Source organism: Labrus mixtus, chromosome 5 (genome assembly GCF_963584025.1).
Source record: "Labrus mixtus chromosome 5, fLabMix1.1, whole genome shotgun sequence".
Taxonomy (NCBI): Eukaryota; Metazoa; Chordata; class Actinopteri; order Labriformes; family Labridae; genus Labrus; species Labrus mixtus.
In genome coordinates this window covers 7,407,963-7,468,531 of record NC_083616.1, presented here as the reverse complement: position 1 = coordinate 7,468,531, position 60,569 = coordinate 7,407,963, and the positions used below count along the sequence as shown (strand labels likewise).

The 60,569-nt window shown below is 41.7% G+C and overlaps 2 protein-coding genes across 6 annotated transcripts; one reads left to right on the top strand and one right to left on the bottom strand.

The window, feature by feature from the left end:
- Nucleotides 1-6,061: 6,061 nt before the first annotated feature.
- On the bottom strand, nucleotides 6,062-8,808 carry neflb (neurofilament light chain b). The gene is given in 5 exon segments (XM_061037528.1): nucleotides 6,062-6,687; nucleotides 6,784-6,985; nucleotides 6,987-7,242; nucleotides 7,339-7,463; nucleotides 7,657-8,808. Coding segments are annotated over 5 exon segments (1,908 nt in total). The 5' UTR covers nucleotides 8,794-8,808; the 3' UTR covers nucleotides 6,062-6,499.
- A 1,901-nt stretch (nucleotides 8,809-10,709) lies between these two features.
- Nucleotides 10,710-58,770, top strand: cabin1 (calcineurin binding protein 1). Of its 5 annotated transcripts, none has more exons than XM_061037524.1 (39): nucleotides 10,710-10,876; nucleotides 11,409-11,465; nucleotides 11,621-11,713; nucleotides 11,826-11,939; nucleotides 12,593-12,727; nucleotides 12,872-13,052; nucleotides 14,248-14,377; nucleotides 14,455-14,604; nucleotides 14,956-15,263; nucleotides 15,390-15,570; nucleotides 15,653-15,786; nucleotides 15,879-16,096; nucleotides 16,318-16,390; nucleotides 16,701-16,888; nucleotides 16,974-17,111; nucleotides 18,423-18,611; nucleotides 18,708-18,950; nucleotides 19,066-19,219; nucleotides 19,317-19,432; nucleotides 19,657-19,818; nucleotides 20,836-21,042; nucleotides 21,179-21,324; nucleotides 21,511-21,772; nucleotides 22,028-22,198; nucleotides 23,661-23,750; nucleotides 23,882-24,042; nucleotides 24,139-24,347; nucleotides 26,502-26,567; nucleotides 27,297-27,476; nucleotides 27,627-28,027; nucleotides 29,268-29,381; nucleotides 41,836-41,999; nucleotides 42,097-42,193; nucleotides 42,382-43,068; nucleotides 48,325-48,399; nucleotides 53,877-54,141; nucleotides 55,620-55,769; nucleotides 56,799-57,001; nucleotides 57,096-58,770. In XM_061037524.1, the coding sequence occupies exons 2-39, from the start codon at nucleotides 11,463-11,465 to the stop codon at nucleotides 57,252-57,254; spliced, it is 6,717 nt and encodes a 2,238-aa protein (XP_060893507.1). In that variant the 5' UTR covers nucleotides 10,710-10,876; nucleotides 11,409-11,462; the 3' UTR covers nucleotides 57,255-58,770. The 5 variants fall into 5 exon arrangements, with proteins under 5 accessions (XP_060893507.1, XP_060893509.1, XP_060893506.1 ...); XM_061037526.1 differs by having other exon boundaries at nucleotides 15,387-15,570; nucleotides 24,139-24,233; XM_061037523.1 differs by having other exon boundaries at nucleotides 15,387-15,570.
- The last annotated feature ends 1,799 nt before the right edge of the window (nucleotides 58,771-60,569 follow it).

Below are 60,569 nucleotides of genomic sequence, written 5' to 3'. Positions count from 1 at the left end.
ACTGAAGTAGGCTACCCTTCGTTTAGCTTCAAGGACTCCTGGTGGTGTTGGCACTTCACTTTCAGAACAACTGGCACACCATTTGACAATCTTGTGTGTTATAAATCACTTATGCGTCATAAATAAATGATCACCTGGTTATTGTTTTTAATTTAAAATGAGATTGAGTTGCAAACTCCCGGCTGCTGCTCACATTAATTCATTTAGAGCCACTGTACTCAGAGCATGAGCATGAATGGACTTCACCAGGGACATAATCATATCACATCAGGCTATATTTGGGTTGGCCATGCAGCTGTTTCATATAAGCAACACAATTAAATGTCTACACAAAAGACTATGTAAGCCTAGGTATACTAGCCTGAACAACTTTGTTTAATTTCCATTAATGAGGCTATGACTTTTATTTAAATGCCATTCAGCATGGCCAGCATATCCTTGATGTTGCTCAACACCCTCCTTGCTCTCCCAGTAAAGTCATTTACAGCTGCTGGTGGAGATCTGGTAGCCCACTTAGCCTTTTGTTTGCCCACCGTGTGTGTGTGTGTGTGTGTGTGTGTGTGTGTGTGTGTGTGTGTGTGTGTGTGTGTGTGTGTGTGTGTTGGTATGCATGTGTACGTGTGTTTTCTGTGGCCTCTGGTCGGCCAAATGGTGCTGTCAATAATGTTCAGCCATTCATCGCTTTTGTTGTTCCCTTTGACAGGGTGATGCCCATTTATTTTCCATCCATTGTGCTGCTTCTGCTTTAAAAGCAGCTTGTGGCGAACGAGCAGCAACATAACACAACACATTCTGATTGAAAGCTATTATTGAACCTTATTATTTTGTAAAGGAAAAAGCTACTGAGTTACTGCAAAATAGCACTCTGAGAGGCTGGTTAAAACTATAATCAAGAATACTGAAATTTCAATAATTATGTCTTTAGATAACGTTGGATTGTGTTGCTCTTTTTAACACATAACACCAAAGATAAGTTACACAAGGAGCATAAATATGTGAATTGTTCTGAAGTATTCAAACATATTGACTGGGCTTATCCTGAAAAGCAGCTATGAGAGATGTATTTTACAGCTATATGTAGAATTTACAAGGTTATGGCTCAAGCTGCTACACATGAATATCATGACCTATTTTCTGGCTGAGCTGTAGGTGCCTGCTGAGTATTTGATTTTATTGGGAAAAAGGAGCCTTGAAAGTGATTGTACTCTTTTCACCCCTGATTTTCTGAATGCCTTCAGCCAACAATCTCACACGTCTCATCTAATGTGAGGAGTTGCTTTGGGTTATCAGAAGTTGAAAACAATCAAAAAGGAATACAATATTGCCATCACCTGACTGCTTTGTGCTATTGCATACAATAGACAGTTAATCTTATCCTTAAGATTTTTTTGTATTTCTATGAGACTTTTAATTAACTTCTTTCACCATTTAACTTTTCCCCCACACAATCTTTAAAGAGAAATAATAAATTCAGATGGTGGGGTTCTGGTCTGGATTTGGGTTTGCGTGCATGTCTTGCAGTAGAGTTTGTGACATTTTGACAAGCACAGCTGAACTCTGGAGTTCATTTGGAGTTGAATGCTCCATAAGCAATCGGAGCAGACAAGCCCGAGTCTTCACAGGAGATCCCCACTCGGCACATCTTCTAATTTGGATCAGAGTGGGTTATGTCTCAGATAAACCTTTTTTTTTAAAAAAACACTCCCCCACAAGATGCTTAGTGATAGTGGTTATATAAAGAAGAGAAAAAAAATCCATCATCAAACTGTGTGCAGATGTGCGGGATAAATGGAAACAGGTGCACACGTGGATATGGAGCGGAACATAAAGACTGATTGCTTTCACATTCTGCTTGAAAGTAAGGATAAGGCTTTGGTGAGAGTGGGCTGCAGTTATTCAAAATTGAAAATATACTGTTTTTGTAAAGAAACATACTATTCTGGCTGCTTACTCTGCCGGAAGGCCTCTGTGTGCATCCTCACTATGATGAACATTTAGCATGAATATGAAGCAGGAATAATACATATGTTCCCATATCTACTTCCTACACTCTGGGGGATTGGATTATTGTTTGTTTGTGTGTGTACATGCTTGAGTGCATGTGCCTGTGTTTATTTTATTGTTATGGGAGGCAAAAAGATGAAGCATCTCATATGAATGCAATGTGCCATTTAAATAAAAAGTTGACCTGACTTGACTCCACTTACTCAGTAGCTGACATTACTAAGCTCAATGAACTGTGATTTCTATGATGTCAAGGACTACAATGCTTCAGCGGCTTCTGAGTGGTAGGCTCTTAAAACTGGTTGTAGCCCCCACTGAGGTGTTCAATTCCTGGGACAAAAGCAGACAAAAGGCCCTTAATGGATTTATGGGGCCACTGCCAGCACTGCATGACGCCATAGGCAAATTGGGCCCTGGATTCCACCTGGTAGTCTGGCAGCAGAATCAGGTACTAGTCTGGTCCCGCTATGCTGTGCAGATTAGTCAATGCACTTTTGTGTGCACTGGGACTCTACATCCTGCGGCAATGTTTGATATGCAGAACACTTTTGTTGCAGGTATATATCCAAACTTTTTGACTTTTACAGAGTGCCTTTTAACAGATTTGTTGCTTTTAGCGCCTGCAGCATGACGCACAGCAGATCCCACGTTACCATGGTCACTGATGCAAGCTGTCAATATTTATCTGTTCTAATATTTGCACCTTCCTGTACATTCACTCTGTTTGTGAGATATCATCCAGTGGAAGGGCACATCCTGGCCAGGTAAATTGTGTTATTTTGCACAGAACAGCTTCACCTGCAGCCCAGACTGAAGGAGCACAGACGTGACAGCAGGAAATATACAGTGTTCACATGTGACCACAGAATCAGTCTTCTGCTGGTAAGTAAGGGCTAGCACATCTATATCCACAAGTCAAACATCTCATTTCTAGGCTGTGATGCATGAGGACGGATGTGCCCGGAGGCTCCCCCATTTGTCTCCATCTGACTCAGTGAAGCATCCTTTGTGCCCCTGCAGTGGGTACATAAAGCCATCTGAATACTGTAGCTATGTATGCCACCAGAGAAGCAAGGATCTATTCTTAGCGCAAAAATGACACATGTTTCAATTAAAATAGTCTCTGTCTGCTGTCTTCCAGGCTAATTCCACAGAACCTTCTAATTAGTGATTTTCTGGGATCAGTAGAGGGAGCCACAACTCTTGCTTTTCTTTGTGGACACAAAGCGTTGCTGTGTGACACCCCAAAAGGCAGACGTAACCACCCTCTCTGTCTGGACTGAGGCCCGAGCTGTCTGAGACCGTGCCCCACTACAATTTAAAAATTATAACCAGGATAAGCGTCTCCTTCAAGGTGAGAGTATCATATTTGAAAAGGCGAGGGCTGCATTTTAACTCTGGAGACTCTGAGTATTTATTTATTTTTTTCCATTGCAGGTGCCTGCTTCTGTTTGAACTACAGACCTGTATTTTACCACAGATTCGGTTTACTTGCAAAGTGTTTCTCAGGTTTGCAGATCAGATTTCTAACGCTGAGTGCATAGTGTATTGCTATGTCCCGTGTCCTCCTGAAATGTTATATGCATTTGTTTTAATAGAAAGCTGACACTCTTTTCCTGGAGTAGACATTATTTCATTTCTCTGAGATCCAGCCGGCACTTAGACACTGCACTGTCTAAACCAAGGTAGAAATAAATATTGATCGATAAGGCCGTTTTTTTTCCAGTCCTGACAGTGACGTTTATTTAACAGTTATATCATGCATTAGAATAAGTTTGTTTTTTTTGTCCAGCAAGAATGCACCAGTGCTGTGATTATCATCTTAAACGTGTTAGTCAAACACATTAACTTTTACCTTGAACACTATCATATCTATTTCAGGGTAACTGTAAAACCACAACATGTTTGTTTTATCTTTGTACAGGAAACTTGCTGCTGGCTGTGTCTCCTGCTGCCCCTTCAGCGCTTTGTTTTTCATCAAAGAATCCTGAGTCTGGGAGGTCTCTGTGGGCTTCAGTGATGGGCCTCTCTCCCTCTGACACACTGTTTGCCCACATGAGGTAGAGGGAGTTGTAAGATTTATATACCGGTCTGTCCACAGCCCAAACATGACAGATGAAAGGGCGGATGAAACTCAATATGTGGAAGATGAAATGCTGTGAAAAGAAATGATACAGCGTTGCTTTGGTAGGGTACATTTATAGAGGATCTGTGTCTCACCATAACCTTAGACACACCAACACTTACACTGTTCACACACACACACACACTTTCATCCTGCAAGCACAGGTGACACAAGAGCACCTAAAGGAGTCTCTATATATACTCCTGGTGGTTTGTCTTTCCTGAGGGCTCTATCACTCCTTCAGCTTTCTGTTTGCAGGATTTCTGTGTATTAAAATGCAGGCAGCAGTGCAGTAGTGTACTTTCAATCGATAATAAAACATTAACAGTATTGCTATCTCTCTGGGTAGTGAAAGGTGTGTGTAAGTGAAGCCAAATTCATCGTAAAGTAGAATTTCTAATCATTAAATGGAGTGCTCCTTTGGACCGACACCATGAGAGCAGCAGAAGGAGAATAATGTAGTTTAGCCCAGGGCCGGGTGAAATGAGGACAAGGAGGAAGGAGGAACAGAAGATGAAGATTACACACAGTTTTGGGGCATCGCTTTGACACATAAAAGATCAGCGAGAACATACACCACATTTCCAGAAAGTGAAGTTAAGTGCATGTGATAAGAAGATGCAATATTTCAAAGACATGTCAGACACATCAAACAGAAGCTCCCACTTCACATCCACTCCTGTGTAAATGCGTGTTTGAAGAGACGGTGAGGGATGGTGTGTGTGTGTCTGTTTAGAGATTCATTTGTGTGATTGCATCTGTGCAGATGCCTAAAGGAAGCCTCCGGTCTATCAACCTAAAAAGAAAAGCAGTCTGTCCTCTGTCAAGGTTTAATGCAGTGAGATATTTCTCCTCTATCTCTCCATCCTCAATAAAATAATGAAATTGCTCCCCTTCTCTCCCCCTCTCTCTCCCCCCTCTGTCTTTCTCTCTTGCTGTCCTGCGTGAGTTGACACTTGGCCAGATTCTTTGGTGCAGTAGTCTAGCTGAGTCATAAAGGTTTCAGCTCGCCTTGATTCATGGACAGTGATGTGGATGAGGGTGAGGCAGCAGGAAAAACACCAGTGTCAGCTCACTGATCACACAGAGACTGCGTGAGAAGACCTGCTGACTGGATATAAAGACAAAAACACCACTGTACCTCATTCCTTATAAGGCCAGAGAAATCTAATGTGGCTTTATTGGTAGATTTTGTTAAAAATGTGTGGCGTAATGCTGCCTGACATACTGTGATTTGTGTCGAAAGTAAAATGTTTCTTAATGCATTTTCTCTTCCAAGACTGGCTTGATGTCTTTTGCCAAAAAAAACAACTCAGACCTGCTGACTCTGCAGCAGCCGCCTCTTCCAATATGTTGTGGACTGGTTTGTCAATAATGATAGAAAGGACTCTCCTGCAGCCATCTTTGTTCTTTTCCATTAACCTGCATTGACATACAGTAAGAAAGGAGTATTTTTCAGACTAACAGACTTTTTAAACTTAGGTCGCTTCATTTGTTGCCTTATTTTTGAGACTTAAAATCCTAAATTTTCTTGCTATTTTTAACCCGTTTTTTCATTGTTTTAATTAATATTTAAGAAAAAATATTGTTAGAATTTCATGGTTGTGTTTTTTAAGGTGTAAATAATTATTTAAATTGTTTCCTACTTTTTGTTCTGACCTCTCTGGGACCTGCCCTCTAAGGCACTGTGGGCAGCATGTTCGTGTGAAGGGTGTTATATAAATAAAGTTAAGTTGAGTAAATAATTTTGTTACAACCCCTAAATGAAAAATGATCCCGGGGCTAATTAGCAAGTTAAAGTATCCATCCATGCCTCTAAAAATGAGTCACCGAGCATGAACGAGAGGATTTTATTTTAGCCATTTATTTGCAGTAAATGTTATTTGACACCTAACTGCAAAAGAGGTTCAATGAAAATCCTGAGATCAGCTCTGTGTTGACAAGGCTTCAAGGCTTTATTAGAGTTCAATGCAGCACATCATGGACTTAAAGCACTCAGTGAGGACTGAAGTAAGGCATTTCAATCGGGTTGTTGCACATACAGACAGTTTGTAGGCATGTATTGGTGAGAGTAAAGCACACAGGTGTTTGCAAAAACAAAACATAAATCCCCAAGCAGAATCTCTACTCCAGACAATCATCACTTCCTGCCTTAATCGAGGTTTAAATGAGCTTTTATATTGATTTGATTTCTTGCTGTTACATTGTACGTACATGCTGTGAGTCACTCTATCTGTCATACAGAGAATTTGTCAGGTTGTCTTCTGATTTCCATTTGGTTTGAATGAGAGAAATAGCTCTGTACTTATAGACACCAAAGGTTGACATCTTGAGCTATATGCTAGCAGGTTTATGTTAAAGCTCTCAAATTTAAACATTTTTAACTGATGTTTTTTCTTTATCCTCTTCAGCCACCTCCTCTTCTTGTTTTTCAGATTCGCCATCTCCCTTCTCGCCCTTTTCTTCTTCCTCCTGCTCAGCATCCTCCTCTTCTTGTTTGGAGCTCTCCTCTCCACCTTCCTCCTCATCTCCTTTTTCTCCATCATCTGCTTCGCCCTCTTCAATTAAGAAAAAACATGTAATGGAGGATAAAAAGGAATAATATATTACCAACACATGTGTGTATATTAATTAAACACGATGGCCACACTTACCTTCTCCATCCGCTCCCTCCTCTCCCTCTTCTTGAGCTCCCTCCTCCTTTTCTTCCGCCTCTTTCTCCTCCTCTTTCTCCTCCTCTTCCTCCCCTTCTTCTCCCTGATCCTCGCCTTCCTCTTCCTCCTCCTTCTCTTCTCCCTGCTCCTCCTCCTCTTCTTCCTCCACCTTATCTTCCTCTTCCACCTGCTCCTCCTTTTTCCTCCTCCTCCTCCTCCACTTCAAGAGGGCTGGCCTCGGCCTGCTGTGCTTGACTGGCAGATATTGTCTCCTCTGTTGGGAGTGATGAAGTGTACAAGCGAGAGCTCAGCAGATATGAAGGGGCAGAGCTCAGCTGAGACTGCAGGGAGAACTGTGTTCTTCCGTAGGACGGAGCAGAGTACAGGGCCGGGGAGTAAACGTTGACAGACCCCGGTCCTGCCATGTTCAAACGGTTCTCTTCTCCTTCAAGGAGCTTCCTAACAGAATAAAACACACAAAACAAATGCATGATGTACTAAAGTAACAGTGTTTGTATTCATTTAAATCCCACTGCATTGTAAATACACACTCACCTGTAGGCTGCAATTTCAATATCCAAGGCCATCTTCACATTCAAGAGGTCTTGATAATCTTTCAAGTAGCGAGCCATGTCATTCTTGTTTGCTCTCAACTCGTCCTCCAGTTCACTTATTGTATCCTGCAGGGAAAAGAAAATGTGTTACTGGCACACCCTTGGCTGAATGAACAATGCAGCTCAACTTATCTTCTGGGTATCATTTGGTACTTAATAAATGATATCTAAATCGCAAAGCACTGTCATTTTTAGTTTGAAGAAGGGACAGAGATATTTGCAACCTGGTTATTTATTCAAGTGTTTGTCGGTTGCTCACCTGCATACCAGAGATCTCCCCACTCTGTTTCTCCTCCACGTCCTGGAGTTGTTTTTCTAGCGCTTGATTCATCTCCCTGCAGGCATCAATCTCAAGCGTTCTGCCTTTAAGGAGCCGGCGATATTCTCCTGCTTCATCTTTGGCGTTACGAGCACTTTCTGTGTTGCGAGCAGCTCCCACCGTCATCCCATTCATCTTGCTGCTGAACCATTCCTCGGCTGATTGTAGGTTGTGTTGGGCCAGCTTCTCGTACTGTGCTCTGATGTCACGGAGGGCAGTGGAGAGGTCAGGTTTGGCGACCTCCATCTCCACTGACACCTGTGCACTGTACTGAATTTGGGCCTGCAGCTCTGCAATCTCACTCTCACAGAGGCGTTTCAGGAAGGCCAGCTCATCCAGCAGGGTCCCCACTCTTTTCTCCAGCTCAGCCTGGCCAATGGCAGCATCATCTGCTCCCTTCCTGGCATCCATGAGCCTGCCCTCTGCGTCCTCTCTGCCCAGCACCTCATCCTCATAGCGCTTTTGCAGGTTCCTCAACATGTCCTCCATCTCATCCCGGTGGTACTGGGCTGCTTGCTTCTCATGGCGGGCCTCTTCCACAGCAGAGCGGAGCTGACGGATCTCATGCTCATACAGGCCCCGGATGTTGGAGGGCTCAGTCTGCCTCTGCCTAAGAAGCAGGAGTTCAGTCTCCAGCAACTTGTTCTGCTGCTCTAGCTCATGGACTCTGTCAATGAAGCTTGCAAAGCGGTCATTCAGGTTCTGCAGCTCAGCCTTCTCCTGGGTTCTTATGGATTTAAACTCAGAGCTGACCTGGGCTGCTTGGTCAAGGCGGAGCTCGGTTGCAGCTGAAGACACAGGAGCGGAAAGCACAGAGGAGTAGCTGGAGACTGCTCTGGTGTGTGTTGGATAACTTCTGCGGGAAGATGTATAGGAAGTTAGTGGTGCAGAGTGGCTGATGTAGGCAGACCTGGATCCTATTCCTCCACCAGAGCCATATCCTGAACTGCGCACAACAGCCCTCTTCTTGTAAGTAGATGGAAAGTAGGAGTCAAAGCCGGAGGAAGCCATGACTTGAGAGACGGGATGCTCTATGTCGAGAAATGTAGCTGGGTTGACTGCATTGTGTATCTGCATTACGAAGGCTTTTATAGACCCAGTAATGATTGTGACGTAAGCTTTTTTTTCCCGGCATGCTGACAGAAGGAATTGTTTATGGTGCCAGGCAGCCACTCTCAGCCAAGAGAGAGATGGGGTGGGGTGAGGACGAGCGTGAGGGGTTGAGGAGGCGGGGATAAACCCAGAAGCATCCAGGGACTGCAACAGACAGGGTCACTGAGGACATAATGGTATACTGTTACTTCTGAAAACTGCAGATTGTTAGAATTTGCAGCCACAAATCCTGGCACAGACATAATGCATCTACCATGTTACTGCATAAACTGCCTGATGGAGGGAAAGGGGAGACAAATCTCCCTTTGCTTTGCAACATTTTGTATCATCTGTATGTTTTATTAAAAAAGAATATCAATGACTAATAACTGTCAAATGTCAAACTAAGCCAGTGAAGAGCAAATCAGCTTTAGTTCAACAGTTAGTATAATATCCTGTTTATATATATATATATATATATATATATATATATATATATATATATATATATATAACTACCATACAAGAAGAGGTTTTACAGTATTATAGGATAAACGTTTGCCCCCTAGTGGTTGTCAGTGTACAATGCAGGTTGGACATAAGAAATGCAGGCTATTAATTTATAACACAGACTTTATAAGAAATTATTTATGTTAAGCGTTTATCCTTTCCCCCTGATTTAGCCTACATTAGCTGAATATTTTATGAAGCCATAGCTCGGAGACTGTGGTTTGGGGAAAATGTTCTACTTTTCTGAAAATACCAGGGTTGGCAAGAAATGCGGAGAAGATACTTGACTATTAAATAACAGGTAAAGTGGTGTGCATTGATCACAACTTATGTTCCCCAAAGAAATCAATATTTGCAGTTTCTTGAAATATTTGAAGATTTGTATTCAGAGTTGAAATTGTAAGTTTAATTCCAATGATGACATTTTTTAGGCTTTATTTATTTTATCAGTTTATTTGTCAGGGACAATACATTTAGACATTGTTACATCTAATTAAGATGCAACCGATGCAATCAATCTAGGACTTCTAGCCAGGGCTCATTTGCAGTCCTTGTCCCTGGTTTTGGAAATGACATACAAACATGATACAATAGCACTGTAAAACAGACATAAAAACCACACCTACAGACTTAAATATTGCAGCAGACATAAGATAAGCAGCGACATAGATACATTAAAAACAAAGAGTAAAACACTCATGTACGCTGACAATAGATTGATGACAATGACTAAGCATCAGAATGAAGAACAACATCTGCAATAACAACTATGAACCATCAAAAAGACAAATGAAGTAAAATATACTGTGCTATAATAAAACATTAGTGTTCACAGGTTTTCCTATGTTTAAGCCGTAGTTTCGCCTTGTTGTTAAAAGTTTAAAGTTAGTGTTAAATCACTCCTCCATATTTTCATTGAAAATAGTGTAAGCACAGAATAAAACGTAAAGACAAGCAAAAAATATTAAATATTAAATATTTAGCCTACATAGGAGTATCAAAAACAGAATTAAATTGATATTTTCAGGGTTTCACAAATGGTCAGTGTTTTATCCACTTTTCTTTCATAGGCTGTAAATATTGAGATAATAATTGGCTGTACTTCTGTTGTCTGTCTTCTATTTCTATTTTGACTAGTTGTATTTATTATTATTATTATTATTATTATTATTATTATTATTATTATTATTATATATTAAACTACTTCCATACAAAATGAATAAATTCAAGATTAATTCACCTACAAGTGGACATTTTTATCAGTGAAGACTCTAGTCAGTGCTGTGAAGAAGAACTCAACATAAAACCTGTATCACAACATGTGATTGGTCAGAGAAATACACCCTCAGCATATTGACCAATGAGAAAGGACTTTACTAATTGGCGGGTAGCAGTCTGTCAGGGTGCTGCTAACAACAACAAAGGATGGTGAATAAATGAAGTTTCAAACTTGCTTTTTAATTCATGGCCAGTCGTGACCGCTGTGTGTTTTTTTGGAGTTTAATGTCAACCTGCAGAAACAGTAAAGTTACTAATGTAGCTCAAAGCAGAGCAAACGGTAAGTAATCTGTTACACCCGGTGAAACACAAGCTAACACAAGCTAGCACAATGTGTCTGCTAAATGTAACCACCTAGCTCAGACAACAATGCGAGCTTTATGTTAGCTCGTTAAGTTGCTAGCCTACATGGATATATGCACCACATCTTTTCAGAAATACTCGTTTTAGTCCACAACAAAGCTCTACACTGCAACACAGCTGAGCTAAGTTAACCAGGCTAAATATTGAGTGGTATTGAGGTGAGGTTTAACATGTCTATCTAAAGCCTCTGACAGTGTCTGGCTACATCTTGCTGTCTGGCTTTTTTTTCTGTCTGGTTAGGGTTTATTTAGCATGAAAAGCTGCTACATCTGCACTTGACATTTTACAAATTGGAGAATAGTGCAGACGTGGTTTTAAGGCAAACTGAATGTCAGCCTCCCAAAAGCGAGTCTTTGTCTGGTGTGAGGTGTAAAACATGTTTGTGAAACGTTATATAAGCTCTATAAATGGTTGTCTTGCCTGCTTTTGTCGTTCTGTCTTTTCTATAGACCCAGTCAAAAGCTGTAACTTGTGAATGAGAGGTCTGCTTTTCACATAATAAAATGGTAAGCCCTTTATTTGTTTATGTGCATCTTTGGTTTCTGTTTTAGATCAATACACCTTCTTATTAGACCGACTGTAATATATTCCTATGTCACCAGCTGAGTTGCAAATTTGCTTGCTAGATGGTTGTCTCCTTTTTTTGTGTTGATCTTCCCAGATTCGTATAGCAGCACTAAATGCTGCTTCGACTGCTGCAGACGAGTCCCAAGATCCTCTGAGAAGAAACAAGAGTCAGACAAAAGAGGCTCAGGTACAGACTATACGTAAATACATTCAAAATATAAGGTCTGTCTGCTGACTCAGATATTTTCCTCTGTAGATCTAAAGAAGTTGTCTGTGTTGTCTTTTATTTCTATCCACAGGAAGCAGAGGCATTTGCTTTATACCACAAAGCTTTGGATCTGCAAAAACATGACAAATTTGAGGAGTCTGCCAAGGCCTATCATGAGCTTCTTAAAACCCCGCTGCTTAAAGAGGTTAATCACACAGAATACTTTCCTGTCTAGCTTGTCAAATATATCTTTTGGAAGAACATCCAAATGACAGTTTATCTGACATATCTCACTTCATCACTGCAACACATCTAATTTAGATATTGGGACCATCGCTTTGACGAGTAAAAGCCTGAATCTGATTCAGACTAGTGTTGCACACCTATACAAGTATCACTTTACCCAACTGTTCAAAGGGATACAATGCCACCTTTTAATAATACCAACACGTCTTGTTTTGCAAAGCATCTTTTTGATAGACATGACTTGTTTAAGGAATTCAAAGAGCGACATGTTGTTTAGTGATTGTGATAAATAACATAATTAAAAGCCCACATACAAACAGAGCAGACACCTCCGTTTGGTAGGAGGGTTTTTTTTCTTCTTTGAGTTCAGTCTACTTTAGTGCACCACTGTGTGCAGGCTAGTGATCCTGGGTTTGAGCTTCTATAATCACAAAATGCAAGACCTACAGTTACTGACATTTGTGTGTATTGTTTTTCTAGGCTATCAAACTGAATTATTAAACTGTTGAAACTAGTATTGTGATGGCTCAAATACTGCCCACATACAGGAGAAGAATCTATGTTTATCACAAGCTGTTAATACCAAAGTGAATGTTTTCTCTATTGCTTTAGGCTTTGCCCTCAGACGATCAGAGAGTGGGTCTCAAGCACCCCGGACTGATGTTGAAATATTCCACTTTCAAAAACTTGGCTAGTATGTCTGTATCACGGGAGGACCTGGAGACGGCTATGGAGTTCTATTTGGAGGTAAAACAGTAAAACGTTGCTACTTTATTTTCTCTCTTGACGTTGTTCTTACGCGTGGAACTGGATTTGTCTTTTATTGAACATTTATAATACTGTGCTGAGTGTGGATCACTTACTGTATGTTGTCTTTTGTTATTTTCTTAGGCAGTGATATTGGATTCCACTGACGTCAACATGTGGTACAAAATTGGTCAGGTCGCTGTACGACTGGTTCGGATTCCCCTGGCCCGGCATGCCTTTGAGGAGGGATTGAACTGTAACTCAGACCACTGGCCCTGCTTGGACAATCTCATAACTATGCTCTACACACTCAGCGACTACACCTGTATGTAATACATCATCATAGGCTCTTTACTCTCTGATCTCATTCTCATTCACTGTTTTTGCACATGCACTCCTGTAAATATCTAGATCATTTTAGGAGGACTGTTCCTGAAATTCTCCTCACCTAGCTGTTCACATATACACCTCACAGTGGGACAGTATTCCTGTTGGGCTGGAAGGGGGCGGGGTCTCCTGAGGAATAGAATAGAATTACTTTATTGATCCCAAACTGGGAAATTGTGGCGTTACAGCAGCAGGTTATCCAACACACAATATGAGCAAAAAACACAATGTTAGCAATCTAAACACAATATAATATTAAATACAAAGTAAATAAGTACTAATAATATAAAAATTAAGAATGTGAATATATTCAACCAGGATTTCACTAAGCATTACTAGTCTTAAATAGGAAGATTAAATATGGAAGATTAAATGTAAATGTGCAAAAACAGAGTAGTAAATGGACAGTATTGACATAAGTTAAAGTGCAGGAGTGCAGACATATTATCAGTAGAAACTATACAATATAACGGTGAGTAGACAGACAAATGAAGTGAACTTGAGTGCAGGGATAATTTGTAAATTTAACATGTTCAGAACAGATTACAGTATGGAGAGACAGATATTATCATGATGACAGTTCTCTGCTCGCATGAGGTGAGCTGTTGTACAGAGTTATGGCCTTCGGTAAGAAAGATTTCTTGTATCTGTCCTTGTGACAGCGGAGTTGTATCAGTCAATGAAAGACATGTCGTAAAAAGAACGATGCGGATAAAGTCACAGTCTGCTATAATTAGAATATTTGCCTTTATATCAATGCTGTATGTAGTTCAACGGAAAAACAGTATCAAAAAAAGAGTGGAGAAGAACCAAGTGGTAAACAGAAAACATAATACAGCAGTTTTTTTTACGTGTATGGAGATCGTAGCAGTTGCGTGCATACAGTTTATACGCCGTGCACCGCTTATGGGATGTATACGTCACCGCCCCCTCACACTCACTCAAGGTGAATTCTCGTGATTATATCCTGCTGCTTTCTCAAATCCGCTCACTCAGACTTTCTGCGGAAATATGCCAGGAGTCTGGCAGCAGAAACTCCAGATAATGTCAGAGCGAAAAATGTGATTATTTGCGTTCACACATCTCCTGGAGATAGAATGATCATTAACTGTCATCTGTATTCGTTTCCCCAGGCTGTTTATACTTCATTGCCAAAGCCCTAGAGAAGGATCACTGTTACACTAAAGGTCTGGTGTTAAAGGAGAAAATCTTCAAGGAGCAGCCCTGTCTGAAGAGGGACACCATGCAGATGTTCACGAAATGGTGATAAAGCCACTTCACCTTTTATTGCTCGTCTAGCTGCAGCTTCATGCTCACTGATGTGCTCCTGTCGATTGCAGTGATATGTCTATTCACTACGTTGAAGTGGAGAAGGAGGAATGGGACTCCATTGTGGAAGAGGCGATGGACATACGTAGGCGCAGACAAGCTCTCTCACAGTGTGAACCAAAACCTGACCTAGTCCTCATTCAGCCAATCCACTGCTTCTCGTGAGTACTCTTCCTCTAAGAATAGTTTTTTCCTTCTGTTCATCAGATAACCTCTTCAAAAAAACAACCGGTTAGAATAATCTTAAATACTTGAGCTTTTGTTTTATCTCTTAGGATATACCTATCATACACATTTGGAACTTTCTTTCAAAGCTTGAAAACACAGGAAGGGGATTCAAAATTCTTGGTATAGATCAACTGACAATGAGTTCAAAGTTTTCCTAGATAGAGTTGTGCAAACCCTGGAGGGGATTTAATTTGTGATTTTCACCCTTTAAAAAAAGAAAAAAAGCTTTACACTGACATCTCCTTTTTAAGTCTATCTGAGCTGTGATGGTTTTTGTATTTCAGATGGAAGAATGTGGGTGAGAGCCTTCTTGCAATGTACAAACATCAGACCACATGTGAGCCCCCGCGTCCAAGTCTCGGTCGTAGGATTGACTTGTCTGAGTACCGTGACCCAAACTCCCTCCAGAATCTACCCCAACCCAGCAGCCCGGTCAGTGTGGTCCAGACCACTGTGTTGAGCAGCAGCCCCAGTTCATCCCTGCCACCAACGGCCCTCGCTGAGCCCCCAGTGCTCCCCCAACCCATAATTCAGCCTCAGATTACAACCAGCCAGACCACCGTGGAGATCACCACTTCTGCCCCCCCTGCTGGTAAGTTGCTCATGTAGAGAATTTAGCTCTCCTGCATTTATCATCAACTGTTAATGCATCTGGGTAACCACATTCAGTAAGACTGCATTTTTGTTATTATCTCGTTTCCCTGTTGTATGTTAGCAGCTCCAGCAATGGACGTGTCACTGTCAGACAAAGTGAAGAAAGCAGCTCCGAAAAGGAAACGTGCGTCCGAAGATAGTGGCGAAACAGCCAAGCGACGATCTGCACGTGTTCGAAACACAAAGTGCAAGAAGGAGGAGAAGATTGATTTCCAGGAGCTGCTCTATAAATACCTACCGTCCAGGTAGCTTTGACTCAATCTCACATATAGACTAAACATTGCAAAAACACATTGGTCCAGGAACTGTTTTACTGGTCTGTTTTAGGCTGAGGAAGTTTGATCCTGATAATGATGAAGAGAGTCTGAGTAATCTGGAGACCCAGTGTGACAGGAAGGAGGACTTACAGCCTCTGCATGGGAGTGGTGTACCTGTTGACTCAGTTGTGTACATGGAATCTGGTGTGTAATGCTTTGTGTATATATAAATACATGTACTATACACTGCTGTGCCATATTTCTGTTTCATTAAAAAACTGTGCTTCCGTCTGTAGAACAAACCAATGTCCACAACTTCCTGCTTAATAACATGAGCAATGGTGGCATACTAGAGTTGATGATGCGCTATCTGAAGGCAGTGGGTCAGAAGTTCCTGGAGGGGTGGCCTCGAGGGCTGACTGCTGTGGTGCTGGAAGTCTATCAAAACTGGAGGAAGCACAGCTGTGGTCTTCCTAACCCTCTGCTCCGGGACTGCAGCAACCAACATATGCGAGTAAGTGACAAATCAGCTGGTTCTTCTCTTGATAACTTGAATCTAAAATAGATTGTACACACGTTGTTGGTAAAGATTGATTATCTTAAAGTCAGAGACTCTCGACTGAATAATCAACTTGTTGAAATATGTAATTAATTTGTTTTTTCACCAGAATAGGCCTCTTCTTTTTTTCAGACACACTGACCTTTAATTGATTATTTTATCTTCTACCTGTACAGGACATGTTGACGATGAGCTTAGCGTGCATGGAGTTGCACTTGGAGCAGAGGTTACACAACAAAGGAAAGATGGGTAGGTATTAGTGAGCTCTCTGTTGTAAATTCTGATCTGATTTTAGTATTAATAAGGAGTGCGGCATTATATGAGTCTTTGTCCCAGACGGGTGCAGCTATGTTTGCTGTATATTCCATGAGTAAAATGTCTCAACCAACACTGACTGAAATACATTTTCTTGTTGCTGATTTTGCCTTTTAATATTTGTCCTGATTGGCCTAAAGGGGGCACTGCAGCATACAGATTACATGAAATATTTGAAATGAATTTGTGGGAACAACATTTTTAGTCTTGGCTTGTAGTGATATACTTTTTTTTTTCTGTCAAGTGTCACCAAGAAGAAGCAGCATTGGTCCCAGTAGTGATGCAGCTGAGTCAGAATTCCCTGGTCAGCACTTCGAGGGGGACTTGTTTATCCTGGCTTTAGGTTCATCCCAGAAAGAAATCTTTGAGGAAGACTGGGTGGATGTCATGGTGCGAGTCTACTGGCTCAAAGCTCGGTTCTTGGCCCTGCAGGTACAGATTTTTTAAAATCATGAATCGTTTCGACTCACCTCAGCCAGATGTGACTTCTGAATCTGTCATTTTTGTCTTTTGCCAGGGAGATATGGAGTCAGCCCAGGAGAGCTATGATGTCTGTACAGGCCTGTTGCAGAGCAAACCAAAGAGCCCAGAAGGGAAACCGTACACTATAAATCTGCCAAATCTTCGTGTGGATGCAGCAATCTCGGTGGAGGAGGTGAGTGCAGTGTCTTACAAAATGTACATCTTTAATTTATATAAACACATATCTCAACATACCATTAATGCTTATTTTAACAATAACATTTCCTTCACGAGTTAGAAAAGGAAAATATTGCATTCCATACTAAGTGATTGCAATGGTATGGTAAGGGCCAGATCCACAAAAGGATTACGCTGGTTCAGCGATGTTAAACCTGTGTAATGAACGAAAGATAGCGTGGAATCCACAAAGAACCCACAAAGGGTGAAATGCATGCAAACTGCGCTGCCGAGCAGATAGCGTCCTGGGTGCGCCTGCCACATTTGCATTTATGTAATTTAGGGAATATTCAAAAATTTGGTGCAAAATATCCCCCTTCCTATTCATATAAGCCTTGTCATGCATACCATCTCATCCACAAAGAACAGCACTAGTTGCTAAAGGCAGTTAAAGTGGTGCTATTTAACACGATTTAGATCTGTGTGTTAAATTGGGGAAATTTCTCTTTCTCTCTTTTTTCTCTCTCTGTGCTTACTCAAATAAACGCAATAGGACGGCACATTGCACTCAGCTTGTGGTTGAGTGGCGTAGCATTTATAAGAGATCACGCACACAACCTTTCCAGTGATCCGGAAAACAATTCTGTATGACTCTATGTAATGATCTGTTAAAGTCTGTATAGCTTACTGTGACTATTATTAAAATAATCAGGGTAGAAAATACGTCCTGGGCTGTCAGTGATATGACACGTCATCCAAATCTGTAGAGAGGTTTGGAGCCGTTACGTACAAGGATGCAAGTATTTAGTTTCCCAGAGTTTCCCTTGTGAACACAATTCACTTTCCCAGTGAACACAATTTTACATATTTCAAGTCTGAAGAAGCAGAGTGGGATTTTCTGGCACAACTTGAACAGCTACCAAGGTGCATGAAGAGTGAAAGGCCATTAACACATGAAGATCAATTATATTAACAAATGAGATGTAATTTGTTAATAAAGTTGCTCTTCATGCTACATTAGTTTCTTGAGCTTTTTGACCTCTTCTTGACATTTTTCAAGTTAGGCATCAAAATAAACCTTGACAAAGGTTGTGGATAGGGTGCTAAAACAGGGCAGATTGTGGGTGCTATTTTTGTACAATCCATGGTGCTATTAGCGGGCCCAATCCATTCTTAGTGGATCTGGCCCTAAGTAGTCAAATAATTGTAATACTACATAATAAGAAATAAAAAAACTAAAAAAAACTTTTAGCAAGTCACTCAAAGGGATTCCTACTGTTTGTGAATGTGGATTTATTTTGGCTTTCCTCTTTCCCCCATGGGGCAGATCGACAAAAGGCTGATGTCTCTGGAGCGTTGTCAGTCTTTGGAGGAGATCCAGCGTCTCTTTGAATCTGCAGACTACGAGTCTGTGTGGCGTCTGCTGCAGCCCACTCTTAATTATGGCAGCAGGAGTAAACCTCTGGAGTTTGTGAGCTCAGCACCAGAGCGGCCTGCTCAGCTGATGCTGCTGCAGGTTAGATATGCTTCAACAGTATTGATCTTTGTGTCTTTTGAAAATGTGTGATGGGGGACCTTTTTTTGCCCTCTGACTTTTAACTGTCTGTCCCAGAACGCGCTGTTGAAGCTTGAGGACTACCAGCAGTGTTTGGAGTGCAGCGAGCTGGCTCTTAATGAAGCTCTGCAGCAGCTCAACTCTGGTCCAAACAGCTCTCCCCCGAGTAAGGAGGAGTGGGTCAGGACTATTGGAAAGTTGTTGGATGGCATTGAGGTTTGCTTCACCAAAGACTTGGCACTTCTAAGCAATGTCCCACACTACTCTAGTTTGGCTCGACTGGCAAACAACCTCATTCAGGTAAGAAGAAGCCGAAGAAGACACTGGTTTTCTTTAAGAAATAGTAGAACTAATGCAAAAATCTGAAACAATATGTCTTGATGTAATTTATTGTGTTGTAATTGTGTGTTTTCAGCTGATTGATCTCAGCATGAGTGTTTCCGACGACCCCAAGGAGCCATATTTCTTCTCGGTCCTGCCTTGGATTATCCTGTACCGCATTATCAAACACGAAGAGGCTGCTTTCGACTGTATGCTCCGACAGCATATTTCCGTAGGGGATGATGAAGGTTTGTTGACTTCTTGTTTTCATGCCTTCAGATTTCTTTATGTCTTCCTGTCATGGTGGTTGTTACACCGAGTGACCTTATCAAGTCTCACTTTCAGATGACTCAGACACTCCCATGCTGCCTTCCTCCTTGATGCTTTTGAACACAGCCCATGAGTATCTAGGCCGGCGCTCCTCATGCTGCTACTCCAATGGAGCACTCCTTAAGTTCTTTGTGAGTTTGTTTGCTTTGCACACTTCTTTTTTTGTTTTTAAAGAATGCCTTAGTATAATATGACATTTGAATGAGCAGCTTGTATTTATGCATTTTAATTTGGTTTGAAGTTCTGCCTCTGAAATATGGAATACAGCAACAGTGGAACTGATGTGTGTTGCTTTTTGTTAGTCTGGCTAAATAATTTGGACTATTTGAACAATTTAGTCTTGTGTTTTGTGTAGATTCAAGTTTTGGAAAAAGAGTTTGCAGCCTCATCCAGCACTGACACTCATCCCTACAAAGAGGAGTTGGAGATGGCCTTGGAGCAGTGCTTCTTCTGCCTGTATGCCTACCCCAGCAAAAAGAGCAAGGCCCGCTACCTGGAGGACCACTCATCCCCACAGGTCAGTCTCTTTGATTTATTCTGATATGACCTGTTGCCAGAGCTTGAATCAACACTGATCTCCAGAAGAAGTTTATCCATCAAGTAAAACAGAATTCAAAAAACTATCCAACTTGAGCTCAGTTATCCTATTTTTCATCAAAATGTTATGTAACTTAAAATTTGGAACAAAAAAAACCCCTCCATATGCGGCTAAGCTGGTATTTAGATAATGGCTAAATGGTGTTGAAGAGGCGGAGAACAAGTGAAGAGGTGGTGAAAATGCCTCAAGGCGTTGACTAATTGGTATGATTTCTCACCTGTATTGGCAAACCTACATAAGTGTTTGAACAGAAGCAGACTGCAGATGACGCATCCATGTGCCCTCAGTGACCCTCCCAACGCAGCAGAAATCTGCTTCATCCATTTATGTTGTTTTGTTGCCTCAAAAGGTACACATGTCTGCTATCATTGAAACAAATTGAGGCCGTGGAGTGGCGTTAATGGCATAATAGCATTCATTAACTGAGTGAGAAATGGGAACACATGGAGACAAACAAAGATGCATACATCAGATCTGCAGCATTTATTTATGTTATTAAGCTCATCGTGACCCTTTTCTGTTGTTGCAAAGCTATTTTCTCCTTATCTAAGGAATGCAAAGATGTTTGTTTAAACTGTTTTTTTTGCATACCTGACTTCTGACTGTAGACTGTTTTTTTTGCTATATTCAGATAATGTTGTAACTCTTAAAATATTCAAAAAAAAAAAGGTGATCACAGGATTGATTTGTGCCCCCGGGAGGCTTTGAGGAAACAGTTTCTGGACTCTTGTGTTTTTGTAATGCATGCATCTGGCCACCAGATGGGTGTCATTCCCACAGCTCTGTGAAACAGACTGTAATAATAATCCAACACTACAGTGCTAAAGAAGAGTCCAAAGGAGAACCCAGACCACCGCATTGATCTTGCACTGTGTATTACACTCGTATAAGACAGACTATGATGCTAATGTTTCCTGTGTTCCTCTGTGTTTGCAGGTTGAGCTGCTGTGGTGCGATGCCCTCTTCATGTTCAAGTACTTCAAACCAAAGTCCCTCCCTGAGTTTGACAGCTATAAGACGAGCACAGTGTCTGCTGAATTAGCCAATCTGCTGAGGAGGTTTGCTGGCATCGCCCCAACCAGTGACACCCCCACCCTTACCATGGAGGAAGTGGCAGCCTACATCGAGTGCATGACAGAAAAGGTCAGTCAGGCTCACACTGAATGTGAATAACAATAGTTAGTCCGACATGTTGAAATGATTTACTTCATCTGCAGCTTTGTCACTGAGAATCATCATCATCATAATTAAAAACATGTTGAATTTTGATCTTTTAAAGGCTCCGTGCCTTCCTGAGGGTAGTGCTCCTGCACCTGCGATCATTGATGAGATCTACTACCTGCTGGCTGATTACCATTTCAAGAACAAGGAGCAGTCAAAAGCCATAAAGTTCTATATGCATGACATATGCGTGTGTCCCAACAGGTAGCTCTTTCCTCTTTCCAAGTGTCAACACTAGTGCATGATACAGAAATCATCCTGGTTTGTTTTTTGTAATTTGTGAAGGTATATTGAACCCCATTTAATCTTAGAAAACGTACAAATACATCCTCACTTATTTTACAACTATATTTCCAAAAAACAACTTTACATGAAATCTGTATCTCTCAGGTTTGACTCCTGGGCAGGTATGGCTCTAGCAAGGGCCAGCCGCATCCAAGAGAAGCTCAACTCCAATGAGCTGAAGAGTGACGTTCCCATATGGAAACACTCCCAAGCAGTGCTCAACTGTTTTAAGAGGGCCCTGGAGATAGACAGCTCCAACCTGTCTCTGTGGATTGAGTACGGTACCATTTCATATGCGCTGCATTCATTTGCTTCACGGCAGCTCAAGCAGTGGCGCAACGAGCTGCCCCCAGAGGTGGTTAAACAGGTGAGAGACAAGTTGACATGAGCAGATAATGTTGTTGCTGCTCATCAGTTTTGTCCTGTCACTTCATGTTAAGTCTGCGTCTATGTCATGTTTGCCATGTAAGAGTTAAACGGATGTCACATCCAGTTATTTAACTTGTTCCACATGTGAATTCGCTGAAGAGTAATTGATCTGTCGCCTTGAGCTAGAGTCCTCATGAAGCCCCCACTGTGCGTGTTTGTGTCCCCGCGTGCTTGTCTGTGTGCGTTGTTTCAGATGGAAGAAAGGAGAGACTCCATGTTGGAGACTGCGTTCCAGTGTTTCCAGGGGGCTTCACGTTGTGAGTGTGACAGTGATGAAGAAGAGTGGCTCATTCACTACATGCTGGGGAAGATAGCAGAGAAACGCAAACAGTCTCCAGTGGAGTATCTGCAGCTTTACAAAAAGGTAAACAACTTCAGGTTATGAGTTTCACCTGATATTTAGCAGGGGAAATCAGTCAAAGATGTTTGTTTAAAAATCAACTCTGGATATTAATTAGTCTGGCATCACATAAAAATAGTCCTTAGGCCATGTTCACACTTGACTTCTTTTTTCAACTACCTGCGCCTTTTTTTACATACAATGGAAAAAGGAAAAAGGATGACGCCTTTTTAAAAAGCGGACGCCTTTTCCAAAAGCGTTGTGCCCAATGCCTTTTTCATTTGAATTATTTCAACTTTTCAGAAAAGCGCTGGGTGATGTCAAGCGCCTTTCTGACAGCTGACCAATCAGGACGAGTAGTAACCTACGTCCCTAGTTACCTGTGCCCAAAAACGGCAAACTTCCACCAGATATATGTGCATTGCGTGTCCGCTCCGGTCTGTTAAGGGTCCGTGCATCCTCATCCGTCAACACCCACCGGCTGCGTTCTCAGTCCGCAGCACGGAGAGCACAGCCGGACAGCTGGAGTACGGAGACAAAGGAGTTTCTGCGGTAATTTTACAGATTCACTGGCGACAGGCAGCACGAGATAATACGATGTTCGTGGTATAAAACTCAATAAAAACCTTATAAACACATAAACAAACACACAAACGGTGGTTTTTCTGAACCGTCAAAACAGAGGGTTTTATTCTGAAAATAAACCGGATGTTTTAATGTTGTATCGGTGTCTGACTTCCCGTCCTGCTTGTTCTTTTCTGTGCTAAATTGATGCGTTGTGTTCTGCGCGGTTGCACCGCAGACTAGATCCCGTTGTTAAGGTTACAGAACACTCGCACATAAGCGCTCAAAAGGCGCTGAAGGCAGCGTTTTTTTTCTGAAAAAAGAAGTCAAGTGTGAACACGGCCTTACTCTTCAATTTGAGACATTGCGTCTAAAAACGCTGAAATGTGACCTGCATTCAGTGTTTGTGAATCAAAAGTCTGGATTAATGCACAACCCAGCACAACAAAAACCAAACAAACATACCAAAGAAGAACATTTCTCCTTTAAATCAGAAAAGTAAGAAGGTCATTTTTGAATGTAACATCTGAATAAAAACCTTAGTGTAATTCATCAGTGATCCTGAGACGGCAGACAATTTTCTTTCTCTCCATGGGGTTGTTTCATAATCCGCCTACAGAAACATAGACCGCTGCCCTTCCACCCTCGCAAGATGTTTTTTTTTCCTGAGACAATGTACGGAGTTAGTCATGTCTCTGTTGTTCTGATTAGATGAGTGGAGGCAGATGGACCTCCATGAAACACGGTGTCATGCAGGTCAGCATGGACTGAGGAGAGCTAGTGTGAACACTGCTAACCATGATTTCATCACACATCTTTGTCCTCTACTCCTTACTGCGCTCCTTCCCTTCATTTTACTTGTTTATTCATATTGCCAGATGATTGTGTTGAGCTGTTGCTTCTTTGCTCTTTATGTTTATAGGCAGCAAACTATCTGCATGAAGAAGCTGCCAGGTACCCCCGAAAAATCCACTACCATAATCCCCCCGACCTGGCCATGGAGGCCCTGGAGGTAAACTACCTGTGTCTGGAAGCTTGATAGTTCCATCTTGAGCCACATTGATTTTGTCATTAGTATTTAAAGACATTGTAAACATGACTGTGGACCATAAAATGTCTTATTCAAACCTTTTTTTTTTCTAGTTGCATTTTCGTCTCAGTGCTACCATGCTAAAGCTACTGGAGGGCGAGCAGCCTGATCTGGAACATGAGCTCTTGTTCAATTTGCTGGTTGAGGCTGCCACTGGGCCGTTTGCCAGGGGGGAAGAGAAGAGTATGCCGAGCATGCCCAGGTCCAATGAAAAGTAAGCCTCCGACATATAAACCAGCAGGAATAACTAAAACGCATTAAACTACATGGCTGACCATTTCTCTCCAATGTTGTTCTCGGTTAATTGCAGGGAGAAACCGCCCTCCATGATGGATGAAGACTTAAACTCGTCTGTGTGCATAGGGAACACCCACAGCTCCTCCCTTCCGTCAGCTGCCACCCCAGGTCTCACATCCCCTCCTTACGTGGCCACGCCTTTTGACCACGATTACGCCAAACGCAAAACACTCCGACGGCAGCAGTGGCAGCAGCAGCGGCATGAGGAGCAGCAGGCTGATGGTACAGTCCCAGTCGTAGACGCTGTCTCAGGGGTTGGGCTCTTTGCCCCTTCTGCTCTGGGACAGGAAGCCCACTGGGGAGCGCTCAGATCGCTAATCACCATGCTTAATGGCTTTGGTTTCAGTTACAATGATCCCCTATGCACTGGGTGATTGGGATGTGGTGAAATGGGCAATATGGCTGCTGATTATTTGACTAATTTGCTATGCCTGACAAAGCAGCAGTGTTGGAACAAATGGATATGAAGATTCAATTTAGCAGAGAGCGTTAAGACCTCTGCGTGTATGAATGTGTAAATGTCTGTGTGATAGTGTGTGTGCGTGCTAAATTAACATCCATTTCTAGTCGCTGCTTTGAAATTTCGCTCCTTACAAACCATCTTGCCTCTTCTAGTATTTTACAATTGTTGCTTTGTTGTTCCCGAAGACGATGACATCAAGGGGAAATCTGTGCAGCATTGAAGGTCCCTGTGTCTTCAGCCTTAATCAGCTGCTGGCGATTGGTAACACACCACACAAGCTGCTAATTCTCAGTGATCCTCATTGTTTCATCACTGTGTGTTATGTGCAGTTGGTTGAACAGTACGGTTTGCAATGAGAAGTTTGTGCCAGTTATAAGAAAGATACAGAAACTTGGAACAACAATTGAGCCAGACACTTGCAAGCACCGAGTGTTTTAAAACAAGCAGCCTCAGACATGATCACATCTTCTAAAACATTCATAAGAAATAATTTATTCAGTCAAATAGAAAGTCAATGGAGGGTAGTCTAGTGTTCAGTGTTTACACATTAGGTGTCACTTTAAGACTGAAGGGATGATGTAATGTTTGTGTGAAACCAGCAAAATGCTTTCTCTTCCCCTGCTTTGAATTTACAGACAAGAGAGAGCTGTGTCATTCCTTTTGTGAGCAGATAGAAGAAAGGACATTTGTCATTTTTAAAACACTAGTTGTGTGTATTGACGTGACAAATGAACATCATTAATTTAACTTACTGTATGTACATACAGAAAAATTAAATTTTTGCTATATGCACTTATATCGTATTTGTATAAAACTATGCCTGAGAAGGTGCTTTTGTTTCATAATATAAAGGTAACTTTAACATATTTAGACATTGAATATGTAACAAACACTGAAGCAGCAATGCCATTCTGATGAAAACAGAAGTGGCCATTCTTTCCTTGTGACTAAAACAGTGACATCTGTTCATCCTCCATGTGTCATGTTTAGCTTTAATGTCCAAATAACGCAGCCATATTGCCCATGTTGCCAGTTTTGTCGCCCTTTCCAGATTCCTTCCTACCTACCTACCTACCTACCTGCCTGCTACCTCTTTGCCTGCTTGCTTTTACCACCTGCTTTGCCATTGATGTGCATGTAGTTCAAATGGGGTGAATGTCTCTTCACGACTGGACAAAGTCAGTCTTCTTTATCACAGCTCACTGACCTGTCTGGTGGATCATGTGTTCCCATATTGTTTCTGTTCGGTGTGGGCTTAATTTGACACAGAGTCAAACTCCCTGGAGATACTTCAAAGTCTTAATCGTGTGTTTACTATTTTTCACTAATTTTATAGAATTGCCAATTATGGTCAATTATTATGAAAATGCCAAGTCATGAAGAATGTGGCTGGCCTCTTATTGGCACACAGCTGAGACAGATGTCAGAAAATACTCCATTGTGCACATGTTTGCTTGTAGGTGTCCAATTTTTCTGTCTGAGTCCTGCTACGAACTCATTAAGGTGACAAGACTGTAGGGCCTGATTCAGACATGACCAATCAAATCATAATTTTGACTCAATGATGATCTCCTGTTCATCATTCGTCTGGATTTCAACCTTGTGTTTTCTTTTGATTGCTGCTCTATTGACAGTTTAATAAGAGATCAGTTGTGTCTTGACTGCAGTGCTGAAGAGGCAGCTCAATGTTTTATCAATTGATCGTATCACAGGCCTTTCTTATTAAGTCTAATAGAGACACTACATGTGCTGTCTGTCTGAATCAGGTTCTACAGTTTCCTGGGGAGTGGCATTAAATCTGTTCTCTGTTTTCCATTTAAAGTAAAAGAATATAAAGATATTTCAAAGTATTGATTCAGAGATACAGCTTTTCTTGATAATATTTTAAAACCAGCTCCCCATATCTCCAACAGCCTCACCAGAGTTTGACCATGATTACTGCCTGCCCAGGTCTGCAATGTGGCTGGCTTCCCTGAATGGTACTGCTCTCCAAACCCACCAAACTCTTTGTTTGTGATCAGAAATTAGGTGCATTCTTTGTAGAAAGCACTAAATACACACTTTTGATTTCTACACAAATCTAGCAGTATTGTACAAACTTTGCTGTTGTTAACTTATGACTGTGATTCTTTTGAAAAGTCTCTTGAGTGCATTATTCACTGAAATAGCAAAAGCTTGTAACCCTCTTGATTGTGTTTTTTACCGTTCCCTGCCAAGATTTTTTTTTTTTTGCTGAGGCTGCACAACACAGCAATTAGGAGGACTGCTGGCATTTTGATTTTGGACCACTTACAAAAACAAACCCTCTCTCCTTTATAACAAAGCGTCATTGGGGATCCACTAATAAGGATTCTCTGGCTCATGACCTATTTTTCATAATTGCATTATTCCCCTCGCACACAAATTGTGTGTTGAGTGTTTGACAGTTAAAAACAATCACCAACAGCTTGAAAAAGACCTTCACAATACGTTAACATGTGCAACAACACATTGTGGATAATTTGTTTAAATTCAAATGTCCAGCCAGAAATGTAATTGTCATCATTAGATTTAAAAAAGGAGTACATGAACCCCATATATTGGACAGAAAAAAAAATCCTAATGATGTCCATGATACCCCTTTAAGCAGCAGCTATTTGTTTCTATCTGGGTCCATGCAATTGGCAGCATGACCCATGTGTGTTTTTTCTCTTTTATTGTTTTTCCAGAGCGGAGTCAGGACAGTGAGGTGGTGATGCTCTCTGACTCCAACTCCACCCAGGACGCCTTCACAGACCCCGCCAGCTCTCAAGACAGCAGCCACAAACCTGTGTCTGTGAAAGCTTGTTCATCGTCATCAGAAAGCACCACACCTGTGAAGGAGGGGCAGGCTGCATCCGAGGACACAGGTACACTCTGTTTTAAATGACATCTTCCCTGTAGCATTGCATTGTTTTATCTGGTTGTTATGAATGTATAGGACTAAATAATGAAAGTGTATTTCACGCAAAAATCAGCATTTAAACGCCCTAACATCTTTGATTTAAATCCTTCTTTAGCATCACATATAGAACATTCTGGCATCCAGGTGGAAGAAAAAATCATCCAGGAAGTAGTGGAATCTGTGGTGGTGACACTTCCTGAGACTTCAGCCCCAAAGGTCTCCGCAGAGCCTTGTCCTCTTCCTGTTCCTCTACCTGTCCCAGCCACACCTCCGAAGCCAGCCCCCTCTCAACAGTCCACTCCCCAAACACCAGCCAGCGAGGGAAAGAGGAAGCCAGAGCCCCCTATTGAGGTGATCGAGGTGCCCAAAGCGCTTCCTACAGACCGTGCCGACCAGAGACGGATGCTGGTGGACATGTGCGTTCGCGCTCTCTTCCTCTGCCTCGGCCGCTTTCCTCAACACTACAAGAGTCTGTACCGCCTGGCCTTTTTCTACAGCAACAGCAAGACCCATCAGGTCAGTCTGCTCTTGTCAACTAATGGCAGCACTGTATGTTCATTGTGTTTCAAAGGTTAAGTCATCCATTTAACATACACCTATAATCACTACCCCCCGAGCATTAATAGTGACATTTACAGAAGATGGGCTCGCTTTCCCTAAAAGTCACTCGAGCACTTTGCATGATTTTTTTTAAGCGACAGACATCTCAGAGTTGCAATGGTTATTGTTTTTTGTTCCTTTGGTTTTGTGGTGCCTCTTGAGCTCTGCGGTGACACACGAGTTGCTGAAACAGCTTGTGTTGGCTCTGAGGCTCTGTGGGCAGAGGTGTGCGTGGGTGGTAGCTCAGTGCTCTCTCAGCCAGTTTGGCACAGGGAGGTTGCATTGAGCTTTACTGCGGTGGCATCCTTCTGTCAGCTCTCAGTTTTGTCGAACCTTTAAATTAAGCTTTTTTTTCTACTTAATAAGGTTGAACTGGGCGTAGAAAAGTTGTTTCTCTTTTAGATTTTTTAGTTATCTATCATTATACCTCGACAAGCATCATGGGTTTCATTGCTCCCTTCTTTAAAGTATTTCTAATTTGCTACGAGGCTTAAGAAATATTTGTTCTAATTAACGTCAGTCACAAGCCATGCGATTAGTAAGTTCAATAAAGATAATTTCCCTGAGGCTCGATTCAATGTTGTATAATTTTTGAGGCAGTGAGTTAGTACTGTGTTTTTTTGCCTGTAGTGGAATAAACAGCAGCCCGGATGAAAACAAATGCACCCAGGTAGTGACGCTGACACGGCCAGTCGATGTAATGTTGTTTACACAGGTTGCTCAGCTGCCTTTACAACCTGTCACATCAAGTGTTAAAAGCCTCTGTGCCCCTTTTTGTTCTCAGGAAAAACCGCTTCACTCGCATTGACTGCCAGGCTTTATCCTCACTCCAGGAGAGGCTGCCTGTAATTTCATGGCATAGCCTACTGGGATTGTGAAAGATAACAGGAAGTGGCGTTACCATTGCTATCTTTTTAGACATTGTACAGGTGTAGACACTGATTTGTGAGTCACTACGGTGTGAAAGGAGCTCTGCATTTTGTTAACAGTTTCTGCTTCTCTTTTCAGCAGATATTAAACACTACACGCTTAAATGCATCTGTCATCAAGTTTGTCTTGATAAGGCAGGGATATCCCAGTCTAATAAATACCTAGATTAAACTGTACAAACATGTATGGTTTTTTTTTTCAATTATGTATTTATTTCTCTCCACAGAACCTACGATGTGCCCGAGATGTGTTGCTAGGAAGCAGTGTCCCATGGCAACAGCTGAAGCACATGCCAGCACAAGGACTTTTCTGTGAAAGAAACAAGACAAACCTGTTCAATGTAAGTCAACATCACCCTGCCTGTTGCGCCCCCCACCCCCCACCCCCTCGCTGTCATTATGTCACCACACATTACTTAATACATTGTTAGAACATCCGTCATCACTGGGTTTATTGGCATACAGTTACAGCAACACCAAAAATGATTAAGGTATCATCATCTTTGTTGACACATCGCATGCGTAACCAAAAAAATAATTTATCTTTCCCATCACATAAACAAATGGTTTCTCAAAGTGGCCTTGTTAGACCAGTATTGTGTAACAACTGGCTTGGTGATAAAACCAAGAGGCAGTATGTACCTGTGCACCTCGAAGTCAATGCACCTTTGTTTTCCGGTTACCTGATGGGGTAAACAGTAACTATCACAAGGCCGGCTTATGGGTGTAGTATCTTAACAAAGTATCTTTTATCCCTGCACATGCTTTTTTTGAAAGCTAGACAATGCAATAAAAAAAAGCTTGGCTGGGGGCGCTGGTGGCGCAGTGGTTAGTGCGCGTGCCCCATGTATGGAGGCCTTGGTCTTCCAAGCGAGCGGCCCAGGTTCAAATCCCACTTGTGGCTCCTTTCCTGCATGTCATTCCCCACTCTCTCTCCCTGATTTCCCACTCTATCCACTATCCTATCTCTCCATTAAAGGCACAAAAAGCCCAAAAATAAACCTTAAAAAAAAAAAAAAAAAAAAAAAAAGCACGGCAGGCCAAAAACTTTACAAAATGGACTTGAAACACAGTATGTCATGTTCGCCCTCTAGATTCCAGCTTTATCGTAAAACATAACAGCAGAGTAGCAGCTAATGGAGACTACCAGAGGAAGAACCTGGGAAGTGTGTCCTCAGTTTTGTGTCTAATAAGCTGTCTGCATTTTTGCTGTGAGCGTATGATCGGCGTACTACAGTCAGGTTTACCCTTGTCACACATCTTATTCACATAATTCAATTGGATGCACTAAAATCAGCTCTAAATAGATCAGCAGATACAAGCGCTGCTATAAATGGAGTCACACAGCAGGAGTTTTTTTTTAAATTATCTGCCTCTCAGAATTACAAGGCCTCTGTTGGGTTCCACTGGAGGAGATTATTGTCGGACTCTTTCATCTGTTCTGCATGTCAGATTATTTACCTCTTTTCACTAGAGGCTGATATTATGTCATGTCAATGCCAGCAGAAATGGGCTTACTTTCTGACGTGTTCCTTGTGTGATTTGTAAAAGCTTTATTGTTCAGACTTTTGTTAATAAGCGGATAACATAAGCAGAGCGTCACATCATGTCTGTGCCTCGTATCACTCAGTTTTCAGTGCATGTTGTGGCTGTGTATTTCATTTTTATGGTATCATTTTTTGAGTAAGCTGTAGAGTCAAATGCTGCCTTCAGGGAGCTTCTGGTAACCGGGCATAGAAGTGATGTGGGCCAGGGCTGAGCTGGAGCAGAGCTCTGCAACGCTCTGGCTCCCACTGGGTTCTCACAGAGCCCCTTCTGGAGGCAAACCTGCCACCCTGGCATACCAACTGTCAGAGCTTTACTGTTCCTCTCAAACCAAGCCATCTCTCACTCAAACACAGGACAGCACAAACCCTTCTAAATAGTTCTCAAACATGCCTGTTTCCACTGTGTCAGAGTTCTGGCTACTTTCACAAAAGTTGCTGAAACACATTCCAGTATATAGCCTGCATTTTCACACTTTATTTTGTTAGCTTAATAATAAGAACAGCTGATACAAGCTTTCCAATTTGAAAACCTACAGTGACCCATTGTTTAGCTCACAGTAAATTTCACTCAGAACCCTAACCCTTCAATCAAACTTTAACGTACATTATGTCAAATGTGCCGCCAGGGGGCTCTCAATCAAAACAATAACAAAAGATGGCGGCGAGGCTCGCGGGGAATCATGGGAGTTCTCTCTGCTACTCCCTCATTCCCCCCTGGTAAAAACGAACTCCGTATTGACTGTAGTCAAGATGAACGGGTGAAACCGACCTGAGGAAGAAAATATGTTTACTGACGATGTATCAAAGTATAATTTACATGACGTTTTTAACACAGCAGCAAATACAGCAACAGTACAGCAGCTTTCAGTAGCAGCTACTGCTAGCTTATGCAACGGTCTTTGACGTAACATCCGGTGTTTCCTTGGCAACGTTAAACATTTCATGTCTGTCATGGCGGCTCATCATGGCGACTGCCACGACAAGACAACTATAAAATTATGTATTTCTCTGGCTTTAACTGTTGGAAATATTTGAAGTGAAGTCAATTCTCAACAAAAAGTTATATATAAAATAGGCTTAGTCAATTTGTAATTAATTAAGATATTTGAATGTAAACATTCACAAACAGTCATAAAATTCTACATACTATACCTTTAAACATTTCATTTCTTAAAGCTTGAACAGAAAAAAATCCCACACACTTCTCTTTCTAAGCATCACTGATTTTGGTCCCTCTGAACCTTGGTTAAGTGGGTCAAGGTTCAGAGGGACCAAAACGTTGTGATTTGTTTCTAATAAATCTGCGATTCTTAGCAACAGTAGTGTGTGGGATTTTTTCTTTTCAAGTTACAGTTTGTTGTCCTACGCACCTACTTCTCAAGGTAGTTGGATGTGCGAAGAGAGACCTCTGTACAAATCTCTAAAAGCTTGACCTAATGTCTCTGTTTGACAAATATGTCTGTGTGTTAACTTGATGTCACAGTGGCCTTATGCTGGTCCTTCTACCAGTGGAGAGATGACTCAAACATAAAGATTGTTAATCCTGTCAGACATACGGATGGGGGCCGTGATTTTCTTCAAGGACACTTGACTCTCAGCTGAGTCCACACCTCATTGAGTGTGTTGGTGAATACAAACTTCCCTGATGTAGGTCATGATGCCCTACTTTTCCTTCTTGCTTTGGCTGGGTTACATCAACTGCGGCCTGCATAAGGTAACCTATATAGTGCTGTTTAGAAATGATCCAGATGAGGTTGTGTTGCATTATTTATCGGTGTGGTTGTCAGTGTGAGTTCTTTCTAGGATAACAAGCTCACTTGTAAACATATGATAAACTTATACTATTCATATAGATTATATTAAATAATAATTATTTTGACATTATGTTGTCTCTGGTTTACATTTCAGTGTCATAAATATGGTTCATTATTGATACACAGTCTGAATTGAGGCGCTTGGTTTTATGACACTGTGGACAAAGTGTTTCTACATTTATTGCAGGCATTTGGACTCTGAGCTGTTCTAAGTGTTTTTATCTTTGTTTTTGACCAGTGTGTATTAGTGCCAGACTGATATGGTGTTTTTTTTAAGTTGATGCCAATTTCAGAAAGGAAACATTTTCTAATGATTTGTGCCTTATCAAAGATAATTTATTAAGGAGCTGTGGTGCCACCATCTGCTCACCTGCAGGGCTTTCACTCTTGCAGAAAACTCTTGATATTTCCAGGAGGAGCTGTGTGTGTGAACGCAAACAGCCAAAATGTTCGCTCGGACTTCACATGGTTTCTCCTGTCAGACCCCTAGTATTTTTTCAGCAGGAAGTCTGGGTGGGCTGATGTGAGAACGCAGCAGGATGTTCTCCAGAGAATTCAGCTGGTGCCAATAGGAGGGGGGAATGACGTTTATATACTGTGACTGGAGTCAGTGCATGGATTGTCTTCACGAGGTCTAGGTTAATATTTTGAGTCACAGATAAGGAACTGTTGCATTATTGACATTGACCATAAATGGTATTGTGGTGCTTGGTGTTTTTTATATTGGGGTGTTTTGTCATGTCACTTCAGGCTGATGAACTGTTAGCTGATTTAAATGTTGGGATGTTTGTTTATGATCAATGTGTGTATTATTACCAGACTGACATGGAAATGATGAAGCTGATACAAAAGAGAGTACTCAATAACTAAGATAAAGATAAACTTTATTGATCCCCCATTGGAGACAACAGGAATATAATTAGCAAAAATAGCAAAAAGTAAAAAAAAAAAAAAAACATATTTACATCAATTACATAAAGGGAGAAAAATACAATAATAGAACAATAGTAGGTATGTACAGTTTCACTTGTGGAAAGAGTTATTATTATTATTAAAAACACACACAGTGTGTAGCATTATTGATATGAGTCATGAGGTGGTGATGCTGTTAAAGAGTCTGACTGCAGATGGAATGAAAGACCTGCGGTAGCGCTCTGTCTTACAGGGTGGGTGTCTGAGTCTGCTGCTGAAGGAGTTGCTCAGAGCCCCCACAGTGTCATGCAGGGGGCCAGGTCAGTTTCACTAATGTCCTCCTCTCACCCACCTCCTCTACAGAGTCCAGAGGACAGTCCAAGACAGAACTGGCCCTCCTGACCAGTCTGTTCAGTCTCTTCCTGTCTCTCTGTGCTCCCTCCTCAACAGCAGACCACTGCATAGAAAAGTGCAGACGCCACCACAGTGTCATAAAACGTCCGTAGCAGAGTCCTGCACACTCCAAAGGACCTCAGTCGCCTCAGCAGATGTAGTCGACTTTGGCCCTTCTTGTACAGGACGTCTGTGTTGTGTGACCAGTCCAGTTTGTTGTTGAGGTGAACACCCAGGTATTTGTATGTCTCCACCATCTCAATGTCCAAACCCTGGATGGAAGTCAATGTCTTGCTGGCATTGAGCTGAAGGTGGTTGAGCTCCCTCCAGTCGACAAAGTCCATGATGACCTGCCTCCTGTTCGCTGCCCTTAGACACACACCCCACGATGGCCGTGTCTTCAGAGAACTTCTGCAGGTGGCAGCTCCCAGAGTTGTAACTGAAGTCTGAGGTGTACAGGGTGAAGAGAAAGGGTGAGAGCACTGTCCCCTGTGGGGCCCCTGTACTGCAGACCACCATGTCAGACTCACAGTCGACTGTCGCAGCCAGGTGACAGTCTACTCCCGCCCTTTTAAGCTTCCCCCTGAGCAGTGTAGGCTGGATGGTGTTGAAGGCACTGGACAAGTCATAGAACATGACCCTCAATTTTATGATGGCTTGTCTAACAACTTTTGGGGTTGTAATATTTTCTATGTGGATTGTTCATTAACAGAGGCTGTAGCCCACGTCACACTGGTCGACTGCTGATCCTGACACTTGGTGCATGTCATCACCTACACTCTCTCTCCCCAAATCTCCTGTCTTTCTCCCGCTGTCCTGACCAAATAAAATCCAAAACTTATCTTAAACAAAAAAAGAATCTGCTTTCAAAAACAAAAACACTCCATCAGCGATTATTTACCAACATACTTACATACTTTTTTTTACATAAGTCTTGGGGCATCATGTGCTGAGCCGTCATGCTCTGATACATGCAGACAGTGCTGAGAGTCTCTGATCTATTGAGTTAAAGCAAACTGATGTATGACCCCAAGCATTGTTCACTACATAATATGTTTTTTATAGGTTTTTTTGTGTGCATTTTTTGCTTTTATTTAGAGATAGGACAATGGTTAGAGTCAGAAATCAGGGAGAGAGAAAGTGGGCAATGACATGAGGGACAGGAGCCACAGGTCGGATTCACTATTCTAAGTGTTGGCATGTTTGTTTATGATATGTATGTATGTATGTGCCTGTTGCCAGGCAGATTTTGGATTATTTAAGATGATACTAATATAAATAGGAAAAAATTACCCCATATCTTCATGGCTGCTGGTTTAGCAATTTTTTGAGATGTAATGACCTTTTCAAATTGTAATTGATTTTTTTCTTTGGATTGTGCCCCATATACATTATGTGACGATTAGACTCTTAAACACAGAAATATATATATTTTTTCAAAAACCAATGAAGGAAAATATTCAACAATTTTCATGCAGACCACCTGCTACGGTTGACTGTGACTAAATGGCTGCAGACAGTGCTGTGGGAATTTGAATCTGTGGAGTTGATGCATAATCTGCTGTTTAGAGGACATGATGAGACCTTTAGTTAAGCGCCCAGAGCTTTGTGCTCTTCATTAAAGGTTCCGTAAAAAAGTTTTCATACTTGCACAAAAAGGTCCCGTGTCCACGTAGTGCTGGCTGTGCGCTAGGGAGTGCTTGCATGAAGCGTTTGTGCGCTGAGAAGCGCTGCACGTCCGTCCTGTCTCTATGACAACAGTCTGTTGACAAAGGCCGCTGTATGACCAACACTGCTCCGTTACTTTTTACTGTATGTTTTATATTTGAGATTGTTTTTTACCCGCTCAGCTCCGGAGCAAATAGGATGTGGGTACAAGTCACGATCCATAGGAGGCAAAACTACAGGGAATATTTTACATTTGGAAAAGAGCACCGGTGACGTCAACAGCCCCTTCTTAAAAGTTGAAAGATTTCCACAAACGTTCCCTCCTCATTTGAAACAATTGAATAAAGACACTGATGTTCAGAAGAGAAACGCTAGGTGGACACACGGCCATACAAAAACATTTAGACAACTGATATCTGGAACCGTTCAAAATATATGCTTATAATATTGAATGAATGGTACATCTGTCAGACTCTAGTCTGCATTTGAAGAGTCTCAGCCTCCCACAATTCTAATGAGTAGTTAATTTCAGGTCGGGTTAATAAACTCTATAATGCTTCAAATCTGTGTTTAAAGAATTGCCTGGTATATATTTTGTCACACATACGCCTGGCACACTATTGCAAAGGGCTAAATGCGTAGTCAAATTCTAATCATTGTAGGAAAATAATTACTATGGAGTACATTTTAATACATTTACTCTGCAGCAGTTTAACAGCAGGACAAGGCTAAATGTTGATGTTTGGTAATAATGCTGCTCCAATGTCAAACCTCCTTGATATTCAGGATGACTGTTGATCGTGAGCAGTCAGATGTGTGTTCTGACAAGCACCATGTTACCTCCTCCCTCCTCCCCCCCCTTACCCTAACACGCCTCACACACACTCACACATACACACATGCTCTTGCTCACATATTCTTCCACCACTCACACATTCGCTCTCTACAGAGCTCCAGAGAAAATGGATGTCCTTGTTGCCATATTTTGGAGAAAACCCCCGCTTCGTGTCTTGCTCTTGTAACTTTTTTTGAGAACATATCTTCTATAGATTCTGTCTTCTCAGAATGAGTATTTATGTTTGATTATTACTTTGCTTTTAGGCAGGCTCTGAGTCATGTTATGTTAGATTATATCAGCTGAGGTTATTAAATCTTCAGGGGAGCAGTAACACTTGCATTTCTTGTCTTGGTTTGATGTATGACTCAAACATTTGTGTGCTCAGCAGTGCAATGTGCTGTAGGTGGAGCTCAGCTCGGGAGAACCTTGTTATTCTTTTTTTTTTTCTCTCTCTGAGGGGCGGAGTATTGGCCAAATGAATACAGTTTGTAGAAGTTGATATTTAGATTTGCATATTGGAGGGTTTAGTCTGGCTGCCTGTTTGTTTCTCATTGCCTTCTTCTGCTCTCTCTTCAGTTCAGCTTGACATTTTTCAGCATTTTTTTTCCCCCCTCACACACGCAACAGGAAGCAGGAAAAACAAGGTGTGTTTATCTTAATATGTTTATGGTGGCCAGCCTGAGAGACACGACAATAGAGGACAGAGAGGAAAGGAAGAAGGTGAGGGCTGTTACTGCTGGCTGAGGAAACACTGTGTGTGTCTGTGTGTGTGCGCGTGTGTGTGTGGGCAACAGAGTCTTATCTGTTCAGGCAGCTCTCCTCTTCAGCCTGTGTTTCTGTGGTTATTGTGGGCTTTTCTGACACAAACCTGTCTTTTTCTCTCTCAAGTTCTGTGGTTCTTTTTCATTATTAGTGTGCCATCCTCTTCATGCCTCCAACTACACTGATGTGGTGGCACTGAGTTCATTTTTCGGCCAGTTTATGTTCTCTTGTTCTTTTCCTGTTGCTCCGTCTTCAGGGTGATCACGCTCTACCCCTCCCCCTGGCTCTTATTCGCCCTACTCATCTGCTCTCTCTGTTGCACTCCTCTGTTTCCTCATTACTCTCTCTCTCTCTCTCCCTCTCACTCCTCTGTTTGTGTGTGTATTGTGTGGGTGTGCACTAATGGGCGGGAGTTTCTCCGCATGCCTCGGATTGGCTGGCAGAGGTCTACGATGATTGGATATACGCTGTGTATAGTGCAAGAGAAAGGAGGGGGGAGAACTCCAGCAGGCTGGGGTCAGGGGAGAGCGGAGATAGAGTGCGTGGGTGTTTTTGTTTTGAGATGGCAGGGTTTGAAAGCAGGAGAGGAACGAGTCGTGTTGTCTGTCAGTGGCATACAGAGCTCGTAGGCCCTGACTTCAGCACTCTTTCTCGTCTTGGCAAGGTGGCTGCCATTCTCCTCCTGTTCTGTTCCTGTTCTGCCGTGTGCAGCTGTGCTTCCCTCCTCTTCTCTCCTGCAACTCTCGCTGCCCTAGCACCCAAATGCAGCCCACCCCTTGCTCTCTGAGCGTCAGCCTCTTTCAGGGTGGAGGCACTGCCAGGGCTGCTTGTGCCTATCGCCAGCAGGAAACTGTCCAAAAGAATACTAACACAGGCATCGTGGAGTAGCTTTCTTTGGTGATGGTGAGTCGCTTTCCCTCTGACTTTTACAAAATCCAGTGCAGGTTGGTTTTCATTTGTGGATGTGCAGAGTTCTTGAGTCATTTTTTGACAGCCTCTGTTGTACTTTTAATGTTGTGTTTTGAAGTCAGCTGTACTTTTATTGAGTGCAACAACAAATGCATGTGCTCCTTATTGGCATCTCTAATTCATGTTCTGTAGGTCAGAAACACCAAAAAAAAAGAATGACTAAGAACATGTAATATTATACCACCTACCTGCAAACTGCTGTTAGTATTCACAGGTAACCTGTCATCTTTGATGTGTAGGAATCATACGGTCTCAAGTTTTTACCAGTATGCTTAGCTTACTGCTTGTTGCTACAACTCTGATCAACCCCTCAGTTTCTGCAACTTCCCTGCAGGTAATATGTTTTAACATGCTGAATGATTTGGCTTTGTGCCCATCCTTTCACTGTTGGGTGTTAAGAAATGGTAAGAAAGTTTTTAAGATAACTAGTTGAAGTTGTACCTCCTATTGTTGTTTAGCAGTCAGACATTATTTTGTTTTGTCTTTTTCTAAGGAAGTAGAGGACAGATCACGACTTACTCTGCTCATCATCTAAATGTTCTACAGATGTTGGATCAAAGTGTTTTTAACAGAATGAGGTGAAAAGTGTTTAGATACACTGTCACAACACTCCAGGAAGAATTTACAGAAGGACCTGAGTGTCAGAGTTCATTACTATGGGGGGGTCAGAGTATCACTCATTGAGGATCTTTGCAGGGTAAAAAGTCAAAGAGTTTCACCAGTGAGCTCTTAATCCTCTCATCTGACACCTACCCCGTGGCAGCAGCTTCAGTTATAAACGATAGTGATGTAGAAATAATCGAGTTTGCTCCTGATGGTCTTGTTTGCTTTAGTTGGTCAGAAAGAGGCATCAGTCTTCATTTCAGTCTGTTTCATGACCAGATAAAAAAAACCTTACCAGAGCTTTAAGATCTTTTTTCACATTTAAATGTAGCGGAAATCAAATATATCCTCTGAAAATAACTCTGTGAGTCATGACTGTCTATAATGAGTGTGACACCCGGCCGCCTCATCGCCTCGCTTATAAAAGTTGTTTAATTGAGGGACTAGAGAAAAGAAGAATAACATACTGTACTCACTGTTTATTTGAATGTCACGTAAGCGTTTTAGGGCATATCGTGTAAATTTACATGCAGTTTGACAATACGAGCATAATGACGATCGCAAGCGTTAGCATGCTAATTGTTTTGGTTTCATGCTGGTGCTCAAGGGCGACATCTGCTGGATCAAAAAATCGCATGTTCTTCCTTTAAATAATCGAGAAAATGTTTCTCCTGGTTTTGATTTTTTTACTGAATAGTTTGAGAAACCTGTAGGTTTTTACACTTCAGTCATTGTCCTTGCATTTCGTACTTACTGGACATTCATTCACTTGGTTGTAGAGTATGTGTTTTCTCTGTTTGTTTTTTTACTGTATGTTTTTTGGTGCACTCTTTGCCAGGTCACTATTGCACATTACATTGTGATCTCATTAAAGGTCAGATATTATTCTCCTTTTCAATAAGTTTAAATAAGCCTCAGAGTACCCCATAACAAGTTTCTTGTTCTAAATCCACTCTGATCCTGTATTTGATCATGTCTATAAACTCCTCTATTTCAGCCCTGCTCAGAAAACGCTGTTTCTGTGTCTGTAGCTTTAAATCTAACGGCACTCTGGAAGAATGGATGGCTTGGGTTTTCTCTTGTTTATGTTTAGAAGGCAGACTCAGAGGGCAGAACATACACCTAGCTGTGGGAGTGTTACCCATCTGGGGGAGGGGTTACTGCCCTTTGTGATGTCATGAAGGGAAAATATCCAAACAGCCTGTTTGAGCACACATTTTCTGAAAAGTGGAGCAGGCAGAAGCTGCAGAGGATGGACTTTTCTCTTCCGTTTGTAGACAGGTTAGGGACACGAGTTAGTGTCAGAAAGACATGGTAAAGTGTATTTTGCATAATATGTGACCTTTAAGGATTTTATCAGGTTAAATATAATATATACTGAAGGTATATAATCCCTTTGCCCTTTTTGCTTGCTGCACATTGCTTCTTTAAGTTCACGTTTTTAAACCTTGAATTAGTGACAAATTAGGGTTTATAATGTGACGTGTCCACTGACTTCCTCCTCCTCGTCTCGTTCTAAACACAGAGACCCTTTAAATCCTGAATATGATATGAACAAAAGATCAGATTCAAATTGTACCAAACCACTCCCCGGTCATGTTTTTGTCTCTAGTCTGTGATGCATCTTAATCTCTGTCTCATTTCTGTGTAATGTATTGACCAAATCTGTGCCAAAGCTGTCGCTCCAGATATCAGACAAGCAGTGGTCATATTTTGTCTCACATAAAAAAAAAGTGGAGAAAAAATAGATGCTTAAAATCATTGCAGTTAAAGTCTTACAAATCTGCTTTAGCTGTTGTGCTAGAGCATAATCTGTATAAAGCCATGGCTCTGCTTTCCCTAAACAGATTTACTGTGAATGGATGGTTCTCTGATGAAGAACAACTCTCCTCCATTAGAGATGTTTTTCTAAGTGAGCGGAGCCCACCCCCTCATCATACTTTTCTCGCTCCTGTTGGAGGCTTCTGGTAATCTGTGCATTGAGAGGTTAAAACCTTTCTAAGCCTGATTGTGTCATACGGTTATAATAAATATTCTTATTTTCACAGTCATCGGAGCCATTCGTTTGCCTTTCTAGGTTTGTTGTTGGACACTTGATCTGATTTGGTGATCATTTCACCTTTTCAACTGGATCCTTTAACACGTTTAAAAAATAAGTACTAAATTAGTCATGACAGGTGGCTATTACCAATAACTTAGTTGCCCTAATGAGTGAAAAATGAACCGTGTGGCCACGATTAGATTGTCTAATGAAACCTGGAATGACACCCATCTGAGTGGGATGGGGTGACTTTCTGTAGCACATTTAAGAGGTTATATTTGACAATTCCTAAGTGAGCAGGCTATAAGTCTATCCTCAGGAATGTAATTTGTTTTGATGGGTTTATTTTGCCTCGCTTTCCTGCTTTGTTTCTCTCCAGTGGCTTTGAAAATGTCATCTGACAATCTGGAGCTGTCTGTGAGGAGGAGCAGCCCGCTCCCCCGGTGCCTTCAGTTAGCTGATAGAGCCACCTCATTTGTTCTGTTCAGTCCCCCTGATATGGTCATTTTTGTTTAGTCTCGCACACATTCTCTGAGGCCACAAGCTGCACTCGGTGCCATGTGCTTTATGACTGTACACAGCCTAGGCCACCATCTGCACTGTCGTCAGTAGCTTCAGAGAGCAGAACCTTGCCTCGCTCCACCTGCTGAGAGGACATGTGCTCACCGAGAAAAAAAAAAGAAAAAAAAATCACCATCAAAAAGCACCTCATCTCGCTTTCTACAAAGGAGGGACTGTGTTTATTGGCAGCCGGTCAGCTGGTCTGTTGCATTGCTTGGACAGAGCTGAGCTCTAATGAGGCTTCCTATCATGTGTGCCCAGAGAGAGAAAGCCCCCCCATCTCTCACTTACCACCTCCTACATAGCAAGCCAGTCCGAAAGATCTCTCCTGCCGCCTTTCCATCCCCTCATTAAAGTTTTGTCCTTTGGATGCCATGTTTTTAACTCCTGCTAGTTTCTCTGGCTTATTCCTCTACTTCATTTAATTTTAGGTTTTTTTTCTGACCATAATACACTGTTGATTGTTTCCATATGCATTACAAAACAAAAAGTAGCAGCAGAGAGTAGTCATAAAATGCCAACTTTGACTGTTTGCTCTTTGTCCGTCAGATATGAGCCAGTTTGAATAACATAATGTAACTGAAGCCTGCATTGAGAGATAGTTTCTTTATTTTTATGTACTGTTTATAGACAAACTTACCTCATGATTCTGACTCTTCTTCTCTTTTCTCTCCTCGCCCCCTCCAGGGCATCTGGCGTATTCCAGTAGATGAGATTGATCGCCCAGGGAGTTTTGCATCTCATATGAACCGATCCATTGTCCTCTTGCTGGAGGTGCTGTCTCAGCTCAAGGATCACGACACCCTTCTGAAAGTCTCTTTCATGCTGCAGAGAACCCCTGACCAGGGAAAGTAAGGATCATCTCTGTTTGATGCTGCTATTTCTGTGATCTATTATGTATCTGCTCCTCAATGCATTGCTCTCTTCCCTTCTTCCTCCTCCGTGAAGGAAATATTTACGGGATGTTGATCGGCAGGTTTTGGCCAAGAGAGCATTTTTCCTAACTGTAAAAGTCCTGGAGGACAATCTCAAGAGTCTCTCAGGGGTAAGGAAGCCCAAATCACTACACACACACACACACACACACACACACACACACACACACACACACACACACACACACACACACACACACACACACACACACATACACTAGGAGCTGAGAGGCGCAGTGAGTTTTAGATGTCTGGCATGCACTTGCTCCATGTTTTGACAGGTTCTGTTTTCTTTCAGGTGTCTGAGCAGCTTCACAAAGCGCCCGCACCCTCCATGGGGGAGATGACCACAACAGACGCATCCAGCAGGCCCAGTTCAGAGGACAGCAAACATGCACTGCCTAAGAAGCTTGGGCTCACAGAGGGAGCTGGTGCCACTGACACCGGGCCCAGGGAAGCATCTCAGGCACAACTCACCCATCCACAATCGCTACCCATAGATAAAGGGAGTAAAGTTCAGGAGAGTTACTCTGGGAAGGTGGAGACTGCTGGAAGTGAGGGACAGAAAGCAGGTCCAGAGGAACCCATGGAGCTGGACTGTGGGAACTGGAGGAGACCCTCGGTCACCACAGATTCTCAGGGCAACCAAACAGAGACTGAGACCCCCCTGAGTGCTGTGGAGCCCCTGCAGAAAATGACTGACAGTGGCCGGACACCAGAGCTGTCTCTAGAGGAGCTGAGTATCAGTTCCAGGCAGCAGCAGCTACAAGCCTCAGCACCCAAGGTCACTGTGGCAGCCAGCGGGACTGATCAGGGTTCTGTACGGAGGCCAAACAGGAAAAGGAAGCTTCTTGAGGATGTCGAGTCCGGAAAAACCTTGCTGCTTGATGCCTACAGGGTTTGGCAGCAGGGACAGAAAGTCATGACCTACGATCTGGGACGCATTGAGAAGATCATGTCTGAGACCTACATGCTCATAAAACAGGTAAATGTCTTTATTATGCACTGCACTAAATACCTCCGCTGCGAACACAATATGATAGGACATTAGATCACAGAGTCGTTATGTCTTATTATCCCCAAAGTTAGTCACTATATGATTTTAGTTCAGTTAAATGTAGGGGTCTGCAATCATTAAGAAACAATAATATTGGTCCATCTAATAAAATCAGTAACACAATACAATATACAAAATGTAATATGATACAATAATATTGATACAATATGTAATACAGCAATAATAAAAGTAAGTATTTTATAAAATAATAAAACAATAAAAATGCAATAATATCCTGTATTAAACATCATTTGAAGATTTTATTACTGAGGTCTTCCAGACTTAATGATAATAAACAGTCCTCACTAGAGGTGGGGAAAAAAGTCGATTTATGTAAAAATCGAGATACTTATCTTCTGAGATTTTAACTTCCAAAAAATCGATTTTCTTTTGGCTAATCAGTCACTCCCTGCTAAGTGCTAAGGCTAGCTCTTTAACTCAGTAGAAAGCCAAATGGAGCAGCAAGAAATTCAGCCAGTCTCACAGATGACTGGAGTAGATCCTGAAGTATTTACTAATTCAAAATAGACTTTGAATCCATGGATCCAGAATTGTTTTGAATTGAAAATAGATTCTCAATCGAATCGTGACCCCGAGAATTGACATCGAATGGAATCGAGAGACAACCAAAGATTTCCAGCCCTAGTCCTCACCTTCTGTTGTTGCTCTAATGAGCAAAGAGACAATGTCCTGTTTCTTCCTTGGTGTCAGCGCAGGTTGTTTATTCTCATAATAACAGTGTCGCATGCTGCTTATACTTTGACTGTTGTCCTGTGTTTTCTTTAAAATCCAAAATATTTCTACACTGCTAATTGATTCTCAAGAGAGGAGTTAATTATCTGTCCTCTCTTAGCTGCATGCCAATCTCTACCTGGTTCTTAAAGATTTGCTTTGATGGAAACACAAACATGCCACTGGAAATTCAAAGTAAAGACTTCCCTTAAAGATGGATTCTTTTGAGTAGATGAGTAGATCCATTTGAATGAACTGATACTCTCAGTGTGCACAATCATATATTATATATATATTTTCCTAATATGGGATGAATACAGAGAACAACATGGGAGGTGAAGCCCCTGATGCTAAGCTTTGCATTAAACATTGAAACTCTAAAGGTATAAAATAATTCTGATCTTCCAGTAGCTATATAGTAAGAAGTTATTTTCAGTGTGCCACAGACTTGATTTCTTTTTCGTGGTTTGTTCCTGCAACCTGAGAACGTGTTTAGGCTGTGCACGGGGTACCCTGTTGGCCATTTAGATAAAGCTTTATGTTTACATTTGTGTATCTAAAAATTTAGCTTTTTTTTTTTACTAAACCTTTTGTCATCATGTGATGGATCTAGAAGATATCATTTTATTTAAAAAAAAAAAAAAAAAAAAGCATTGCATACTCCCTGGAGGCTTAGTACTCTGCATTTCTAAATGTAATTTTGCAAAGTAATTCATGCTTCATATGAGCCCTCTTAAAAAAAATAGCATTTGGGAAACCCCTCTTGTAACTTAGCAAGGAAACAGGGCCCAGAGTTGTAGCATAGGTACTTTCCCTCCTTCAGTTTAAGAACACCGAAACAGTCAACTCATGAGCTGCGTTTTTTTTTTGCTTTACTTTATGACACCAATTCAACCTCTTTCCGTTTACTCTCCATGATGTTTCTTTAGAAAGCGGGGGCGGCTGACTGTTACAGTATTGGTATTACAAGGGTTTTTTTTAACATCATATCAGCAGTAGGTGGGGAGTTTTATTTCCTTTTTAACTACTGTTGTGTTGTCAAATCAATGCATCTCATCACTGAATATTGTAATTGCAGTGGTTGGCCCTGAGATTGTGTTCTGAATTGAATAGCTGCGTAATTGTCCCCTCATACAAAGACGTTGCAAAGAGTTGCATGAAGTGGCTTTGATATCGCTGCCAAAATGTAAAAATGTGTATGTATGTAACACTTAAAATTACATTCTGTCTGGACGGTTAGATTTTTGCAAAGAATTTTGTCTATTGCAACAAACTGCTAAATTTCAATTGTTCTGAGTACTCAAAAGCCCCATTTCCACCAAGACATCCGGTTTGGTTCAGTACAGTAAACCCTTAACTTGCTTGAGTTTCCACAGCCAACTGTGCCCTTATTTGGTAAGCGGCGTGTAGGCCAGATGGAGATATCCGCATCAGCTATGTAATAGTGTGACATCATAGCAGCCCAACACAGTGTAGCCCGCTACAAGGGACCCTTTAACCCCAACAGAAGGGTACCAAAAAGGTAGGATGGTACAGATGCCTTATTTTGGTACCATTCCCAGCCTTTGACGGTGGAAACGTCAATAAATGGGTACTGAATCAGATCGCTTGGTGGAAACGTGGCTAAAGTTTATTGTTATTCAAGGTACAGTCCGCTACCCCTGTAACTCTGTTTAAGTGCTTTCACACTTGCAGAAAACTCCTTAAAAACACAAACAACCAAATTGTATGCTCTGACTTCTCCCAGAGTTTCTCCTGCCAGACCCATAGTAATTCCTCCGCAGCAAGTCCAAGTGAGCTGATGTGAGAACGCAGCAGGATATTCTATAGAGAATTCACCTCTAGCCAATTGGGGGGGGGGGGGGGGGGGTGACGTTTATATATAGTGACTGCTGCATGATGCATAGAGTGTATACATGCGACATCGACGATCTCCGTTCACATAATCTAACAGCTGCAGAATGTTTTCGACTCCTCAGTATGTTCTTCTCCGCTCTTTTGATTCTGTTGAACTGCAAGTAGCATTGATATAAGGCAAATATTCTCATTAAAGCATTGTGTGGCGGACTCTGTTGCTTCGTCTGCTACTTCCATGTGGGGTTTTTTTTTACATCACGTCCAAAATCAGGTCCCTCTCTTTTTTTTTTTTCAAAGTCGAAGTTCAGGGCTTTCTAAGACATCGATGGTACAGTTGCAGAACAGCCCACCTCGCCTTGTACAGGGATATTGATCTGAAAATCAATTGCCCTTACAGAAGTTGCCTTGTCAATGGCTGTGTGATGCACGAGAAGTCTATAGCTGGAGTGGGAGGGCAGTAGGCGAGGGGCAGCTGAAGAAGAAATCCGAGGAGAGAGGCGTGCTTCAGCAGCTCCTGTTTTGTATCGTTTTGTTTGAGGTGCTCACACATGCCACTCAGATTGTTCCCTGTGCTCTTTAGGAGATGGCAAAGTGAACCATTTCTCAGACACACCCATTAGAGAAAGAAGCCAGAACTAGACCTGACATGTTCCTCATCGACAAATGAGTTACGTAATTAATACGCCTGGACTTGTTCCAGAAGCAGCTTGTGATTGTGCACTTACCTGCACCAGCTGCAGTGCAGACACTGTTATGCTTTTCTTGTCTTCTGCATTGCACAGCTGCTCATAGTTAGAAACAAGTATCATACTTTGTTCATCCCTGTTAATGTCATTATTTCTGCATATTTCAGACTGACATTTGTCTCCCTCTAGGCTCACATGTTGAAGGAATGTTCTAGACAGACAGAAGCATTTTGTGAAATCAGAGCATAGTGAGTCGTGTCACATTAAATTAATTGTTTTGTTGATGTGATAAGAGACGACTGGTTGAAATTGGCCTCATGCTAATTTTAATCATCATTAAGTGATATTGATAAGCCATCACTGAAAACTGTATGTTGATTGAAGTGAACTAGACATGGATTGAAAGCAGTGGGTTGTGATGCACTGAAGCTTGACTCAGTCCATTTAACAATTGGCATCATTCGGAAAGTAGAATGAGGCAGCTGTAAAAAAATAAAAAACCTCTCCCTTTGGGGGTCCCTGAACTGATGCATACAACCGGCTGCTGGAGGGAACATAACAGCTGTGTGAGCAAGATTACTGCTAAGTGTGTGATGTAGGGCTGCAGCTAAGCTTGCTAACTCCCACACATTCATCCACACTAACCCGACTGGGCCTTAATGTGAGCCTTTCTTTACTGCTGCTTTGATCACAGGCAGAAGACCAGAAGAAATCCTTCTGACTCTGATAAAGTAAAAGAGCAATCCTTTTCTCTTTTCTGGTGGTTCTACAGGATGTGCGTTTGTTTTTTGGCGCGCCAGAGCAACCTATAATCCACAACTTGTAAGTTGTGTTTATTGTTGGGGCCTGGAAAGAGGAGAATTTCTGTCACTGTTGGGACAGGCGATAACGTTTATCTATTTATCTAACTTTTCCATTTAATTTTCTGTTATTTATTATCCAAGATCCACACATCAAACATGTGCTATCAGACTTAATTCACAGTCACATTTTGCTGCTTTAGTAGGGGTCTCAAACTGTATAGCTGCATGCCTTTAGAACACCGCCAGCCCAAACAGCTCCCCTGAAAAATCTCAGGTGCTGAAGTCACCTCACCTGTCAAGTGGGGCGGGTGTCGTTAATTCTCCCGTCCTCCCTCCTCGACCAGCCAGCGTTCAGTACTTTATGGTGTTTGAATTTGGGCTTTGACAGTGAGTGTAAATGTACGTAGGACAGGTCACCTCAGAAACACGGGATGATTTCACCGTGGCACTCACTGCATGAGGAAGTTTGAATGAATAGAAAGAGATGATTGAAGGATAAGAGATGATCTGATACCATGTTCCCTTCCTGATACGGATAGCATTACCTACACTTGAGTATTAGCAGGCTAAGTGTATGAAGTTATTTTTTGGGCCTTTTTGCCTTTATTGGATAGGACAGCTGAAGAGAGGCAGGAAATGCCAGATGGAGAGAGTAGGGGATGAGGACCACAGCCTCACAACAGGGCGTGCGACACAACACATTTTTTAATTTTTTTCAGTGGCTGTAGGTGGTACTACAACCCTGCATATAAATGATGTTGTTTTCTACCATTGTTGTTTGGTCAGGCTGAGACTCAGCACACTGAATCTGAACCCTAAAACAAGCTTTGAAGCTACAAACCAGCTGAGCTAACATTAGCAGCAGCTTAGCTCGCTGCCTGTCCTCGTGTATGTGTCAGCAGAGAACATTTGAGAAACATAGACATTAACATGAAACACATTTTTAGTGTTTCATGTCAAAACACCAGTTTTGCATTTTCAGGCAGTGAGTTCATTTCCGATACTGGTATCCGTACCTAAACAACTCTACAAAATGTGAAATTGAGCCATGAGTGTATGAAGATATATTACTCTGCCCTAACACCAGTTTTCTGTTTGCCTCTCAGGTGGACGAGGATGTAGCTCTGGATCAAGCTGTGAAGTTCTGCCAGATACAGTTGGCCACTTCTGCCCAAAGACAGGTAAAACTATTCATCTCAACCTGCTCATTGTCCATCATGCTGTTCTCCATCATGCTGCTCTACAGTGAGCACACCATGCATACTCCTAATTTATCCAAGCTCAGACCAAATGCTTCTTTTCCCCCCTTAGGTTTTTGATGATTCAAGGTTTTACTCAAAGCAAGTTTATTAAAACGGCCAGACTTTTAATGATACGCTGAAAAAAGAATCCAGTCAGGAAATGATTAATAAATCACTTGATTTGATTGCAGAAGTAAACAATGTTTTAAAAAAAACTTGTTCTGCTGTTGTTATCATGTCACTTCACTGACAATTATAATTGATTAAAATGTAGTATTTAATTTAGAAACTTATGGTGTGGTTCTGATGTTGTACATCCAACTTATCTGCCTGTCCAAGAAAGTAAAATGCTGTTTTTCCTGTCTGCTATTTAGCTCTCAAATAGCAATGTTATTGTTTCACAATCAGATAACACAATTAATGCATAACAAGCAGCAACCTCCGATCTTGAAAGTGGAAGTGCAAAATCCTGCAGTTCGTCAAGGGTCCGCTTGAGGCTGGCTCCAGGAACTCAAGAAGTCACATACACAATTAATGCTGTAAAGACAGCTTTTACAGTCTGGTACACAAAACAAAATAGGTCAATTAGTTATTGTCCTCATGAGCACACACTGTACGGGGGATGAATTTTTTCAGACTGCTCCGTTTTGATTTTCTGAAAGATACATGTTATCCGTAGTTAGGCGCTTAGATGACCTGACTGACAGGTAGATGCGATGTAATGGTTCTTCAGGAGGCTTAAAACCTCAGCTCTACCTCTCAGCCTGTCGTTAGGTTGACTGAAAGTTAGACTGAGACAAGATTTCCAGCATGGCGGCTCCTGCCGATGAGCCTCCTGAGCCCCCTGCTGTAACAGATGGGTGATGTCACTCAGGCTTCGTCCAATAATATTTACAGTCTATGATGCATACACATACGAGAAATTAGACTTGAAATGCACTCGTATACGCATTAGGGCTGTGCAATTAAACACGATTTTATTGTTACCGCGATGTGAGCATTCACAATTAACATATTGCAAAAGTCTGAATTTATGGCAATAAATAAAAAACGGTTATTAACAGTTTTAAAGTAGTCAAACTATCTCACTCAGCATGTGTACATTTAACCAGCTGTACGGAGACCTGAGTATAATATCCATGTTTTCACACCATTTGATGCGGTCAGATGAAGCTAAAGCTAACTATCAACCACTCGCTGATTAATTAGAGACAATTTAGTGTAGAGAAATAAATTTTTGGATTTATTTTGGATTTACATGGGAGTGGGGCGTGTTGCAAACACAGGTGTTCTGTAAAACATAAAGAACATCAGACAGACATGGACACTTTGAGTTATAGCTAATATGCACTCTTTAGTTTTGTTTATTTATCACAATTCATATCGTTATCGCAGTATTGAACAATGTTATCACACATTGCATATTTCTCTCACATCGTGCAGGCCTAACAGGCACAAAGACCTATGACTAAAGAAACCAAATAGTGAAGGGTTATAGTAGACGGGCTGTTCTGTGGGAGGGTGACACAAAGCCTCTGTAGTATAATGTTATTTAATGGTTAGTCACATATTCATGTCCACAGTTATTCACATATATCCTGCTCCAGCCTGCAGGTACCAAAAATAGCCGTGCAGCGTGGTGTAAATGCTCCCTGTCGTCCCCTCAGCCTCACACAGTAGTTGCCAAAGTCGTCATCAGTTTCAGGTTCGGCCTTGGTTTGCACTCTGTTTATTTGCACAGACATTATGATAATGATACACAAGGCTCAATGACACACAGACGTATCTTAAGACGTTACATAATTATGTATAACTGCATTTATGTGACGGATTTATCTGGTGCTGAACCGACCATAAACGTAGCTTTGTCTCCAGCGCTCATATTCCTCATCAAGTCATTATCCGCTCTGCCTCTTCCTGTGTCCTGTGTGGCGACTCCCCCTTCCTCTCCTCCCTCCTCCAGCCCACACAGTCAACAAGGGTCCCTCTGCCCACATCCTGTTGTCACGGTGATGTTCCCCCCCAAACTTCACACTCTCGAGAAGTAGCTGTCGGCAAAATAAATCTGTTTTTCCTTGTTCACTGATCCTATCATCTTATTTTCTGCATGAGTCTTTTTGTTGTCTTTGTTCGTTTTGTGTGTGCGCTCCTTGTTGTGTGATAAATAGACTCTGAGATAATGGGCTAGAGGAAGCAGAAAGCCCGATGCCACATTTCTCAAAAGTGTAAAAACCTAAAGAGACGAATGAGGAATGTTGGAGATAAAAATAATTGAGAGTGATATTAAAGTCAGAGGGACTCTTGGATCACAGGGACAGATGTTGTATGAAAATAGAAGCAACAACGCCTGGCTTACTTTAAACTGAGGTCCAGTGTATTGACTGACAGTCTTACAGCAATTCATGGCACTCAGAATATTGTACGTTATATATACAGTATACTAAATCCTTTGTTAGAACGTGGATAAAACTCTTGCACTTTAGAAGTCTGTTTCTATTTGTCTTTGTTTGTGTGAATCTGCATTATATCTTCATGCTCTTCATCTCTAAACCCCAAATTCTTTAAAAACGTATTCTTGATTCAACTGTCATTTACTTCCATTCAATTATCATTCACCTTAAAACTTTTCTGCAGTCCCCCAACAACAACATCAATCAAACTCTGCTGCATAAACAGAATGTGCAAGGTGCTGACTAAAAAGTTTTCTCACAGTGGATGTTCTGTCGGAGAAGTTCACCATTGTTTTTGTTTAGTTATTAATGAGAAGCAATTTTATTTAAAGGCGCCTTTCAGAACACCCGTGGTTACCTTACAAAGCAGAGATATACTTACTGCTGTTTTATTATAAAAGCTCCTGTGAGCTCTTTTTAGCTGGTTATGATACAGACCAAGACATATTATGTCTTCATAGAATTTCGACTCCTCAAACAGCTGTGGGTCAGATGAAGTGTTTTAACTGCACGCTGCCAGAACAGATTGTTTTCTGTGTCAACGAGTGACACCTCTGACGGGCGGCAGTAGTTCAGTCTGTAGGGACTTGGGTTCGGAACCTGATGGTCACCGGTTCACGTCACGGTGCAGACCAAATCTGGAAATTGGTTTGGTAGCTGGAGAGGTGTCAGTTCACTTCCTGAGCACTACCGAGGTGTCCTTGAGCAAGGCACTGAACCACCCCATAAGCTCAGGCAGCCCCCTTACTCTGACATCTCTCCATTGGTGCATGTCCATAGGATCCTGTTTGTGCATGTGTGTGTGTATTTAAGCCTATGTGTGTGTAGCATGTTCAACAACAGTGTTTTAATCCCGCGAGTGGGAATTCGATTTTTAAAGTATATCTGCTTCTTTTAATTCAAATAAAGCAGGATGAGATTTTTTGTTAGTAAACAGTACTTACACATGTACAGGATAAGATCAGCTCTGATAGTCTCAAAGTGAAAGTTCCTAACAGGAACATGTAGTTTGAACCAAACAATCTCCAGTCAGCTGACAACTGTCAGGTGACTCTGATTCCTCTGATTGTTGTCAGACGGCATGCCTATTGACCTTAAAGATGTTTTCATAATTAACCTGTGATAGCATTTTCCCATGATGCTAATAGGAGAGAGGACAGCTGCACACTATCTTGCTCTGCAGTCTAATTGAACTGCTGTTTAGTTGTAATTATTGTGCTCCCCCTCCCGTCACTGGTTTTGAGTTTGTGTGTAGTTGGAAATGTGAGTAGGCACCTTTTGGAAGCTCTCAGCTCGAGGACATGAAGAAGTTGTTGCCTGCCTTTACAGATTCACACATTCCTTCAAGCCCCCACAAGGGCAGAGTGAGATGTGCTGCGTAGTGCTGCGGAGCTGTTTGGTAATCTCTGCAATGTTTGTCTCCTCGGTTTGATACATCAGGAGTAAAATACAGTCAAAGGTGAAGGATCTGTTATCTTTATGTCAATCAAGGAAGGCCTGATATGTGTTCTCATGTCATTATTACTCTCCTCCTCTTGGGAAAATGCTTTACATTTGTAAGAGACTTGGTGGAGGGTCCTCTTTAAACACACCAGTCTCATCTGCTGTGTCCACAATGTGGAGCTCCGGTGTCAGTCCCATTTGGGCAATTTAATCAAAATGTTCGGTTGGCCGGTCTTTCAATTGTGTTGAAGAGATGACCAAACCCGTACACAACATCTCCAGCTGCTCTAATCGGATTTAAAGCCCAATCTGGATAATTGCAAAGAACCATCTTTTGGTTCACATTGTGGGACAGCAGCCCGCTCACACCACACAGCAAACCCTGAGGAGGAGCCCACAGACCGACTGCATGCTATGTGCTGCAATTCCCTCAGGTAGTGTTATTTTTCTAATGCACACGGTCCAGCTGACTTGTTAGTATCTTTGTTTCCGATGTTTAATTCATGAGATATGAATCATCAAAGCTGGCTGTGGAGCTGCTGCATGCTCGGAGCTGCTGTGCCGCTCTGTGACGGGCTGAGGGACGTGTCGCTGACGTGAGCTTTTGGAAGGCTACACTGTTTTGATTTTCCTGTTGTCTCTGTGTGAATCCCCCAGGGACCCTCATCTTACACAGCTCTGATTCAGACCAAATTTGACCTCAACTCCAAGCAGAATGACGGAGAGAAAAAGAGATGCGATCTCTGTTATCGCCAAATTATCTTGTGCTAACATACTATGTGTGTCATGTGGCCCTGTGGAGTTTGAAACCCTGACAAAACTGTAAGACATAAAATAATCACATTTACCGAATAGAACAGCACTGCATGTGGCAGATCTGAAATCATATTCACTGTTATGAATAACACAGTTCTTATCTATGTAGCATTTCACTGACAAATATACTATATCATATATATATATTACTTGTTGTATTTTTCTATTGTTGACATGAAAGACATGAAGAGATGGATTCACAGGTTTATAAAGTCTAGTTCTCCTCCAACCTTTCATCCATTTTACATTGAAAACTAGAGAAGGGGTATTTATTTCTTTTAACTGTGCTCCTCAGTGTTGCCATGACAGCGGCTCTGGGAGCAGGGCGGCTGTTGTCACAGGTTGTTTGTGCAGCTCTTGTGTTTATAAGTGGTCCTCTAAAGGACACACAGGGAAGTGGCTCAGAGGGATGTGGTGTGGTGTCGAGCGGTGCACCCAGCACTGAGTCCAGCACACACAGGGAGACTCTGAACCTCAGGGGGACGACATTGCAGCTCTGTAGAGGATTTCATTACTTCTTGTGTGACACACTATTACTGCTGATGTGTGGTGTTTGAAAAGTGCAGAAGTAGCAACTGCTTCTCTGGCTCTGAGTCTCTGACCAGACTTACCAGGGAGGGGGGGAACTCTTCTGAGAAACCCACTTGGACAGAGCAGGTTTTACGCTGCTGATGGATCTCCTCACTGCTCTTCTTTTGTCACCAACAGTCTGCAGGCGACACACCCACAACGCCAAAATATACCAAGGATCACCGAGACATCTTCTTCCCCGCCTCCCTGCCCACGCCTGTCCTGCTCAGCCACACCGCCTGCCACCCGCTCTCCACCCAGGACGGCCAGGCCAAAGTTCTGTACGAGCCCCTGAGCAAGCTGTGCAGACCTCCTCAAGCCTCAGGCTTCCAAGATCAGACGCAGCAGCACAGGAGAGCAAGCAGTCACCCTGCTGCCGCCATGGCCTTCCTACCACACACAGGTACAGTAGACTCCACTTTAACAAACCCCTTACATAGTTACTTTAATGTCAATGTGCACACGTTACACAAGTTGAAATATTTTAAGGATGAAAAATGATGGTTAAAATAAGGCTGGTGTAGTTTTGTACCACTGCTGAGGTGAAGCTATACTTCAAGATCCCAGAGTGCTTTACTCCATGGGACCAGCAGGGGGCGCTTTTGGACTTCCACAGAGCTGTTGCATAACACCTCTGGCCTGCTTAATGCATGCCTTTTGGGTTTTTGTCAGTCTCCTAACAAGAGTTTTAGAAATCAGGGTGCCCTGGATTGTGACTCTTTTTTCTGCCTACGTGAGCCTCTGCAGGCACAATCATCCTGATCATGAATATTCTGCTGGATAGATTTGATGATTATCTTGTTTCCTGTCTGAATTTGTCCAACCCAGTGTCTTCATGAAGTCCCCTCATATCATGTGGGCTTACATCTCAAAATGTTTTGGATAATACTTTTACTCTACTCCATCAAGTCACACTATAATTAATTAAGTATACTGATGAAATATTCAGATTTTTCTCTCTATATTATGTTGTATTCTTCTTGTATATATGTTCTTGTAAACATATCCATATATTTAAAAGCTATTATACATCACATTTTTAGTTGTTGTTCAGTGTCATCTTTCTATTTTCAAATACTCTCTTCTATTGAAATCCTATTTTGTTCTTTATTTCAAACTAATGATGCTGCTTCTCAGCAAACTCTACAGAGTCTCTTTTTACATCTCCACAGAGGTGAACTCAGCTCGACTCAGTTAGGGTCAAGTCAACACAACACTGTCAGTCTTCAGGCATCAGGATGAGAACAGACTGCACTGGATTTTAAAAAAGAAAAGCATATTTTACATCTGTAGAAGAGGATGACAAAAAAAAGTCCAAAATAATCCAAGTCTGTGAAAAAAGAGCTGCATCAGATAACTATCACATTTTTCTGAAGCTATTAAAGTTCAATGATATTAGATGATGTTCAAAACACACCCACAGACACACACGTACACACAGGTTAGCATCAAGCAACACTGCAGTGCTACGTATTATGTAATGGTTTCCTAGGCAACTCTAGTAAGAGAGAGTATTAGATCATTTTTGTTTTCATTTTTTCTGAGCTGTGCAATGATTCTGTATCTACTCATTTTAAAATGTGTTCTTTCTAATGAAGGGGACTTTAAATCATGTGACGCTTGTTCCTTCAGAATTCTGTTTTTTTGTTTTCTTTTTTTACCCAATAACACAAAATCTGAGTTTAGAGATTAGACTCAACCTGAAATGTTATCTAGTGAATAAAAAAAGGAAGATTAGGATTCGGCGATGTCCTATGTTGAAGGATCTTTTGATATTCTTCATGTGTTTTTTGTAAGGAATAAGAAAATATTGGCTAACTGCCTGATAGCCAGAGAGTCTGGAGCTCATAGTGTAGTTTTAAAATGTTTTTTTGTCCACAGAGGAGCCATCAGAGGGACTGGCGTACCGACAGCAGGAGTCACACCTTTGTCAGCAGATGAAACTGGCCACTGTATCCCAAGGACAGGAGTCAGCAGCAGGCTGGTTTCAAGAGGAGACCGCCACATGTAGCAGCGCACAAACATGCCAAGGTCAGACATGTGACATGAACGATCACAGCCAGACAGATGGATCAAATATATGATATTCAGTGTTTCCCACACACAGATGATACCTGGATGGGCCGCCCTAGTAAAATATGTGGCCGCACAAGTATATCTCCGAAAATGTTATTTTATTTTGAATTAATTCATACAATTGCTGCGTGTGTGAGAGAGCGAAGGCTTAGCTCCCGTTTAAAAAAAAAACAATCCCTCTTGACTTCTGCGAGAGTGCAGAATCACATCAGCTTCAGAGAAAGAGAGAGAGAGAAGGTCCACTGTCCCTACACTAAATGCATCTTGCTCCAATCAAAACTGAAGCTTCTCATGGCTTCGTTTGAAAAATGTTTATGTACAGCTGCTTGCTGCTGATGCTTTGCTGGACTCCTATAAATAACAGAATATCAAGTGGAACTTTTCAAAACGCGAGGCGTACTCCTGGTGTTTGTATCTGGGCGAGTGTGTGGATAAATTGAGCAGATTAAAGTTGTTTGTTGCAAAAACTAAATGAATTTAGAGGGGAAAACACATTTGATATAAATACAAACCGAATATTAAATAAACCCTAACATAAGAGTTCTAAAAAAAAAAACGTATGTGGATCCCCTGCACAAAGGTCACCCTTGCCATGTGAGCTAGGAAACTCCAATACCATCACAGATGCTGGAATTTGAAGCGTGCACTGATAACATGCTGGATGGGCCCTCTCTTCTCTCAGCTCAGTGAACATTTTCACTGAATTTTTTAAGCAACTTTTCAGTCTTTTGTTGCTACTGTCAAAACTTTTCTGAAACATGTTGATGGCAGTAAATTCATATTGTGCATAAGATTCACCAAAACAGGAAATACATTTCTCAGTTTCAGCGTATCATCCCGTTGTGATTTTTATTTTAAATGTCTACAATATTTGTTGTATATACTTGCTATAAATATTGAAAATAACAAATATTTGGAGACAAATGTCTAAATGTTTGGAGAGACTGCATGGTCCTTTATCTGTTTCTTGTTCTTCTCTCTCAGACCAGCAGCAGTACGCCAGCAATGAGCATTCAAAGCTTCCAGACCCCAACAGAATCCGCTCTCGGGTCCCAGCAAACATGCCAAAGCTTTTCATCCCGTCCACCGTTACCAAGTTCCCACCAGAAATCACAGTAACACCCCCGACACCCACGCTTCTCTCCCCCAAAGGCAGCATCTCAGAGGAAACCAAACAAAGACTAAAGGTATGCAGTTAGCCTTTTGAGTATTTGCTTCTGTGTCAGTGTACATGACTGTTTTTAGACTCAACAGTGCCCCCTGCTGTCTTCCCCTGCACAGAACGTCATCCTGTCATCTCAGTCTGCAGCCACTGTCAAAAAGGACACTCTGAGCCAGCCTGCGCTGGAGGTGCAGGAGACGTCGAGCCAGGAATCGTCTCTGGAGAGCGAGTCTGACGAGGAGGATGAGGAGGAGGACGACGACTACATGGACATCTGAGCTCTGAAGGAGCTGTGTGCACGCTCAAAACGAAACGAGACCCGGCGCTCTGTCGCTTCACTCTGCCAAACCCTGTGCCCCTGTCTTAAAAAAAAAAAAAGAAATGTTCATGTCTCTGCAGCTGTCTTTGTTGATGCTATTGTTCTGTCATGTGCATTACTAAATAAAATGCAGTATTCTCATCGCCTGTCACCGTATTAACGGTGCATATGACAGACGACAAAGGCTTTATTCCCACAGCATGTCTGTAATGTGCCACTCATGCATATCACACATCAGCTTATGGAGCTCTCCTGTACCCAGCTGGATCCGGCAACAAAGACTTGCAGCCTCTGAAGTCCGGTCCCGTGTTTATGCATCTATTTTTGTATGTCGTTTGCTAACCTTACCTCCGAGCCGCAGCTAAATCCTCGTCTGAGAACTCTCCTCTCTGAGGTGCCTCAGTCCGTACTGAAGCTCAGCAGCATGAACCTGCTGTCCTCCACTTTGAACTTTCACTTTAGCATGAGAATTTCTTCTGCCAGATATTTAACACCAGTACTTAATATATGTCAATGGACACAAAGGTGAATTAAGGACAATCGGCTGCACTCGAGGTTCGTCTGTGGTTCAGAAAAAGTCCGCACAGCCTCACAACCTGTAGCAGATTGGAAATGTTTACACTTAATATTCGGGATGTTTTCATTTGGCACTACACTTCGTGCTATTTTTGTACTCGCTGTACTTCTTGTAATATTTTGTCCTCTATATATATTTTTTTCTGGGTGTGCATTTGTAGCTAAGAGGAACCGTTCTTACCGAGAAGACGTCCTGTCACCAGCACTGATCTGAATGATACACAAAGAGGTGTCACTTATTATGAATTAGCTTTTGTACACTTGCTAATCCGAGTCTCTTTCCAACATGTTTGGCTTTAACGGGTGGCGTATTAAGCTGAAGAAGTGTGTGCATGGGTGAGGGTGTCAACATCAAGGCGAGGGTCGCTTTCGTTTCAGTCGGCTGCAGGAAACGACTCCCCATTAGCAGACGCTCAGCGAGATCTGTCCTCAGTTCAGTGGAATTGAAATGCATGAGGAAGACTTTCTGATACTGATGCCTTTCCTTATACACCACTTTGGTAAATTTGTCACAATTCTAGCTAAACTCAGAGGAAGACAAGTGAATGTTTTTTACAGATTGTTTTCTATACAGAGAAAGATATATACTGATTGTGTTTCTTGAAAGCTGTCTTAAAAAAAGAACTTTTGAAAGGAACACAAATGAATAATTGTAAACTATCACCCTTGATAACAAGAAAGCGTTTTGTATTTGATTTCATTGTTTTTGGTTATTTTCTTGTAAAAATAGTTTTCTATTGTTTTTCGTGGTATGTTGGGAATGTACCACATTTAAGAAGGTGAGCAGGTTGAATCCCCCCTTCATCTGCTCAGTCTGTTGGAGAGAGGGGGGGGGGCTGTTCTCTTTGTCTGGACTGAATGCATTATAAATGTCAAAACCAAAAATATATTTGAGAAACACCTGTTTGTTCTGTGTGCTGCTTGAAAAAGGACTGCATGAAATGTTCTTCACAGGGTCCTCGATCTGAGAGAAACAGCGAGCGGCCATTGTGGTGACTGGTTTATTGTAAGACACACAACTAATCACATCAGTTCAGTAAGTAAATCCAGTAATAATATTATTCCTCCCACGTGTTCATTATTCTGTTAGCGTTTGAACACTGTTACATGTTTGCAGCATGAAGTGTATGCTTCAACGCAATACAGGTTCATATCAAACATTTGAACAACACCGTATCTTGTTACATGTCTCAAGTTTTATAGAATTATCTATCAATGCATCAAAGTACAGAGCCCCTGAAGTCCCAAAAAGTAATATATATATATATATATTTTGTGTGCACAATGTAATTATCTAACTTGTGTGCACAATATGTATTTGTTATGCTATGTGGGACTCAGTTTTTTTTGCCAAGTACATTTACACATACAAGGAATTTATCCTGGTGTTTTGGTGGAAAACAGTTAACAAAGGAAATAAAGCAAAAATAGCAAGAACTTCAATAATGAAATATAAGAAGCATTTACAAATATATAGAATAGAATTTAAAAAATATTTTTTTATAAACAAAATGCGCAATGTGCGACATTGAAAACAAATCTTAGTGTATATAAATCTACTCTGCATATACATTCTTTATATATATATATATATATATATATATACATATACGTAATGAACTATTATTATATTTTAGAGACATGTTTCTCACACACACATAGGCCTGAATCACACACATGCACATACAGGACCTCTGAACATGTATCAGTATATAGAAACAGGAAATAATAAACCCAGTGAGTATTAATGTAAAGCATAAAATCAGTTTCAGCCTTCACATTACTGTGATGCTGTCTGACTGTGGGGCTGGATGAGAGTCTGGGCTACATGGTGGGAGGCAGGGACTTCACTTTACTTGAAAGTAGTTTTCTTCACTGCCCAATTTGAGAATGAATCAATAAATATGTTAAAAGCTGTATCTATTCAACTTGATTAAATGAATAACTTACAGGATTTATTTAAACCAGGAAAAGAAATAATGAGCATTTCCCACAGAGTCCTCTTCTTTGACAACAAGCCTGAGAGTGTGCTGTATATGCAGCCTGATGAAAAATTCACTTATCTGACCGTGTTAAAGAGACCGTGGCAGCATGAAACTGTTACCACGACAAATGAAAATACAGCAAAGGTTGTCAAGTTGGTCCATATGAGAGACCATATGGAGAGGAGTGTGACGGACATCAAGTCAAAAAACATAAACATCACGTCATGTTGAAGTCTGTCTTTTACATTTACCAGTGCACTTAAAATGTCAGGGCTAAAACACAGTATCACATTTTATTTTCTCATATCAATTTGAGAAATCAGAAGAATGGTGAATGATCCGGGACATCCTGAGTCAGAAGCTGTTCATGGAGACATGACTCCTCACTAACACACAAAGCAGTCCATTTTGTCACAAGTCACAACCACACTACGTTTTCACACTACAGTCACGGCTCATTACTTGAAAGTCAAGAATATTTTTTTTTGTATCTATGAGACTGACAGTTACCATTTTATTTGCAACACACTCAGATGTTTGACCCTGGTTTCCTATTGGCTGCTTATGAAAACTTATTTTTTGTTTTTCTGCCAGGAAAAATGTAACTCTTCATTTCCAAACTAACTGACTAATGTTCAGCTGCAGGAAAGTCAAGTCACATATTTGTTTGGCACAAAATCACACATTTTCCTCATAAGGCTTCACTATAACTT

Bases quoted from the DNA above. Each gene is read 5' to 3' on its own strand.
- cabin1 (XM_061037523.1), top strand. The intron at 14,605-14,955 runs GTGAGTACTCTT...TTTGTATTTCAG, and splicing joins CAGCCAATCCACTGCTTCTC to ATGGAAGAATGTGGGTGAGA. The intron at 29,382-41,835 runs GTAAGTCAACAT...CGCCCCCTCCAG, and splicing joins ACAAGACAAACCTGTTCAAT to GGCATCTGGCGTATTCCAGT.